General features: G+C 35.8%; 2 protein-coding genes across 4 annotated transcripts; both read left to right on the top strand.

The window, feature by feature from the left end:
- The first annotated feature begins 13,491 nt into the window (after positions 1–13,491).
- LOC112726650 (uncharacterized) lies at positions 13,492–17,862 on the top strand. 2 transcript variants are annotated; one of them, XM_025776129.3, is made up of 5 exons: positions 13,492–13,818; positions 14,116–16,245; positions 16,531–17,013; positions 17,195–17,367; positions 17,456–17,862. In XM_025776129.3, exons 2-5 carry the CDS (start codon positions 14,469–14,471, stop codon positions 17,639–17,641), a joined length of 2,619 nt encoding a protein of 872 aa, XP_025631914.1. In that variant the 5' UTR covers positions 13,492–13,818; positions 14,116–14,468; the 3' UTR covers positions 17,642–17,862. The 2 variants fall into 2 exon arrangements, with proteins under 2 accessions (XP_025631914.1, XP_072064735.1); XM_072208634.1 differs by having other exon boundaries at positions 13,492–13,768.
- Positions 17,863–20,158: 2,296 nt separating this feature from the next.
- On the top strand, positions 20,159–27,664 carry LOC112726651 (heavy metal-associated isoprenylated plant protein 28). 2 transcript variants are annotated; one of them, XM_072208630.1, is made up of 7 exons: positions 20,159–20,293; positions 20,829–22,925; positions 24,668–25,138; positions 25,215–25,317; positions 25,396–26,579; positions 26,940–27,015; positions 27,093–27,228. In XM_072208630.1, exons 2-4 carry the CDS (start codon positions 20,888–20,890, stop codon positions 25,235–25,237), a joined length of 2,532 nt encoding a protein of 843 aa, XP_072064731.1. In that variant the 5' UTR covers positions 20,159–20,293; positions 20,829–20,887; the 3' UTR covers positions 25,238–25,317; positions 25,396–26,579; positions 26,940–27,015; positions 27,093–27,228. The 2 variants fall into 2 exon arrangements, with proteins under 2 accessions (XP_072064731.1, XP_025631917.1); XM_025776132.3 differs by lacking the exons at positions 20,159–20,293; positions 20,829–22,925; positions 24,668–25,138; positions 25,215–25,317 and having other exon boundaries at positions 26,388–26,579; positions 27,120–27,664.
- Positions 27,665–72,089: the final 44,425 nt, after the last annotated feature.

Here is a 72,089-nt window from a genome sequence, read left to right on the forward strand (position 1 = left end):
AGACAATAACAGAAAAACATCAAGTGACAGACGTGGCAGTAAAAAGGAAACCCCAGGACTCACACGAAAGTCCAGGGGCACCCTTTGGAGGCAACAACAGGGCAAGAACACAGAAAAAAGAAGTCGATAATCTATACCCAAACAGTCCGAACACCTCTCAAACAAAAGGTCAAAACAAAAGCTAGAACTTTTGTACAAAAGGAGTCAGGCAACAATGAAAAGAAACAGGAACAGCAACCAAACCCTAAGCAAAGAACACATTCTTCTCAAAGGCGAACGACAAAAGAAAAGTCACAACAAACGATTAAAGATGCAAACTTTTTACAGAAAGAACCAAAGTTCTTCAGAGCAAAAACCCAAAATACAAAGTCAAAGCTTTACATCAAAAGCCTGCCAACTTCCCTATAGCCCCACCAGAAGAGCTCCCACAAGTCCTCTGGGCATATCGGACAACCCCACACTCCACTACAAAGGAATCACCTTTCTGATTAGCTTACGGAATGGAGGCAATGATCCCAATAGAGATCAAAGAAGGATCCCCCAGAATGATCCTCTACAATGAAGAGGTCAACTCCCAAATCCAAAGGGAAGAACTCAACCTACTTCCAGAAGTCCGAGAAAAAGCTCGGATTAGGGAGAAAGCGTTAAAACGTCAAATGGCCTCAAGATACAATCGGAAGGTAATCTAGCAACAACGATCTCATCATAATCCGAAATGATATCGGAACAACTCGACCTGGAGAAGGAAAGCTGGAAGCAAACTGGAAAGGACCCTACCGAGTCATAGAAGTACTTGGGAAGGGCTACTACAGACTGTCCGAACTCAAGGGGCAAGAGCTACCAAAGTCATGGCATGCTTGCAAATCTAAAAAGGGCGCCAGGCCGAGATCCAAAAAGATTGCCCGACCTAGAAAGGTAAGTACTAACATGTACACACTCTTATCTTCATTTTAATGTTTAAAAGATTGCAGATTCCCTAAAAAGTTTCCTACCAAGACGCCCGACTACGGCAGGTCAGCAAGGTGAACACCAAAATTACCGCCCGATCATGACAAAGTCGGCAAGATGAAAACCAAATTCATCGTCCGATTACAAAGCGACAAGTCGGCAAGGTGAAAACCAACTTCACCGCCCGACCACGATGAAAACCGAATTCATCATTTGATTTCGACAAAGTGAAAACAAAATTCACTGTTATACCAAGACGCATTAATCTGAAGCATTCATCATCCGATTATAATGCAACAGATCGGCAGAAAGTGAAAAACAATTTCACTGCACGATCACGATAAAGACAATCATTCGATAAAGGTGAAAACACGATTCACCTAAAAGACGATCTAAAGATAGCAACCACCTTCTACAAATCGGCAAAGATGAACACAGAATAATGTAAGAAGTTATCGAAAGTGATCCGGAAAAAGAACCTGACGAGGTCTTATGGATTGCTAAATAATAACGTAAAGACTGGCCGACATTAAGAAGTCGGACCAAGTCAACCCAAGTTATAAGTAAACCCTGGAAAGAGGTCTGGCCAACCCTATTAAAGAGGATTACTTTAACTTAGAAGGGCCCGATATGACAAAGTCAGCCCAAAATGAAAAAGTTATAAAAGTAGTCCCTGAAAGAGACCTGACAAAGGTCCAAAAAAGAGGACTACAAAAATAACTTAGAAAGAGGACGACGCAAAGAAGTCAACCTCCTACAAACAAGTTATAAAAGTAATCCCTGAAAGAGACCTGACAAGGGTCCAAGAAAGAGGATTACAAAAATAACTTAGAAGAGATCGACATAACGAAGTCGGTCTCCTACAACAAACAAGTTATAAAAGTAATCCCTGAAAGAGACCTGACAAGGGTCCAAGAAAAAGGATTACAAAAATAACTTAGAAGAGGACGACGTAAAGAAGTCGACCTCCCACAAACAAGTTATAAAAGTAATCCCTGAAAGAGATCTGACAAAGATCCAAGAAAGAGGATTACAAAACTAACTTAGAAGAGATCGACATAACGAAGTCGGTCTCCTACAACAAACAAGTTATAAAAGTAATCCCTGAAAGAGACCTGACAAGGGTCCAAGAAAGAGGATTACAAAAATAACTTAGAAGAGGACGACGTAAAGAAGTCGACCTCCCACAAACAAGTTATAAAAGTAATCCCTGAAAGAGACCTGACAAAGGTCCAAAAAGAGGATTATTAAAAATAACTTAGAAGGGACCGACATGACGAAGTCGGCCCAACCAAGCTACAAAAAGTTATAAAAAGTAATCCATAAAAAGAGACCTGACAAAGGTCCAAATAAAATGGATTACTAAGAAATAACTTAGAAGAGGCCGACATGAAGAAGTCAGCCCGAGCCAATTAAAGTTACAGCTTGGACCGACAAGGAGAAGTCGGACCAACGAAAGCTACATATTGGACCGACAAGAAGAAGTCAGACCAACAAAAACTACAGCTTGGACCGAGAAGAAGAAGTCGGACCAACGAAAGCTATAACTTGGACCGACAAGAGAAGTCGGACCAACGAAAGCTAAAGAAGGATCGACAAGAGAAATCGGACCAACGAAAAACGTGCGCTAAAAGGGACATAGCTTTGCCCAAAAAGCCACGGCTCCACGACAAGGCCATCAAAATTGTTCAGACCAACTAAAAAGGTTCTACCAAAGAATACTAAAAAGTTGTCGGACAAGTTAGCCCCAAAGGACCACCTCGACCAAGCAGAAAGTGGACAAAACAAAAAGAGGTCGGACAGCAAAAGTACCAATACTCTACAAACATCTCACAAAGGCCAAGGAAAGGTCAAAAGACCAAAGCCAGAAGTGCTTCGCTGAAAAGTACGAAGTCTTGAAAAAAGACATTACTTAAAAAGCAAAAAGTACGGCCTCAAAGACGGCGCTAAAAAGTCATCCAAACAAACTATAAAAAGTTGTTGGATTATGACTAAAAAGCTCGAGCAGTGAAGACAAACAAATCGGAAGAAGGCTAAAAAGACCTCTCAACAAACTAAAAAGGGGGCAATACCAAACTCGCACAAGGAGAAACTACTTAAGATCGACCAAAGCCAGGATGCTTGAGCACAACTTCCCCAAAGAGATCAAAGCTCCGAAAGCACGATCTCACGAAAAAGTTCGAACTCAAGCAGGGGCAAAGTTGTACAGGACGACGTCAGCTAAGAAGAGGCGCAAGTACAATCTCAAAATAGAACAAGCCAAAAGGTTTAGAAATAACTTAAGGCTCAAATGTGCTTAGCTAAAAGGGATACAACTCCACTCAAAGAAGGCACAATCTCAAATAGGGTTACAAACGTCATCCAAGACTAAAAAAGGTTCTATATAAAGAACACTAAAAAATCATTGGACAAGTTACTAAAAGTCCGGATATCAAGCCACAGGGATAACTTCGCCAAAGCAGAGGGTTGTCAATACAAACTTAAAGCAAGGCGCGATCCAGAAGGCAAGGGAAGAAAACCCACACTACTACTCAAAAGAGGTTGGACTGTGAAGTACCAAACCTCTAGAAAATCTGCAAAAGATTGCAAAGAAATGAAGAAACAAGCCAGACAGATGCTTGAGCACGACTTCCAAAGAGATCGAAGCTCTGAAAAGCACAATCTCACGGAAAGATCGAACTCAAGCAGGGGCACTGTTCATACCCTGGGTCAAGCTGTCCAACCCGGGATGTTTAGCGACAAGCCGACTGACCTCTTCAGGTCAGACTATCCGACCTCTTCTCAAAGAGCTTGGCCAATGACCGACCTCTTCACAAAGAGCTCGAACAAAACGCCACAGAGGCCCAAGAAGGCCCAAAACGAAGGAATACAGCCCAATCCAAAGGCAGCCCAAGCCTACAGAGAGAAAGGCGGTTCCATTGAAGATAAGCTGACCTCATTCAAAGATAAGATAAGATAAGATAAGATAAGATAACTATCTTATCTCCAGAAAGGTCACTCTACAACTACTATAAATACACTGGAGCACCCAGGTATAACTCATACTCTGATTCTACTAAAAACCTGTTTAATACCCATGCTAACTTAAGCATTGGAGTCTCTTGCAGGTACCCCCCACCCTCCGGTGACGAAGGATCAGCAGTGCAGCCAGTCCAACAAGTCAGACACGGCGGCTCCGGCCACCATCAACAAGTCAGACGCGGCGGCTCCAGCCACCATCAACAAGTCGGACACAACAGCTCCGACCAGTACAGAAGATCTCGTCCGAGATCGACCTACAGTTTCAGGTAACCCTCGGAACAAGTAACATGTGGCATGATGCACAAATCGAACGGGCCAATTTATGTACTCTAACTAGACCGTCCGATTACTCCTCCTGCCAACACGGACTATTCTATTTGTGCTCCGATTTCTCCATAATAGCGTTAAAAATGCAACACTCTAATAAATATTAACATTACATTATCCTACTCTCATCTCTATTTCAAAATTAAAAAATAATGTTAATCAATTCCAAATACGTCTCAACTTTAGGCAATTCTATTTTAACATTATTTTTTGAAATATTTATCCAAAATAAATAAATAAAAATACTAATAATAATGAAAAAAAATTAAAAAAAAATATATAATAGGAGAATTGAAGAATGGAGAGAGTGGTAATATAACAATAATTAATTAATAAATAAATTTTAAAAATATCTCATTTTCATCAACACGTAACCAATATAACTATAATAACAATTAATTTATTAACTACTCGAAAACATATTAAATTTATTTAAGAAAAGTCCTATAATTATATCTTGAGCATTGTTATTTTTTTTTCACCAGCCGAAGTATCAGCAAGAAAAACTAAAGAAGCTAATGAAGAGAGAGAGAATTTTTTTTAATGTGAATGTGTGATAAAAAAAGTAAAGTATGTTAGTGTGCGAGAGTAAAATCACTAGCAAAAGAGGCTGAAGAGAGTGGGATGCAACTTGATGGGATGCATGCGCAACAGGTGGTATGATGCACAAATCGAACGGTCAGATTTGTGTACCTTAGGTAGGCCGTCTGATTATTCCTCTTGCCAACACGGACCATCCGATTTCTATTCTGATTTCTCCTTAACAACGTTAAACACGCAACACTCTAATAAGTTATAACATTACATTATCCTATTCTCATCTCCATTTTAAAATTGAAAAACAACGTTAATCATTTTCAAATACGTCTCAACTTTAGACAACTCTATCTAACATTATTTCTTAAAATATTTACCCAAAATAAATAAACAAAAATACTAATAATAATAAAAAAAATTAAGAAAAATATATAATAGGAGACTTGGAGAATGGAGAGAGTGGTAATATAACAATAATTAATTAATTAACAAATTTTAGAAATATCTCATTTTCATTAACACATAACTAATATAACTATAATAACAATTAACTTATTAACTAGTCAAAACATATTAAATTTATTTCAGAAAAATGCTATAATTATATCTTGAGCATTGTTCTTTTTTTTTTTCACCAGCCGCAGTCTCGCCGTCCCGCCGCTGCCTCTCCGCCGTTCATGCATGCTCCTCTGTTGATTTGGCTTTGTACTTGAATTTGTTAATTTGTTACTTGAGTTTCTATTTCTCTGTTTCTGTTTCTGTTTGGGGGTGGGGGGAAGGGAAGGCGGGGAGGGGGGTGACGCGGGGTGGGGGTGGGGGTGCTAGGAAGGGGAGACGGAGAGGGGGGTGACCGCGGGGTGGGGGAAGGGAAAACGGGGAGGGGGGTGATGCGGGGTGAGGGTGCTGGGAACGGGAGACGGAGAGGGGGGTGACCGCGGGGTGGGGAGAAGGGAAAACGGGGAGGGGGTGACGCGGGGTGGGGGTGGGGGTGCTGGGAAGGGGAGACGGAAAGGGGGGGTGACCGCGGGGTGGGGGGAAGGGAAAACGGGGAGGGGGGTGATGCGGGGTGGGGGTGCTGGGAAGGGGAGACGGAGAGGGAGGGTGACCGCGGGGTGGGGGGAAGGGAAAACGGGGAGGGGGTGACGCGGGGTGGGGGTGGGGGTGCTGGGAAGGGGTGGGTGACCGCGAGGTGGGGGGAAGGGAAAACGGGGAGGGGGTGGAGGTGGGAGGAAGGGGAGGACGCGATGTGGTGGTGGTGCTGGGGGGAAAGGGGACGCCGGGTGGTGGTGGGGGTGGGGGGAAGGGGACACAGGATGGTGGTGGGGGTGGGGGGAAGGGGAGACGGGGTGGGGGTGGGGGTGGAGGGAGAGGGGAAAGGGGAGGGCATTTTTGTCCAAAAAAATAAAAAGGACGATTTTAATACAAAAAAAACGTTAAGGACGATTCTAAATCGAAAATTAGAAGAGGGACGAATTCGATTCTGGGGCTAAACTTTAGGGACCAAAATCGTACTTACCCCTAAGAATTAACTTATTAACTACTAAAAAAATATTAAATTTATTTAAGAAAAATCCGATAATTATATCTTGAGCATTGTTATTTTTTTTCACTGGCCGGAGTATCAGTAGGAAGAACTGAAGAAGTTAATGAAGAGGGAGAGAATTTTTTTTAATGTGAATGTGTGATGAAAAAAGTAAAGTGTGTTAGTGTGCGAGAGTAAAACCGCTAGTAAAAGAGGCTCGAGAGAGTGTGATGCAATTTGATGGGCTGCATGCGCAATAGGTGGCATGATGCACAAATCGGACCCGGTCCGATTTGTGTACCCTAGGTAGGCCGTCCAATTACTCCTCCTACCAACACGAACCGTCTAATTTGTGTTCTGATTTTTCCTTAACAACATTAAACATGCAACACTCTAATAAGTTATAATATTGGATTATCCTATTCTCATCTCCATTTCAAAATTAAAAAACAACGTTAATCCTTTCCAAATACATCTCAATTTTGGGCAACTCTATCTAACATTATTTCTTAAAATATTTATCCAAAATAAATAAATAAAAATACTAATAATAATGAAAACAAAATTAAAAACAATATAATAGAAGACTTGGAGAATGGAGAGAGTGGTAATATAATAATAATTAATTAATTAACAAATTTTATAAATATCTTATTTTCATCAACACATAATCAATATAACTATAATAACAATTAACTTATTAACTACCCAAAACATATTAAATTTAATTCAAAAAAATCCTATTATTATATCTTGAGCATTGTTCTTTTTTTTTCATCGGCCGAGTATCAGCAGGAAGAACTGAAGAAGTTAATGAAGAGAGAGAGAAATTTTTTGTTAATGTGAATATGTGATGAAAAATGTAAATAGTGTTAGTGTGCGAAAGTAAAATCGCTAGCAAAAGATGCCGGAGAGAGTGGGAGGCAATTTGATTGGCTGCATACGCAACTGGTTGCATGACGCACAAATTAAGAAAGAAAATATAATAGAAAACTAGAAAAATGAAGAGAATGGTAATATAATAATAATAATTAATTAATTAATTTTAAAAATATCTCATTTTTATTAACATATAACTAATATAACTATAATAACAATTAATTTATTAACTACTCAAAACATATTAAATTTATTTTAGAAAAATTTTATAATTATATTTTGAGCATTGTTCTTTTTTTTATCGGCCAGAGTTTCAGCAAAAAGAACCGAAGAAGTTAATGAAGGGAGAGGAGAATTTTTTGTTAATGTGAACGTGTGAAGAAAAAAATAAAGTGTGTTAGAGTGCCAGAGTAAAACCGCCAGTAAAAAAGGCCGGAGAGAGTAGGAGGAAATTTGATGGGCTGCATGCGCAACAAATGGCATGATGCACAAATCGGACGATCTGATTTGTGTACCCTAACTAGACCGTTCGATTACCCCTCCTGCCAATATGGACCGCCCAATTTGTGTTCCGATTTCTCTATAACAGCGTTAAACACACAACACTCAAATAAATAATAACATTACATTATCCTACTCTCATCTCCCTTTCAATATTAAAAAACACGTTAATCCTTCTCAAGTACCTTTCAACTTTTGACTACACTATCTAACATTATTTCTTGAGATATTTATACAAAATAAATAAATAATAATACTAATAATAATGGAAAAAAAATTTTAAAAAATATATAACAAGACACTTAGAGAATGGAAAGAGTGGTAATATAACAATAATTAATTAACTAATAAATTTTAAAAATACCTTATTTTCATCGAAACATAACTAATATAACTATAATAACAATTAACTTATTAACTACTCAAAACTTATTAAATTTATTTAGAAAATTTTCATAATTATATCTTGAGCATTGTTTTTTTTTTTCTTTTTCACGGGTCAGAATTTCCGTACAAAGGACCAAAGAAGTTGATGAAGAAAGAGAAAAATTTTTTGTTAATGTGAATGTGTAAAAAAAAAAAAGTAAAGAGTGATAGTGTGCCAGAGTAAAACTGCTAGCAATTAAGAGGCCGGAGTGAGTGCAAGGCAATTTGATGGGCTGCATGCGCAACACGTGGCATGATGCACAAATCGGACGGTCCGAATTGTGTATCCTAAGTAAACTATCCGATTATTCCTCCTGCCAATACTGACCGTCCGATTTGTATTCTGATTTTACTATAACAGCGTTAAATACCCAACACTCAAATAAGTAATAACATTACATTATCCTACTCTCATCTCCATTTCAAAATTAAAAAACGACGTTAATCTTTTCCAAATGCATCTCAACCTTAGGCAATTCTATCTAACATTATTTCTTGAGATATTTACCTAAAATAGATAAATAAACATATTAATAATAATAGAAAAAATTTTAAAAAATATAACAAAAAACTAGGAGAATGGAGAGAGTGGTAATATAACAATAATTAATTAATTAATTAATTAATTTTAAAACATCACATTTTCATTAACACATAACTAATGTAACTATATTAATATTTAATTTATTAACTACTCAAAATATATTAAATTTATTTCAAAAAAATTCCATAATTATATCTTGAGCATTATTCTTTTTTTTTCAACGGTCAAAGTATCAGCAGGAAGAAGTGAAAAAGTTAATGAAGGGAGAGAGAAATTTTTTGTTAATGTGAATGTATGAAGAAAAAAGTAAATTGTGTTAGAGTGCGAGAGTAAAACCGTCAGTAAAAGAGACCAGATAGAATGGGAGGCAATTTGATGGGCTGCATGCGCAACAGTGACATGATGCACAAATTGAACGGCCGGATTTGTGTACCCTAACTAGACCGTCCAATTACTTCTCCTGCCAACACGGACTGTCTGATTTGTGTTCCGATTTCTCCTTAACAGCAATAAAAACGCAACATTACATTATCCTACTCTCATCTTTATTTCAAAATTATAAAACAACATTAATCATTTTCAAATACGTCTCAACTTTAGGCAACTCTATGTAACATTATTTTTTGAAATATTTACCCAAAATAAATAATAAAAATACTAATAATAATGAAAAAAATTAAAAAATATATAATAAGAGAACTGGAGAATGGAGAAAGTAGTAATATAACAATAATTAATTAATAAATAAATTTTAAAAATATCTCATTTTCATTAACACATAACCAATATAACTATAATAACAATTAACTTATTAACAACTCAAAACATATTAAATTTATTTAAGAAAAATCCTATAATTATATCTTGAGCATTGTTATTTTTTTTTCACCAGCCGAAGTATCAGCAGAAAGAACTAAAGAAGTTAATGAAGAGAGAGAATTTTTTTTTAATTTGAATGTGTGATGAAAAAAGTAAATTGTGTTAGTATGCAAGAGTAAAATCGCTAGCAAAAGAGGCCGGAGAGAGTAGGATGCAATTTGATGGGCTGCATGCGCAACAGGTGGCATGATGCATAAATTGGACGGTTCGATTTGTGTAGCATAGGTAGGCCGTCCGATTACTCCTCCTGCCAACACGGACAGTTCGATTTGTGTTCTGATTTCTCCATAACAGCGTTAAACACGCAACACTCTAATAAGCAATAACATTACATTATCCTACTCTCATCTCCATCTCGAAATTAAAAAGTGACATTAATCAATCCCAAATGCGTCTCAACTTTAGGCAACTGTATCTAACAATATTTCTTAGGATATTTACCCAAAATAGATAAATAAACATACTAATAATAACGGAAAAAAATAAAAAAATATATGACAGGAGACTAGGAGAATGGAGAAAGTGCTAATATAACAATAATTAATTAATTAATTAATTTTAAAATATCTCATTTTCATTAACACATAACTAATATAACTATAATAACAATTAATTTATTAACTACTTAAAATATATTAAATTTATTTCAGAAAATTCCATAATTATATCTTGAGCATTGTTCTTTTTTTTTTTTAACGGCCGGAATTTCAGCAGAAAGAACTGAAGAAGTTAATGAAGAGAGAGAGAAATTTTTGTTAATATGAACGTGTGAAAAAATAGTAAAGTGTTTTAGAGTGCAAAAGTAAAACCGCCAGTAAAAGATGTCGGTCTGATTTGTGTACCCTAATTAGACCGTCCGATTATTCCTCCTGTCAACACGGACCATCCAATTTGTGTTCCGATTTCTCCATAACAGCGTTAAAAACGCAACATTCTAATAAGTAATAGCATTACATTATCCTACGCTCATCTCCATTTTAAAATTCAAAAACGACGTTAATCCTTTCCAAATACATTTTAACTTAGACAATTCTATTTAACATTATTTCTTAAAATATTTACCCAAAATAAATAAATAAAATTACTAATAATAAAAAAGAAAATTAAAAAAAGAAAATATAGCAAGAGACTAGGAGAATGGTGAGAGTGATAATATAACAATAATTAATTAATAAATAAATTTAAAAAATAACTCATTTTCATTATCACATAACTAATACAACTATAATAACAATTAATTTATTAACTACTCAAAATATATTAAATTTATTTCAAAAATTTTCATAATTATATCTTGAACAGTATTTTTTTTTTCACCGGCCAGAAATTCAGTAAGAAGAACCAAAGAAGTTAATGAAGAGAGAGAAAAAATTTTTGTTAATGTGAATGTATAAAGGATAAAGTAAAGTATGTTAGTGTGCGAGAGTAAAACCACCTGTAAAAGAAATCGGAGAGAGTTGGAGGCAATTTCATGGGCTGCATGCGCAACAGGTGGCATGATGCACAAATCGGACGATTCGATTTGTGTACCCTAACTAAACTGTCTGATTACACTTCCTGCCAACACGGACTGTCCGATTTGTGTTCTGATTTCTCTATAACAAAGTTAAACACGCATCACTCTAATAAGTAATAACATTACAATATCCTATTCTCATCTCCATTTCAAAATTAAAAGCGACGTTAATCTTTTTCTAATGCGTCTCAACTTTAGACAACTCTATCTAACATTATTTCTTGAGATATTTATCCAAAATAAATAAATAAATAAAAATACTAATAATAATAAAAAAATTATAAAAAATATAACAGGAGTCTAGGAGAATAATAAAAAGAATGGTAATATAACATAAATTAATTAGTTAACAAAGTTTAAAAATATCTCATTTTCATTAACACATTACTAATAAAACTATAATAACAATTAATTTATTAACTACTCAAAATATATTAAATTTATTTCAAAAAATTTCATAATTATATCTTGAGTATTGTTCTTTTTTTTTTTCCACCGGCCGGAGTATCAGCAGAAAAAACAGGAGAAATTAATGAAAAGAGAGAGAAATTTTTTGTTAAAGTGAATGTGTGAAGAAAAAAAGTAAAGTGTGTTAGAGTGCGAGAGTAAAACCGCTAGTAAAAGAGGCCGGAGAGAGTTGGAGGCAATTTGATGGGCTGTATGCGCACAGGCGGCGTGATGCATAACTCAGACGGTCCAATTTGTGTATCCTAACTAGACCATTCGATCACTCCTCTTGCCAACACAGACTGTTCGATTTGTGTTCTAATTTCTCCATAACAGCGTTAAATACGCAACACTCTAATTAGTAATAACATTACATTATCCTACTATCAACTCCATTTCAAAATTAAAAAGCGACGTTAATCCTTCTCAACTGCGTCTCAACTTTAGACAACTCTATCTAACATTATTTTTTGAAATATTTATCCAAAATAAATAAATAAAAATACTAATAATAATAGAAGAAAATTAAAAAAATATATAATAGGAGACTAGAGAAATGAAAAGTGGTATAATAATAATTAATTAATAAATTTTAAAAATATCTCATTTTTATTAACACATAACTAATATAACTATAATAACAATTAATTTATTAACTACTCAAAATGTATTAAATTTATTTCAGAAAAATTCCATAATTATATCTTGAGCATTATTCTTTTATTTTTTTGTCATCGGTCATAATTTTAGTCGGAAGAACCGGAGAAGTTATTGATGAGAAAGAAAAAGATTTTGTTAATGTGAATGTATGAAGAAAAAAGTAAAGTGTGTTAGTGTGTTAGAGTAAAACCACCAATAAAAGAGGCCGGAGAAAGTGGGAGGCAATTTGATAGGTTGCATGCGCAACAGGTGGCATGACGCACAAATCAGACGGTTCAGTTTGTGTACCCTAATTAAACTGTTTGATTACTCCTCATGCCAACACAGACTAATCAAATTTGTGCTATGATTTCTCCACAATAGCATTAAACACATAACACTCTAATAAGTAACAACATTATATTATCATACTCTCATCTCCATTTCAAAATTAGAAAGCAACATTAATCCTTCCTAAATTCCTTCCTAAATGTGTCTCAACTTTAAGCAACTCTATCTAACATTATTTTTTTGAGATATTTACCCAAAATAGATAAATAATAATACTAATAATAATAAAAAAAATTAAAATAAAAATATAACAGAAGACTAAGAAAATGGAGTGAATAGTAATATAACAATAATTAATTAATTTTAAAATATTTCATTTTCATTAACATATAATTAATATAACTATAATAATAATTAATTTTTTAACTACTCAAAATATATTAAATTTATTTCAAAAAATTTCCAAAACTATATCTTGAGCCTTGTTTTTTTTATTACCTGCTGAAATTTTAGCAAGAAGAAGAGAAAAAATTAATGAAGAAAGAGAGAAATTTTTTGGTAAAATGAATGTGTAAAGTAATAAGTATGTGTTAGTGTGTGAGAATAAAATCGCTGTTAAAAGATGTCAAAGAGAATAGAAGGCAATTTGTTGGGATGCATGCGTAACAAGTGGCATGATGCACAAATTCAACTGTGCAATTTATGTGCCCTAATTAGACCGTTCGATTATTCTTCTTGCCAACACGGATCGTTCGATTTATCTTTGGGTAATGCTAAATAAACAAAAAAAAGCCAAAACTTACCTTATTTAGCATTAATTAATTGTTACGACAATTAATTAATACTAAATAAGGTAAATTATGGTTATTTTTGGCTGATTTTCTTTGATTACCAAATATTTCTTATTCATCTTTATTTCAAAATTAAAAAGCTACGTTGATTCTTTCCAAATTTGCCACAACTTTAGATAATGCTACCTAACATTATTTCTTGAGATATTTACCCAAAATAAATAAATAAAAATACTAATAATAATGGAAAAAAGAAAATAAAAAAAAAAACGTAGCAGGAGACTAGGAGAATGGGCAGAGTGGTGCTTCTCTTTCTGTACATAGCTTGCAGTTGAACAGTGGTAGAGACGTAGAGGAGAGACTTCGTGAACAAGGCAAACCCTTTCACTCTCCTCACTCCTCACAATCACACCCCTTTCAACAAGAAACAAGAAAGAAGCCTTCTTCTCCTCTGTTTCCATTGTTTTGTTTTGCTTCAATTAGAAAACCAATCAAGCAAGGTGCTTGCCTTTTCATCTTCCTTTTTCTACTTTTGCTCTTCAACTTCAAGGTACTACTACTACTACTACTACTACTACTACGGTCTATGTAACGTAACTCTCTCTTTTTCCCCCTTTTATTTGTTATTTTAATTTCACATTATCATTTTAATGGTTTGTACTCATCATCCATACCCCAAGGCCTATTTGTCTATTGTGATCATACGTTTGCCCTCTCTTTTTTTGGTGGTGTGTTTGTGTTTGTGTTTTTTTTTTTTTTTTCTGTTTAAACCATATTTTCCTGCTCAGATTAAGACCTAGAACTGACTTATTACTGAAAGATTTCATCTTTTTTTGTTTTATTTTAGGAAAAAAAAAAACTTTTTTATTCCCCAGGTTTTTGAACATCACTGCATGCCATTACCAGACTCAAATCACTTTTCGTTTTTTGAATAATGGGTCTTCTGGATTCTAATCTACCAATGTTGTAAGATGATGATGAAGATGATGATCATGGGTGCTGTTCAATAAATTATAATCATGGCATGCAAAGTGGTAAAAATCAACATGTTAAACTGATTTCTGAGGTGTCTTACAAAGTGATGTGGCTTCCAAAATGGTAAAATCTTCCTGATTTCTTGTACTGTGAAGTTGCTTATAGCAAGTTGGTTCAAAATCACTGCCATTAGGAGATAGCTAAGCCTCTTTTGAAAGACACAAAATGTCCATAGAAGGCAAGCATGTTTGTGAGGATCAAGTGGCTGCTGGGGTCCCTAGACCACCAATACGTTTCAGATTGCATCATGGTTCAAGAACATCTAGCACTAGCGGGAAGTATGATAGCTCTTTTTGCAAGACGGCTTTTTCAGAACTAGTTGAGGAAGCAACTCAAGATGGTTCCTGTGTTAGTGATAAGAAGAGGTTTCTAGAACAAGATTTGGATGCTGAAAGTCCCTTGCAATCTTTGGTTAAGAAGCTGAAAGTCTTGGATTCGGATGCATCAAACAAAACAGTGCCAGTCCCTGGGATAAGTGAGCAGAATGTAGAGGATCCTGATTCTCAGAAAAAGAAGAAGCCATTGTTTAAGATTGTGAGAAGGGTGGCTGAAAACAAGGGTGGTTCCCCATCTTTCGTGGAAGAGAAGAGGAAAAATTCAGGCAGTGGTTCGGAATTTTCTAAAGCTTTTGCTGAACTAGATTTGGTAGAGAAAAAGCATGATCAGCTTCAGATAACGAAATGTCAATCGAAGAGAGAGTATAAAGAGCAAAAATTGTGCTCCGTAGACGGAGGTAATAAGGTGCTATGTGAAGAGCCTGAAAGAAAGACACAAGTTGATACTATTCAAGGAGAACTGAATTCATATTCCCGAGATCTTGACCTTAAAAAGAGTGAATGTGAAGCAATCCAACGGTGCATTAAAAGGCACAACATAGAACTTAAATCAAAGAAAGAGCAGCTCAGCTCCATCGAAAAGCTGATTGCTGAATGCGCGAAGCATTTGAAGTTAAAAGAGGAACAATGTGCCATGGAATGTGACATGGTGCATAAGGTGGTCAAGCAGCGTGATGAAATTCATAGGAAAAAGCAGAGGGAACTCGAAGAATATGATGACGAAATTTGCAAAATGGATGTGCATCTCAATTTGCTAGGGGACTTGTTCAGAGAGTCTGACAAGCAATTTGTGTCAACCAAAAAGCAACTTGAAGAACGGATCAAAGTTCTTGAAGTGAACGAAAATCAACTTGCAAAACAAATGAAAGGCCTTGAGTTAAAGGAGAGGAAATTTGAAGGACGAGAAAAGGAGTTTGAATCAAAAGAGAAGCAATTTACTTGTAAAGTGAAGCAGCTTAGGGAAAGAGAGGAGGAGTTTGAAGGTCAAGTGCAGGAGCTTAAGTCAAGCAGGAACAAGTTCGAATGTGAACTGAAGGAGCTCCAATTGAAAGAGGAGCAAATTAAAAGGCAAGTGCAGCAGCTTAAGTGCAAAGAAAATCAGTTTGAAGAACACAGAAAGGAGTTTGAATTGAAGGAAAAGCAACTTATAGGACGAGAAAATGAGTTTGTACTGAAAAAGAAGCAATATGATGGTCAAGTAAAGGAGCTGACAGCTAAGAAGAAGGAATTTGATGCTGAGTTAGAGGTGCATGAATCAAGACTGAAGAATTTTGAGGGTAAATTGAAGGAGCACCAATTAAAGGAGGCATTATTCGAAAGCCAAGTGGAGGAACTTAAGTCAAAAGAGAATAAGTTTGAAGAACAGACAAAGGAACTTGAGTTGAAAAAAGAGATGCTTGCACAACAAATGGAAAAGTTCAAATTGGAAAAGATGATGTTTGAAATACAACTGAAGGAACTGAAGTCAAAAGAGAAGCAGCTTGATGGCGAAGAAAAAGATCTTGAATCCAAAAACAATCATTTTGAAGGACGACTGAAGGAATTTGAGTTTAAAAATAAGCAATACAAAGCACTAGAAAAATCGTACGAAGTGAAAAAAGAACAGGGTAAATGTGCTTGTGCTTATAATTAGTTAAAACTATCATTTCAACTGTTTCTTTTTTATGTTTTTGATATCTCTATTCATCTTATCTGTCTGTTTTATTAAAGTTATCTTTAATCAGGTTAAGGTTGTATGTCTTAGTCAAATTGAAAGTATGCTTTGTTTTTTTTTTTACATATATAGCCAAGCAAATTGTGATATTTTATGTAAATATTTATTCTCTGTTTTTTCTAAATTCATGGCATCATTATCATTTATTATGCTAAATATACTGTTGCAAATTGCACAGATAATCAGCCAAGTTCTCCCAGTGATGGAAGAAGTTTGCAGTCTCTCTCAAATGAGCAAACGAATGAAGTCGAGTCGTGTGACAATGAAGTTTTAGCTCAACTCCGGTCCTGCCCAGATCCTGCAAAACTCATTTTGAATATATTGAAGAATCCTATAGTTCCGCATTGTAAGATGGAAGATGAAGTTATAGCCATTGATGAAAGCCAAATCTTTCTTCTTCAACAGCTGATGCAACTATCACCACATATCAAACCTCATGTCAGAGACGAGGCGATGGAGCTTGCCCTCAATATGAAAGCTAGCATGACAAGAAATATTGAAAATCCAAATATGGTTCTTGGTTTCCTGCAGATTTTGTCCGCTTATGGACTAGTTTCTTCTTTCAATGGAGATGAAGTTTTTAAGCATTTTGAAATCATTTCTCAGCACAAGCAAGCGGTAGAGCTCTTCCAGATGCTCGGTCTTAAGGGTAAAATCTTTGGTATGTTGGTTGAAAACTTTCTTGTTTAGTCACCATTATCTCTCCTCATATCTTGGGTAATGTTAATCACTTTCTTTTTAAATTTGATCATGTTAATTTCTTACTAGTCTATCAGCACTACAAGGAGTCAACTAAGTTTAGTTCATGTTGATGAAACTAGCAGTGTTCTTGTGTCTCGCAGATTTGATCGAGAATCTTATAAAGAACGAGAAGCACATTGAAGCTGTTAGATTCATCTGTGCATATGAGTTGGAAGAGAAGTATCAACCAATTCATCTCCTTGAAGCACATGTGAGCAAAGCAAAGTTGGTTTGTGAAAACAGCTGCAACAAAACTAAGTTCATTGAGATGAAGGTTCCTTTATCTTTTTTCCTATATAAGTTCTATTTCATTACAATACAATACAATAAGTTGACAATATTATTGCTGAATGTGAATTCAGGTTAAGGCCATGGATAAAGAAATTGTTGGTCTAGGAACTGTTCTGCGGTGCATGTCAGAGAACAAATTACAATATGAGGATTTACTCAAGGTGATTCTAAATCGCATTCTTGAGCTAGAAAGATTCAAAGCAAGTAGTATTGTTTCTGATATCATGGCTTTCTTCCAACATTGCTTTGACCTGTAGTAAAGAAACGAGGTAGTAAAAAAATGGGGTAAATAAGATAACTGTGTTCTTACTATTTGATATTAACCTGTCTGGCTAGGAAAAAATTGTAAGAGTGAATATTCCTCCATTATTTGCTAACTTTATTTTGTTCATGTCATTCTGCTCTATTTGGAGCTTAGAATGTCAGCTACAATGTATAATGCTTTATTTAGTTTATTAATTCCTCAATTTGTTGATTATTATTGTTTCCCTTTATCTCTATTACTAGAAGTTATTCAATTTCACTGTTTCAGAAACATTAGTCCCATGTATTTAAATTATTTTATTAATCAGAGAATAGTTTAATATGTTTTTTTCTTGCCTCTTTGTTTGGTTACCAAGAAGAATAAATAATAAATAATATCTCTAGTAATAACTAAGGAAAATGTAGTGTAAATCGATCCTCTATTTTGAACTCTTCAAAATATGCACCTCATTACCTCTGACCTCTGTTCAATTAAGTATAGTGAAAAAGACATATTTGGAAGACCACCTTAATGATCAATTTCAAAAGTATTCCTAAAGGCTTAAAACCCTATTGGATAACATTATCTATGGCTTTTTAAAACCTTGAAATTAATTTTTACATTGCTAATGTAAATTACTATTTTTTAAAAATACATTGTTAATTGTAATATAAGTGTTAGATTGGCAATAATATTTTTACATTAAAAATTAATCTCTTCTAAGTCAAAAGTTGTATTTTTAAAAAATTTGATAAATTAGTTTAATAATTTTGAATAATTTAAATAAGAATTTAATTTTAATATACTGACAGTGTAAAATGTTTTACACAATTGTGCAATTACAACCGTTCTCTTAGATATTCACAGTCAATGTAAAATATAGTTATTTTGTTAATGTGACGTTATATGATTAGATGCACATATAAAATAGTTTTATCATGATAGTGCATCAAAATCAAATTCTTTAAATAATTTATTGGAACGGAAGTTTATAATTTATTGTGATTTATATAAGATTGGTTTACATCGTTTTGGGGCATTGTTTAGGGGGTGAACGCGGATCGGGTTGAATCGGATATGGCCAAAATTTTGATCCGATCCGCATTAAAATCATCGGATCCCATATCCGCAGTTTTTAATCTTGGATTCGATCCGATCCGCACATTTGAGGATCGGATATCAGATATATCCGCAAAACACAAAAATATTTTTAAAAGCTTATTTTTATTAAAAAAATATCAATAAAATTCATTTTTTCTATTTTTTCAAATATGTTTACTCTTAGAATAATATTAAACATACTTTTTTTACATAATAAATTAAAATAATACAAGCCAATGAGTTATAGCTCAAATAGCATGGTCTCTCCATACTCATCTAAGAGGTTGTGGGTTCGAGTCTCCCTATTTTCGGTAAAAAAAAAATTAAAATAATATAATATATATAATAATTATTAGTTGAAATAAAAGATAAAAAAGAATATGTATTTATTGAAAAAATAATCATTTCTGACTATTAAAGATTTAAACGCTGACAAAACTAACCACAAAAATTTAAATTTGAAAAGTTGATTTGGTTAGATATATGAATTGGATCCTATCCACAAACACCTCCAACATTGCGGAGCTTCCATGGCTGAGCTGTGGGGAGTGTGCATAGGAATGGAAACTGCTTGGACGCTGGGGTTCAGGAAAGTGTGATTCGAGTGCACTCTAAAGCAATGGTTGCAGCGATTTCTCAACAAAAGGAAAAGAGATATCTGGAGTCTATCCTTTTTAACCTATAGGGAGGCTAACGCTTGTGCCAACTGTTTTTGCTTTTTGGTTGTTGTTGGGCCTTTGGGCTTTTTTGTAAACCAAAAAATACATATTTGCTAAACCAATAAGATAATAATACACATAATATGAAACAAATTAAATATAGTGCATGTTTGGGCGCCATTATTTTGTTAAAAAAAGATCTTTTTTCAATGAAAAAAGATATTTTTTTATTTTTTAACGTGTTTGGCAAATTTCTAGTAGTAAAAGTAAAAGCACTAGTAAAATAAAAAAAAGATCTTTTTTGAGAAGCTGTAATTTACATCTTTTTTTAAAAGATCTTTTTTCCTTAAAAAAAAAGATGTTTTTCATGTAATAAATAAACAAAAAGTACTTTTATATTGTTATACCCAAACATAATTGATTAATAAAAAGACCTTTTTACATGAGATATCCAAACATAAAATTACTTTTACTTCTCTATAAGATCTTTTAAAAAAAGATAACTCGGAAAAAGATCTTTTTTTAAAAGCTCACCCAAACAAGCCCATAATATTATATCATATGATATCATGTTATGTAACTTGAATTGAATTGAATTTCAAAAAGTGGGTCAAAATTTTAATTTGATCGGTTCAGTTTATTAAAATGAGATTTAATCTTAATCCAAATTGTTGCATTTTATATTTTTAGATTGAATTTGATGAGTGATCTTATTTAGATTACGTGAGATTTAAATACCCGCTACGCACTTAACAGTTAAATAAATAAGACCCTCTACCTTCTCTCTAGGAAATAAATAAATAAATAAGACGCTGTGCTCTCAAGTCTGTTGTGTGCATGCTATTAGTATTTTCACTGAAACGCAGTGTGTGTGTTGTTTGAAGCGGTTAACACTCAAAGCTCAGGTTTGCACCTTCTCTTTTTCCTTTTCACCTTCCTCTTCTACTCTTCCCTCCTTTAACGTAATTTTTTGCTTCTAATTTCAACTTTCGTTTCTTGTATTTCATCATGCATGTCTCAAACAATGCCCTTTCTCTGTGTCTCAATTACAGTAACGGGATGCTGTTCATGCTGATTATCTCTTTTTTGTTTGTTATTATTGGTTAATTGATAAAAATTTTCGTTTTAATATTGTTTAACTTAAAAATTGGCACTATCTAATGGGTAGAGAAGAGAAAAAAAAGGAGAATGGAAGAAACGGAAAGAGCAGTTTCTTATGCGACAGTTATTTATCCTCTTAAATTTTGGATGGAGCATTCATTGAAATTTATTGGTGAGGTGAAAAAATAGATATATAGATAAGTGAGTGGCCATCAATAATGCAGTATTTATTAGCTCTCTTGTGCGATGTAATTAATGATATTTTGAGTGTTATTATAGGCATAATTCCTTGATGAATATCTGTTTTTTGTTCTTTATAATTTTCCCCTTTTTTGCCAGGATCACATTTGATGTGCATGCATATATTCCCAAGTTCAAGAACTTTCTATAATTGAGAAATGGGGTTTGAGGATTCAGATGGAGATAGAGTGGATAGGGAGGATGCTGAACAATTACAGTTAATGTTATTGAATACGAGTATGGGAACATGTAGCAACAATACCTACGATAGCAAGAAGAGACAGCTAGAACAGGATAAGTTTGGTTACTTGCACCCTTCGGTTAAGAGGTCAAAACTCTCAGATTCAGATACATCATCAATGAACAATGAAGATTCCGGAAAAAGTAATGTTGAGGACTATGATGGCGGTGATGTTACTCCTGTTTCCCAGGTAATGGAGGATCCAGCCAAGTTAGTTCAGGAGTCTACCAATGCTGAACAGGATTTGGTAGAGAAGGAACATGCATTGGTTCTATATCCTATTGAGGAATGCCAAATGAAGAGACAAATTGAAGAGAAGAGATTGTTCTCCCTCAAGAGAGATATTGAGGAGCTATCGGACGAGCTTCAAAATAAGAGGAAACTAGTTAATTCTATTCAAGGACAACTTAATTCATATTCCTCGGATCTTGACGTGAAGAAGAGAGAATATGTAGCAATCCTAAGACGCATTAAAAGGCGCAATAACGACTTTAGAAGAAAAGAAAAGCAGCTCAAGTCCATGCAGAAGCTGATTATTGAATGTAATAGGCATTTGAGGTCAAAGGAGAAACAATGTATCAGGGAAGTTGAAATGACATTGAAAGTGATCAGTGAGCGGACTAATGTTCACAATAAAATGCAGAGGGAAATTAAAGAACACGATGATGCAATACTTGAAAAGGAAGCACAGTTCAGTTTGATGGAGAGCATGATTGAGAACTGTGAGAAGGAGCTCACGGCAGAACAGGTAGCATCGAATCAAATTAAAAGGAGAGCATATGGAGCCACCAAAAGATGCACTGAAATACGCAACAAAGAGTTTGAAGCAAAGGGAGAGCAGCTCAAGTCCATCCAGAAGCTGATCATCGAATGTGAGAAGCATTTGAGATTAAAGGAGAAACAATATACTACAGAAGTTAAAATGGTACAGGAGGTGATCAGTAAACGCGATAAAGTTCACAAAAAAATGCAGAAGGAAATTGAAGAATACGATGATCAAATTTTTGAAAAGGAAGCACATATAAGTTTGATAGAGGACGTGATTAAAGAGTGTAAAAATGAGCTCATGACTGAACAGACAGAATTTCATCAAGCACTGGACAACATGATTGAAAACCGTGAAAGGAAGGAAGAGGAACTCACGGCTCTCTTGAACAAAATTTCTGAGTATAATAAGGAACTTGTGACCAAAGAGGAAGAGCTTGGTGCAATGCGGAAATTAATTGTTGAACAAGCTAAGGTACTGCACTTAGAAAGGGAGAAGTTGCATGAGATAATGCCTTCAAAAACAAATCAGGATGCTCTGGTAAAGGAGATTGAGTCAATGAAGAAGAAACATGAAGGACATATCAAGGAGCTTGAGTCTAAAGGAAAGCTATTTGTAGCACAATTGGAGGAGTTTGAGTCGAAGGAGAAGTACATTGATGGACGAGAAAAGGAGCTTCTATTAAAAGAGAGGCAATATGAAGAACAAGTAGAGAAGCTCAATTCAAAAGAGAAGCAAATTGAAGGGCGAGTAAAGGAGCTTGAATCAAGGGAGAGAGAGTTTGAAGGTCAAGTGGAGGTGCTTGAATCAAAGAAGAAGCATTTTGAAGGTAAATTGAAGGAACTCCTCGCGAAAGAGGTGCAATTTGAAGGCCAAGTAATGGAGCTCAATTCAAAAGAGAAGCAATATGAAGGCCTGATGGAGGAGCTTAACTCATCAAAAGGGATTGAACTTGAGGTACAAGCAAAAGATCTCGAGACAAAATGGAAGCAGTTTGAAGAGCAACTGAATGAGCTCAAGTTGAAGCAGAAAGAGGTCGAAGATAAAGCAAGAGATCTTGAGTCAAAGAAGAATCATTTTGAAGGAATCCATAAGGAATTTAAGTTGAAAAAATCACAATATGAAGCATTAAAAAAATCATCTCCCACTAGAAAGAAGAGAAAATCAATCCAAGAAGAAAAACTACAGGGTAAATATGCTTTTTTTAGTTGGAACATGATCATTTCATCGGTTTCATATAATGAGTTTGATATTTACCTGATCTGTATCTATTTTATTTGAAGTATCTTTATTCAGATTAATCTCTTAGTCAAATTGATAGGCTTGTTTGGTTTTCTGTCCCTGAACATTTATTCTCAAACTAAAATTCCTACTAATCAGAGTCATACTGTTTTCCTTCTTTTTAACCTTAAGGAGGCTCTTAAAATCTAAAACGTCATGCAGAATGCTTTGTTAAGCAATTTAACATCATGACAACAACCACAAGTCCACAACAACAACAAAGCCTTGTCCATTAGGTTGGGTCAGCTACATGGTTCAAACAAAGTTAGTGAGTTCTATCATATATTATGTCTACAGAGAGACAGTTTACATGTAGATTTCGTTTAACCATTTTATGGATGGTCTTTCTCTACCTTTCACCTCTTGTCCATCTTTCATCTCATCCACTCTCCTAACTGGGTGTTCTGTCGGTCTTCTTCTTATATGTCCAAATCATGAGACGTGATTCTACCATCTTTTCCACAATAGGTGTTACTCCAACTCTCTCTCTCTCTTATATCTTCATTCTTTATTCTATCAAATTACGTATGATTACTCATCTATCTCAACATCTTCATCTCTGTTATACTTAACTTCTGTTCGTGCTCTCCTTTGGCCATCCAACACTTTGTGTCATAAAGCATAGTAGGTCTGATAGCAGTGCGATATAATTTACGTTTAAGTTTTAAAAGTATTTTTTTGTCACATATAAAGTCAGTCGCACACCGCCATTTTGACCAACCTACTTGAATTCTATGATTTACATCCTGTTCAATCTTTCCATTATCCTATATGACGCACCTAAGATATTTAAAACTTTTAATTTTTCGTAGTTCTTCAATCTTCATCTCTGTATTAGGGTTTCCCCTTAGGTGACCGAATTTACATTCCATATATTCCGTCTTGCTACGACTTATGCACAGACTATACGCTTCTAGAACTTATTGCTATAAATACAACTTCTTATTTAGATCTTTCCTTGACTCTTCCATGATGACGATATCATCGATAAAAAGTATACATCATGGCACAGGCTCTTAGATATACTGTGTGAGTACTTCCAAGACTAATGTGAAAAGATATAGACTTAAGAATGATCCCTAATATAATCCTATGCCAATAGAAAATTCCTGTGTCACACCACCTTGAATCTTTACACTAGTTGTAACCTCATCATACATGTCTTTAATTGCACGAATATATGCGATCTTTATTCTCTTCCTTTCCAAAACCTTCTATAAGATTTTCCTTGGTTTCTTATTGTACGTTTTTTCCAAATCAATAAACACCATATGTAGATCCCTTTTATTACTATGATACCTCTCCATCATCCTTCTTAACATGCTTCAGTGGTGGATTTGCCTTGTATAAAACTAAATTGATTCTCTGTTACTTATGTTTCTTGTCTCACTCTCCGTTCTATCACCATTTTTTATAACTTCATAGTATGACTCATGACACTACAAGAAATATATTTCTGCAGTAATGTAGTTTTATTGTTTCTAAAGTTTGGTAATTGGTTTATGGCAAATGAGTCACAATATTGGTTGAAACTTTTAGTGATTCAGTTATAATGCTATTATGAAACTGCTTGTAATATTAGTATAAAGCAGCTTTCCTACTGTCACTCATGAATTCTGCTAGCTAAATATGTTATTGCATACTATACAGATAATCAGTCAAGTCCTACTATTGATGGGAGAACTTTGGAGCTTTTGGTAGATGAGCCAACAAATCCTGGCAATGACATTTTAGTTCATCTTCAGTCCTCATCAGATCCAGCAAAACTCATTTTAGATATAATTAAGGATCCAATAGTTTCCCATTGTAAAAATGGAGTCAAAATTGTAACTATTGATGATAGCCATGTCTTTCTGCTTGAACAGCTGATGAGAATCTCACCACATATTAAACCTCATGTCAGAGAAGAGGCAATGGAGCTTGCACTTGATCTGAAAGCTAACATGACAGCAAGTGCTGAAAATTCTTTGGTGGTTCTGGGTTTCCTGATGTTTTTGTCAATTTATGGATTAGCTGCTTCTTTTGACGAAGATGAAGTATTAATGCTTCTCAAAATTGCTGCACTGCACAAGCAATCCATAGAGCTGTTTCAGATTCTTGGTTTTGCCGATAAAATCTCTGGTAAGTTAACTGGACACTGTTTAGTACTCTTGTTTCGTCACCAATATCTTTGACAAAGCTATTATTCTTATTTTAGAACAACCAGCCTCAGCCAATTGACCTCTTGTAAGAACATGGGAACATGACAAAGTTGATTTTTTTTAGAGCTCTTGCAAGGAAACCAACTCATTGAAGTTAAGGTGCTTTTCTTTCTAAGTTCAATCTGATTTAATATTGTTTCATAATGCATGCTACTTAAATACTGAATATGAACTCAGATTAAGGCCAGACTTGAATAAATGGTTCATCTAGGGGCTGTTCTACAGTGCACAGAGACAACCACCTGGTCCTGAAATGTTGGGATCTGTTTAATATTTAGGTTTGCTTTCTTGATCTAGAAAGGTACTTGGCAGTTATTTTTGTTACTGATATCATGACCTTCCTCCAGAAGCATTTGGATCTGAGGGAAAAAAACATTTGTTGTTAAAATGTGCTGATTGAAACAAGTTGATATACATATTTAATCTGAGATAAATTGGCAGGGTTCTTTCTTGTTTTTTATTGACATGTATAGGACTATAGGGTTCTTTCTTGTTGTCGCAGCCATAAATATAAGGTAAATTTAAAATGGTGACAATTCTGGAAAGTCGTAACTATATGGATATTTTAGTCCAAAAAATTCGTCGGAAAAAAGTCGTCGCTGTTAAAAATGTAAAGTCTAGTAGTGTGTATGTATCAAAATTATTTTTCTTTTCTTATGTTTATTGAACTTATTCAAATCCTAGTGAAAATTAATATCATGTCTACTTAGTTTTCATGTTAATAATACATTAATATATTTGATTTTATGTGGAAATAGAAATACCATGTAATGGCATGGGGATGTGAGCTTAATTTTCATGAACATGGGGCTGTGCCGAAAAACCAGACACACATGATTCTCGTTCAAGTTTTCTTAAGAGTTTTATACTTTTATATCAAAATTATTATACTACTAGCTTTGTCGGTTTTCAAAATTACATAGGCAAATTATATCATTATATTATTGTTTGTTCTTATAAAAAATTAAATAAATAAATAGTCAAAACTTGCATATGAATTATGATTGATAACTTGAGCAGCGTTACATGTGATATTTGAGGTATTTGCTCCATGAATAAAGCAGCTACGCTTTCCCAAAGTGCCTCAAAGTTCCATGACTAACATTTAAAAGTCGGTGATGAATAATGCACAAAATTAATAAAATAATGAACCCATTCAAGTTATGAGCAAAGATGAGGCAACCCATGATGGAATGAATCTCCACTATATATTTATACATTTGTATTCAGCTAACCAGCACCAAAGAGCCAAAATCTTATCGTTGTTGTTTGCATTTAATTTTACATAGAAATGTTCACAAAGATATTCATCAATATTGTTCAAGTGATTTGATTTCAACCTCAACAAGAACAAAATGACGGTAACCTACACCACTTTCTTTCTATCGTTATTTCATTACATATATATGTGTGTAATTGATTTAACTTAATTTCGGTATAATTTTTTTATAAAAAATACTATTTATATATTAAAATTAGCTACTAATGTATTTTTGTATAAATACATGTGTGATTTAATTTATTTTTAATGCAAATTTATATTTTAATTTGTATTTTATACTGGTGGCTGATTTTGATTTACATATAGCATAATCCAATTTTTATATGGTCATTTCGTCATAAAAAATGTTGTAAAAAAATCAAAATTGGATTCCACATGCATTTCCATGAAGATATTGAAACCAATTTTTTTTCCTTTTTGTATCTTATATTTTTCTCAGATCATAGAACTTAGAGTACACATGGATTGCCCTGGATGTGAGAACAAGGTGAAAAGTTCACTTCAAAAACTCAAAGGTATTCAATATTCAAAGCTTAACTAGTTAATTAACCAGGCAAATTAAAACATGTGTACTTAACTAGTTTCCAATAAGGTTTTTTTTTTTTGTTAATATAATTAGGTGTGGATAGCATTGAAATAGACATGAGTTTGCAAAAGGTGACAGTGAATGGCTGGGCTGACCAAAAGAAGGTTCTAAAGACGGTTCGGAAAACCGGCCGACGAGCCGAGCTATGGCAGGTTCCATACAGCACCAATGTTGATGACCAATATTTCGTTCAGCAACACCATTGCAATGGCCCTATCAACTACTATGCATCTCAACCTTCCTCATCTTACAATTACTACAAGCATGGCTATGATAGTAGTGATCCTCGCTATTATAATTACCCTTCTCAATCTTCTATCATTACCCGTCAAACTGGTGCTACTTTTAGTGATGACAATCCTCATGCTTGTTCTATTATGTGATCATTTATATCAAACTCATACCAATCAAAGTAATAGTATTATGTAATATATATAAAATAATAATGTACTATGATCACCCATCTTGCTTATTATTAATTTTCTTTTTAATTATGTACCTTTAAATTATTTGGTACCATTATATTATGAATGTATTAATATTACTTTAAAGAATTTGATACATACTATTCATGAATCTATCTTTGCTTCTTTCACAATTAATGCCGATGCAATTATATGCAACTACTTTTGTGCATATATATATGTGGGGGGAGCGGCTTCAACTTGTATAATTGCATGTATTAGAGTTGACGAAATAATGATGATGGAGTCCATCATAAATAAAGTCAACTTACATTATTTTAGTATAATTAATTAACCAAGTTATGATGAGCATTATATATAATTAAGGGTTGATGTTGTAAGATTTTTGTATAGTTTCATTTTAATTTCTTTCTATACTTTGTGGTGATTCTTTTTCGATGATTATCTCTTTGCTTATAAGAGAAATTTTTATATGTTCCGAGAGTAAGTCACTGTTCTAACTCTAATCAATTAATTATCTTCCACATCAGCATTATAGATTTATTATTATTTTTAATTTAAATTTTAAAAATATTAATAAAGTAAAATTCTAAATCTTTTTAAATCTTGAGTCCTAAAATCCTAAATCCTAGATTTTAAAATAAAACTAACACCAAACTAGTAAAATAAATGACACAATGCAAAAGAATTCATTTGCTCTCAAAACACACACACAATTTTTTTGTTTACAATGTCACGTTTCCAGGTTCATTAGTGTTTTCTTTCTTGATGATATAATTATTGTTTTTTTATTATTTATTTTATTGATGTTATACTTAGCCGTGGATAATTATACAAGCAAGTTATTAAGATTTCTTCCTTTTTATTTTATTTTTTTTACCTCAACGTATTATTTTTGAGAAAATATAGAAAAATAATACATATAATAAACAATATGAATAACAGAATTAAAATTAAAATTAAAATTTTAATTAATTAATTATTATCTGAATATGAGACTTAAAAATCCAGTCCGTTATTCACAACTCTCATAATTTATCTAATGGAATTGTTTGTTTTTATTGCTTTTTGATTTTTGGTCGATCAACCCAATATATAGCCCAAACAAGTAAAAGTCCAAACAAAATATCTAAGTTTTGTCATGGAGTTTCCTAATTTGGTAGTTATCATCTTTTCATGGTTGGATTATTCTTTCATCTCATGATCTCATGATGCATTCATACATTATTATAGGAAGAAGTATAGGGAGTCAATGGAATATTTGTACAATATGTACAATAGAAATTTAGGGATGTTCAATTCAATATTAGAGATATAACCATTAGTGTTACTTTTTCCTATCAGCTTAAGCTTTTGGGATGAATGGTTTCATGACATGGTATCAGAATTCTAGATCCGAAAGGTCAAAAGTTTGATATTTAATGAACTCCAAAATCAACTTAAACTTTTGAGATGAGTGGAAACAAAATTACTAAGTTATCTATATAATTAAATGACAAAATGAAGAGGATTGTTTTTTTTTTTATCTAAATAAAGTTAGTAAGATTATTTATAGAAACTTTTTTTCCTTTTGCTCAATCAATTATATATGCCTCTACACCACAATCTTGTCCCTATCTAATTGTAATGGGATAATCTGTCATAGGCTCATAGTATACCTTAACATAGTTATTATCATCATTCTTAATTAAAATATTCTCTCAACTTTTTGATAGGTACAACAAACATACAGTGTTTGTTGATTCGCTCCGAATTTTTTGACAATTTCGTTTTTTTCTTTAAAAAATTCTATTCTTCAATGATCTCAATTTTTAATATCAAGGAAAAAGTGGAAAATAAAAACGTCAAAATTCTTACATGTTATCATAGAAAATTTGTAGTTTAGTAATTGGAGGATTTTCTTTTTCTTCTTGTCTCATTTCTCCTTTCGGGAAAAGCTAGGAGCAATATGTTTATAAAAAAAATGTAGATAGATAGATAGCTCAATGTCTATTATTGTTTATTTATTTTACTTTAGTATTGTCATAGCTTAGGCTCATAGTCGCATGGAATATATAGATATGACACCATATATATGAACGCAATATATATAATATATATATACATATATAAATAATCTTTTGGTTCTTATGATTTGGAGTAAAAATGAAAAGATTTATTTATTCTGTCGATTTTTATAATTTTATCGAATTTTTAATTAGATTTTTTTATTTTTTTTATTTTTTTTTAGTTGGGTCCTTATATTATATCAGATTTTGTAATTAAGTCTCTACTGTAATAAAAATATTAGAATTAATAAAATATTATGTTAAACTATACAGAATATTCAGTCAAGTGTTAGGTATATTCGTTCTGTTTAATGAAATTTTTCATTAATTACAACATTTTCGTCATGGCAGGGACTTAATTACAAAATCTGATATAATATAGAAATTCAATCGGAAAAAAAAAAGTTTAGGGACCTAATCGAAAAGTCAGTGAAATTATAGAGACCGACAGGGTAATTAAATCAAATTAAAATTATCTTTAATATTTTTTCAATTTAAAATAGTCCTTATTATTAAATTTAGTATTGAAATCATCCGAGTTAAGTCTCAAAGTGATCCCTAAAATTACACTCGAAGTTCAAAGTAGTCCCTGAAGTTAATAATTACCCATTTTCATCCCTGAAGTTGCACTCTGAGACCCAGAGTCATCCTTCATGCACATTCCATCTGTCTGCGCCACCGAAAAACTGATCTGGACTCCTATATGACACACTGGCAAGCCCATAACGACGTAGTATTGGATTTGGCGCCTAAGTTGTGCCAAACGACGTTGATTTCTTCATCTCTAAAACGCTAATCAAACGTTTTTTCTCCCTCCCACAATAGAATCAAACACCTTTGTTCTCCTCGTTCTTCAATGGCACTGTGCTGAGTTCCATTACTGCAAGGACTCCCTTCGAGAACGACTAGTCTCCACGGTTAGCTGCGTCGTCGTCAACATTGACAGGGTCTATCAGAGAAGAAATTTCATAACAAAGGTAAGCATAAATGAAGAGAAGAAGCCATAGGAGATGCTTTGTTTTTGGTTAATATTGTTAATGTATTTATTTTCGTAGTTAAATATGATTGTTTATGATTTTTTCTGTGGATTTGCATGTTGCTGTTCTGCGATTTGTGGTAGGGTTTGATGAGAACTAGTTTTCTTGTTGGCTAGGGTAAAGTTGATTGTTTGATTAAATATTATTTGTTATGCCTGATTGATGTTCAAGATTGTTATAGTTTGAGTTTGATGTGTTAGTGGTAATGTGGTCTAGGGTTGAATATATTTACTGTTGAAAGGAGGGGTTTATGTTTTTCTTGTGATTTTAATAATGTTATTGATGATGTTGAGCCTAAACATGAATTTTTGTTCAATTTGTAGATGGATAATCCTTTCATTATTATCATATATCACTATAGAGGGTCATTTAACACAGAGCCGGATGGAAGTGTGTCTTACGGTGGAGGACAAATTTTTGAGTTGCCTGGACTTGATGTAGACACACTGGATGTCTTCTCAATTTGGGACTACCAAAAGCACATTGGGTATGACAATGTGACTAAATGCTGGTGATTGGTTCTTGATAGGCATATAAAGAGTGGTCTTCGAGCTATCACACATGATAAAGAGCTCATGGAGATGTGTTTTCATACTAAAAAAAACAAAGGAATTATCCATGTGTATTATAAGCATGGAGTTTCTGAACCTGTTTTCATTGAAGAAGAAGAACTAGTGTCTGGAGGAAAGGAGTTGATGATCTTAGAACCAATTTCCAACACAAACCTGAATAGCTCCAGCCCAAAATCAAATTTCACAACAAAGCCAAGTCCAGAACCAATCCACACAACTTGTTCCACACAAAAACCAGTAAATTCTGAAGATGCTAGCTCCACCCCAAAACCAATTCCCACAATAAAGCCTAGTAGTAAATTCAATCCAACACCAAAACTAAAAATCCAACCATTGTAAAATCTGTTTGTGCATCAAACCCACAACCAAAATTAAAGGCCCAACCCACTACAAAAACTACTAGTCAGTCCAATCTACCACCAAAAACAAAGGCCTAATCCACCGTAAAAACTGTTAGTCAGCCCAACCCAAAAGGATCCAAGAAGTCTGATCCACCAAAGAGAGACCTTCAGAAAGAAAAAAGTGTAGCAATACATGCTTGGAGACCTTTAATAAGAACAGCTGCTAATATCATTCTAAGAAGATCATCTGTTAAGGGTAAACATGCCCAAATTATGACAGTGATATTGTCAAGTTCAAATGAATTTTCGAACAGTCATGACAATTATGATAGTGTGGAGGATGAATCATACAAGCCTGGTCTTGAGGATGATGAAAGTGAGGATAATGGAGTGGCTGTCAAGAAATCTGCCCACAAGAATGATGTTAGATTTAGCAATACAGCAGCTACCAAGCTAATTAGACAGAAGAGGTCAATCATGGTAGAGGATAATAGAATGGTGTGTGCAGACTCTGGCTCTGAAGATGATGAAAATGTTTTGGACCAATTCTTGAATTTGGCGATATGGCACCGTTTTATGAGGCTGGGGATGGAGCTTATGAAGAATCTGATGGTGGAGATTCATGGCACTTAGAAAAAATGAGGACTCCTCTGAATTTTTAGGATGAGTTGGAGGAGGGTGATTTGGATGAGGTCTTTTCTGTGTTCAGAGAAGGAGGGAGGTTTGGAGAGATTAAGCTTGGGGTTGGAATGATATTTAATACAAAGATGGACTTCAAAGAGGCTGTACGTGAGTATTGTATTCAGGAGGGTAGGAGGATCTGGTTTAAGAAGAATGATAGTATAAGGATGAGAGCTGTGTGTAAGGATGATGATTGTGGTTGGATTGTTTATGCTTCTAGGAACAGTAAGGGCAATTGCTGTCAGATCAAGACCTTCATGAATGACCACACATGTCCAAGAGAGACCAAAAATAGACTGGCTAATAGGAAGTGACTTGCTTACAAATTGGTGAAGAAGCTAAGAAAGTATCCTAATCTAAAACACTTTGAGGCTGCACAATATTTTAAGACAAAGTGTGATTTGGATCTAGACAAGTTCTCACTAACAAGGGCTTTAGGAGATGCTAGGACTATTATGTATGGAGATGCTGCTGCCTAATATGGGATGGTGAGGGATTATGGGCTGACACTGCTGAAGAGTAATCCAGGCTCTACTGTGATAATTAGTGTTATGCCTCAGCCCAACCCTGCTGATGATCCAATTTTTGAGAAGATGTATATTTATTTTGATGGGTGTAAAAGAGGATTTAAGGTTGGCTGCAGACCTCTTATAGGCTTTGATTGAGCTTTTCTGAAGACTCATCATGGTGGTCTAATCCTATCTTCTATTGGCCAAGATTCAAACAATCACATATATGTGATTACCTATGCAATTGTCCCTGTTGAAAACACTGACAACTGGAAAGTTGTTCTTGGAATTACTTCATTAAGATTTGGGAGATTATAAACAAAACAAGTAGTGTTTTATATCAGATATGCATAAGGTATATAATTAATTATTGAATTCTTCATACTCTAAGTTTGCTTGTTATTAGTAGGTTATTGTTTAATTATTGGACTCTATTTACTTATTCATGTCCTTGTTATTCATAAATTATATGAATAATGCTCTACTATTATGGAACTGTTGTTTAATTATTAGATTGCTGTGATTATGGTTTGCTGTTATTGGACTACTGTTTAGATTTTGGCTGCTGTTTAATTATTCATTTTCTTGTTATTCATAAATTCTATGAATGAAGATTTTTTTTATTATGGAACCGCTGTTATTATGAACTGCTTATAGATGTTGAACAATGTGTTGCTCATAAGGATTAGAACTAATTCGATAAGTATATGATATAGTAGGGACCAATTTGAAGTCACTTATGCAAGTTTAGGGACTATTCTGATGCTCGATAACAAACTTATTGACTATTGTTTTTATTGAATCAGGGCCTTATCCATGCAGTTCAGGAGATATTCCTAAATGTCCATCACAGATTCTGTGTTTGGCATTTATGGGGAAACTTCAATAAGCAATGAAAGGATCTCAAGCTTAGAGGCCTACTGTGGGAGTGTGCATGGTTTACTACTCAAGAAGGATTCCTTGAAGGGATGACCAAGATTGAAAGGCTTAATAAGGATGCTTGGAATTATTTAAACAAGTGACTTAGAGACTCTTGGAGCCGGGCTTTCTTTAGTAATGCACCTAAAATAGACAACACTTGCAATAATGTTTGTGAAGTTTTCAACTTTAGGATCAAAGAAGCTAGAGCCAAGCCTATCATCACACTCTTGGAAGAAGTTAGGATGTATGCTATGAGGTCTATAGCCAGGAACAAAGTCAAGCTTAATTCGAACATTGGAATTCTACCTCCAATACAACGTAGTAGATTAGAAAAGATAAGGAAGAAATAAAAAAAACTAGGTCCCTAAGTGGTCTGGTGATATAACACCCTTACTACTAGAATGTCACGCTTTCGTCTGCACCACTCTGATAGCGTGGATATTACGACGATTCTCATATATTTAATAATAAGATATGAGCCTTTAACTCGAAACCGTATAAACTTTTCTTCGAAAATCCGGAAATACATTTTCTTAACAACGTACATATATATATATATATATATCAATCACAACACTTCATACATATATAGGAGTCCTTTATACAAATAACTCACAAGTATTATATATCACGACTCCTATCCCTCTTACAAAAATATAAGAATAAGGCGAGGAAAAACTATAATTGTTGAGTTTAGTAAATAATAACAAATAGTTGATGATGACAAACATATTGAAGTTGAGTTAATAGCCCAATTTGGTTTGATGTGTTTATTAGTGATACAGGCCCAAGTTTAAATAAGAAGCCCATTAAGCTTGCACCTTGGATAGCAAAACAAAGCCAAGTTCATTGTGAAGCCCATGGCCTTAATTGAAGGAAACAAAGCTTGCTACTGGTAGAGTGTTGCTCATTAGGGCATAATTCAGAAAAGAAAAGAGGGTTTGTTGCTTCGGGTAATACCCAAAGAAGAAAGAGGAACTCACTTTCTCATTCTATCACCATACATGTAAGAAGAAAAAGTTGCTCTACTTTTCATTAGGCACCAAATCAGAAGAAAGAAAAGCAGTTGTCTAATCAAAACACAATCAAAAGAAAAAGGTAATTTGTTTCTATTTACATGCAAGAAAATCGTTTGATCTTCTTCCCTCTTCACTACCATTTCGGAAAATATGAAAAAAAATGGAGGCAATTTTTTTCTGCTATAAATCAATGGGTAATGTTGTTTCTTGGAGTCAAAGCACAAGATCAAAGGTTTGGATTTATCAAATCCATCGAGGATCTGTTTTCAAGAAAGTTGTATTACTTGTCTCTGATTTTAAATCTGATTTTTGGGGCTGATGGAAGAAAGAAGAAAAAAGACCTCAACTAGCTCTAAATTCAAGAAGCTGACTTGTAAAGAAAATTCGGGCTGAGAAACAGAGCTAATACAAATAGAAAAATCACTTTAGATTGCAAGGAAGGAGAGAGAACCAGAATCTAAGTTTCCTTAAGAGCTTCCCTGTGAGAGTTCAATATCTTGGACAGTGTTTTTACATCAAAGAAACATTCAGCCAAGATGGAGAGCTTCATCAGAGAGAGCTGAATCCGGTTTAACTTATAACATAAAGGCTGTGAATCATCATCTCCTTCATTGTTTACTGTTTGTATTTCTATTTCAATGTTATATCTTTCTTTGTATTCATTCAGTAGTAAAAGGCAAGAAAGAGATACATTGAGAAAAAGTCATTGAGAAAAAAGGTTGGGAGAAATACGTGAAGAGAAAAGTCAAGAGTGATTTCAGATTTCTTTTGGTTGTTTTTCTATTTTGTGTCATGTATCTGAGAGGTATCCCTTGCTAAGTTGGATAAACACTTAGTGTGTTGATTCTAGGTAGTTACATAGCCAAGTCAAGTTTATGTTGAAACTTGATGTGTCTTTGATAGGATTATGTTGAGACCTTAGGATTGGTGTATGTAATACTTGAAAAGATAGTAAAAATTCCACCAACATTGTGGTGGAGACTGGACGTAGGTTGTATTGCACTAGGCAACTGAACCAGGATATATTACTGTGTTATCTTCTTCTTCTCTGCTCTGATTCTGCTTTTCACGATTCATGAGACAAAATGAAATTGTCTTCTGTATAATCCAATACGCAGATCAAACAGAAGCTAAGTTATAAGTTCTGGTTTTGATGCTTTATCAATCAAGTTAAAAGAAGGCCATCGATTCAACCCCCCTTCTCTAGGTCATCAAGAACTTTCAATAATAGATACAATAATATACAAAACAACTAGATGCATAGAAAGAACTCCTTAAACTGTTCGTCCGTCCTAAAAAGAGAAATTTGTAGGGGGATAAGAACATCGTCCTTTACAGGGTTCTCAGTAAGGGGTTTTTAAGAATTGTCATAAGAGGATACATATAAATAAAAGATTCGATTTCAACTGCAGTGATTATCACTTGTCTTATGAATCTATTCAAAACATTAACAATTTATTATTCAAAATTCAAAGTTCACTTCTTTAGTTATAAGAATTTCAAAGCTCAATTAATATCTCATAACATGATCAATTACGGCCTCCGGCCCAACATATAATCAAATCTTGTTACGGCCTCTGGCCCAAATCAAGTCAAAACACAGCCTCCAGCCTAACTCAAATCAGATCACTATCAAAACTCAGTCTCAAAACAAAATCAATACCAGCATTAAACGGTACAAGGCAATTACAATTAGGGAACAATTATAGCCAGTACCACATCAGAAACAACCCTCAGCGTCACCACTACCAATATGAGGAATCTCTCAATTGTTCAAGCACAGACAAAACAATACAAGGAATACACAAATAGAGAGGACAGTTAAGGCAATTAGTTCAATTATCATATAGGTACAACTATTCAATTAGGCAAGCCAAATATAAGATGCACACCCAAACAGTGCACACAAATGCAAATGATGTATGTCTATCCTACTGGCCATGAGCTCACGTATCAATTGCTTTGCCAGAACCTGACACATCCAGTTGCTAACCTGGACATAGAACACTACCACACAGAGCAAGTGGGACTAAGCCACAACTTTTGCATACTATCCGCTTAACCCAGAGCAAGTACTAGAACCAAGCCACGACCTTGCATACTACCCAGGCAGGTGTTTATAAACTTAACTCGGAGTAAGTGGGACAAAACACAATCTTTGCGTACCACCCAGGCATCTCAAATACTAACCCAGAGCAAGTGGGACCAACCACATCCCTTGCATACTACCTATGCATCTCAATCATTAACCCGGAGTAAGAGGAATGAATCACAACCCTTGCGTACTGCCCAGGTGTCTCAATCATTAACCCAGAGTAAGTGGGACGAACCACAACCCTTATGTATTGCCCAGGTGTTTCAAATTAACCTCGATAATCCATTCTTCAAATTCCACTTGAAATCCCCAAAAGCATAATTCTTAGATTTGTAACAATTGCATAAAACCCACTTTTAACTTCATTCTCAAGTTCAATAATTTTTCGAGACTAAAAAATCATCTTTCTTCACCAATCAAATTCAAATACTGTAAATTCACCAAAATTTCTCAAAAGGTAATTCTTTAATCAAACTCAAAACATAAGTATTTTCATATCAAATCGAACTCAAAACATAATTCCTTTCTTAAATAAAACTTAAAACACAATTCTTTTCTCAATAATTCAAACTCAAAACACAATTCATTCTTTTTTTAATAAATCAAACTCAAAATATAATTCTTTTCTTAATAAATCAAAATCAAAATTAAATAATATAATTCTTAAATTCAAATTTTTCTAAATAATCACTTCAAATGATATCTCTAATTTTTATAAAAATTTCGGCATCATCTTTTCTAAAATTCGAACTTTGCCACTCTTCATTGGTCCCAACCAAACCAAACAAAATATCTCTCAACCATTCAAATTATTTCCATTTAACTAATATCATAACAATACCAACTCAACTCAAGAAAATCAATAAAGTCTAGAACTCAAGCAACCAATCTCACCAATCACAATTTAAACCAACTTTAACAAAATAAATAAATAAATCAAAATTCTCAGTCTTCTGAAATAGTTTCAAAACCAAACCATTCCTCAATATAAATATATATAAACCATATTTTCAATGTAACTCATTTCTCAATATAAATATACCAATCGGATTTCTAAATCAAGCTTTCATCAACTATCACAATGCCAACTCAATCAATCAAGAATTCAATCAAGTAAACAATCACATTCTTTCAAAATAATCCAATCAATCCATAAGACTCACATAATCACCAAAAATATATTTTTTTGTATTAATATCAATTTATAACAATTCTTGACAATAAAATGAGTTTAAGAAAAGTGTCCATACCTCAACTGCGACTCAACTATAGCTCCATATCACTCCCGCGACAACAACTGCAACTCTAAACACGACAAGCAATAATCGGAACTCGGCCCTACATTATCAGAACCTCATAATTTTTAACAAATATCACAGAATACTAAATTTCAAGGGTTCCAGAACGAAACGCTTACTGTAACTAAGGAATAATTACTGAACCAAGTAGCGGTAGTCCCGGTGGTAGTTCCGGCGGCCACAGTGACTCCCCTGGTAGCTAAAGGTGCGACAACTACTACGGCAGTAGCTCAGAGCAAGCTCCATTGCATTTTTCTCTCCCTCTTCACGGCTGTCTCTCTCGCCTCGAGCTCGTTCTCACTCCTCTGGTTCTTCTCCTCCATCGCGACCCATTTCTTTCTCTTTACATCATCGACAATGGTAGTGGCGACCGACTCTAGAGGCATCGACGGTGACGAAAAGTAGCAGCTCAAGGGTGTCCATGGCAAAATGGCAACGAAGGTGCGGCAATGGCTCCAACAGCAACTCCCTTGTGAGCTCTCTTTCTTTGCCCGATCTCTCACTCTCTCTCATCGTCAGCATTGGCGGCAACGGCGGGACGAGCTCGACAGCGGCTCCAAGACAGATTAGTGGCAGCACGTGAGACGGAGGCACAACAGTGAGTTGGGCGCGGCGGTGAGGTCTCCTTTCTTCTCTTCGCGATTCTCTTTCTCTCTTCCTCTACTCTTTCCTCTCTTCCCTGTGTGTGTAAAGAGGGGGTTGGCGGCTGGGAAGAAAATGTTAGAGTTGTGTGTGTTGAGTTTTAAGGTTAGTGTTTTTGAATTAAAAAGGGGTAAGAGTCATTTTGGTAATTTTAATAAAATTAGAGGTAATAGAGTAATTTAAAAATCAATTTTAATCCAACACTAATATTTATAAAAATACTATTTAATTATCAACTTATAAATTCTTTTCAGATAAATACTCTAATTCAATAATTAGAGATAATCAAATTAATTTCCTTTAAAATCATAAATAAAGTTCAAAATCTAAATATTCAAATTAAAGCATATAAAATCCTCATTATTTTTCAATCACTAAATATTTAAACCAATAATAAGAAAATAATCAATTAATATAAAAATCTTTAAAAATAATATCTTGAATAAATAAAAATAAATCATAAATAACTTATTATTTGATTTCCAAAATATCTGGGGTCTTACATCCTACCTCACTTATAAAAATTTTCGTCCTCGAAAATTAACGTAATACACAAAATATCACATGGTTTTGAACACTTTATTAAAACTTGAGGAAACATAATAGGGTGCAAACTTTCAAGATAGGTCTTTGCAAAAACAATGTGGTTGATAGGCCAACACGCATGTTTACTCAACTAATCAAGCACTAGGCGCTATCCAACTCGCTTATAACTCCCCAAGAACAACTATATAATCTCCTTATTCTCTTCTGTTGCACACATCCGATATATCTGTGGTAATAACCAGTTTCATGTCAAGCCTTAAGTTTTCAATTTCCCAAGCTTTATCATAGCTCACCTCCAGAGTTCTCAACTATACTTTATCAACAACTTATCTGAAAGTTATCAATCTCATCAGTCACTTTGCAAACCTCATTACTGGTCATAAGTCTAACATCGACAAAAAAAAAAATCTTTTGTGTGAAACAAAAGCTCCACAACATCCTGTGACGTAGCATACTCACAAGCTTCACCTTCTGCATCCACAAAATGTGTCCTAAAGAACTAACATATCGGTTGCTATATCTAACGGTCGCACTTCACACCAAAACAAATCTCGAGTCACTCAGAAAGATACAAAACCTCAAAGAAAGGACAAGCAAGAAGGACAAGGTTCACAAAGATTTCAACGATTTACTTTGATGCATCAAACAAGTCCAAAATTACATCAAAGAATTACATGAGTCGAAAAGAGGAGTTTAAACAACACAAAGCAGATATCCAAGAAATTTTAGCTGACATACGTAGTTAAGATCAACAAAAATGCATATGAACAAAAGAATAGGGTTGGAAAAGAATCAATTTACTTTTCATGAAAGAAATCTCAAATAAGGATCAGACTTCAAGGTAAACCACGAAAGAATAAGATAAGTAATCGAGTAACCTTGAGAAGCAACATATATCGTTTCCTATACCCACGATGAGCATTATCTATTACTTCTATTTCATCTATGATAATCCATTAGTGCTCTCATATACATAAACTATTAGTGTTAAGCTGGCCAAACTTAATACCATGAAGTATGCAATGATAGACTAACGACGTTAATCAATAGACAGTCATGTGCATAAAGCTACAACTCTCGTCATCTGGACAAGACCTACAATATAACAGACGCTCAAAGTATACAATTGAAGCATAGTCAGTCCATTTCTCAGGCTCTACAGGAAAAACTACTCTGATACCATATAACACCCTTACTATCAGAATGTCACGCTTCCGGCTGCACCACTCTAATAGCAAGGATATTACGATGACTTCCATATATTTAATAATAGAATAGGAGCCATTGACTCGAAATCGTATCGCTGTTTTCTTAAAAAAATGGAAGATACTTTTTCTTAATCAAACATGCATATATAACCAAATTCAATCACAATCCTCATATATATATATATATACATATTTACATATAGACATACCAGACTTCGTATACAAGTAACTTATAAATAATATAAGCATACATATCATTACAACTCATATCCCTCTTATAAAGATATAATAACAAGGGCGAGGAAAAACTATAACATATACAATAATATACAACACAATCAGATGCGAAGAAAGAACTCCTTAAACTCTTTGTCCGTCCTGAAAAGAAAAATCTGTAGGGGGTGAGAACATCGTCCTTGCTGGTTCTCAGTAGAGGATTTTAAGAATTGTCATAAGATGATACATATAAAATAAGGAATTGATCTCAGCTGCAGTGATTATCGCTCGTATCATAAATCTATTCAAATCATTAACAATTAATTATCCAAAATTCAAAGTTCACTTCTTTAGTTATAAGAATTTCAAAACTTAATTAATATCCCATAACATAATCCAGTACGGCCTACGGCCCAACATATAATCAAATCGTATTACGGCCTCCGACCCAAATCAAATCAAATCACCATCAAAACTTAGTCTCAAAATAGAATCAATTATCGGCATCAAACGGTACAAGACAAATATAATCAGAGAACAATTACAGCCAGTACCACATCAGGAACAACCCTCAATGTCACCACCGCCAGTATAAGGGATCTCTCAGTTGATCAAGCATAGAAAAAACAATACAAGAAATATACAAACAGAGAGGACAGTTAAGACAATTAGTTCAATTAGCATATAGGAACAATTATTCAAATAGACAAGCCAAATACAAGATGCATGATGAGCGGATATTTTATACGCTTTTTGGGGCTAATTTCATATAGATTTTAGTATGTTTTAGTTAGTTTTTAGTTTATTTTCATTAGTTTCTAGGCAAAATTCATATTTCTGAACTTTACTATGAGTTTGTGTGTTTTTCTGTAATTTCAGGTATTTTCTGGCTGAAATTGAGGGAGTTGAGCAAAAATCTGATTCAGGCTGAAAAAGGACTGCTGATGCTGTTGGATTCTGACCTCCCTGCACTCAAAATGGAATTTATGGAGCTACAAAACTCCAAATGGCGCGCTTCCAATTGTGTTAGAAAGTAGACATCCAGAGCTTTCCAGCAATATATAATAGTCCATACTTTGCTCAAGGATAGATGACGTAAACTGGCGTTCAACGCCAGCTCTCTGCACAATTCTGGCGTCCAGCGCCAGAAACAAGTTGCAAGTTGGAGTTCAACGCTAGAAAAGGATCCAAAGCTGGCGTTGAATGCCCAAAACAGCCCCAGGCACGTGAAAGCTTTAGTCTCAGCCCCAGCACACACCAAGTGGGCCCCAGAAGTGGATTTCTGCACTATCTATTATAGTTTACTCATTTTCTGTAAACCTAGGTTACTAGTTTAGTATTTAAACAACTTTTAGGGATTTATTTTGTATCTCATGACATTTTTAGATCTGAACTTTGTACCTTTTAACGGCATGAGTCTCTAAACTCCATTGTTGGAGGTGAGGAGCTCTGCTGTGTCTCGATGAATTAATGCAAGTATTTCTGTTTTCCATTCAAACATGCGTGTTCCTATCTAAGATATTCATTTGCACTTCAATATGAATGTGATGAACGTGACAATCATCATCATTCCTCCACGAACGCGTGCCTGACAACCACTTACGTTCCACCATAGAATGAATGAATATCTCTTAGATCTCTTAATCGAAATCTTCGTGGTATAAGCTAGATTGATGGCGGCATTCATGAGAATCCGGAAAGTCTAAACCTTGTCTGTGGTATTCCGAGTAGGATTCTGGGATTGGATGGCTGTGACGAACTTCAAACTCGCGAGTGCTGGGTGTAGTGACAGACGCAAAAGGATAGTAAATCCTATTCTGGTACGACTGAGAACCTGCAGATGATTAGCCGTGCGGTGACAGCGCACCTGGACCATTTTCACTGAAAGGAAGGATGGTAGCCATTGACAACGGTGATCCTCCAACACAGCTTGCCATAGGAGGGACGTGCGTGCGTGAAGAAGAAGATAAAGGGAAAGCAGAGATTCAAAAGGCAAAGCATCTCCAAAACTCCAACATATTCTCATTTACTGCATAACAAGTAACCTTTAATTCATGCTCTCTTGTTTATTCGCAATTCAACTGATAAATATAATTGACTTCCTGACTAAGAATTGCAAGAATACCATAGATTGCTTCAAACCAACAATCTCCGTGGGATTCGACCCTTACTCACGTAAGGTATTACTTGGACGACCCAGTGCACTTGCTGGTTAGTGGTACGAGTTGTGAAAAGTGTGATTCACAATTCGTGCACCAAGTTTTTGGCGCCGTTGCCGGGGATTGTTTGAGTTTGAACAACTGACGGTGAATCTTGTTGCTTAGATTAGGAAATTTTTGTCTTTTGGGTCAGAGTCTTTTATTTTCTTTTCAAAAAAAAATATCCTTCTTCAAAACAAGTGTTACATTTATTGCCCAATTGGCTAGAGTGTTGGTTTATGTTCTTGATGATTGGGCACCAGTTTTATTAAAAATATTTTTCAAAAATAATTTTTCTATTAAATTTTGTGCCAAACTTTAAGTTTGGTGTTTTCTTGTTGATTTTTCTGTGTTTTTCGAAAATTTTAGTTTGGTTTTCTAAAAATTTTAAGTTTGGTGTTCTTCCTTCATGTTCTTGTGTTCTTGTGAGTCTTCAAAGTGTTCTTGAGTTTTCCTTGTGTCTTGATCTTAAAATTTTTAAGTTTGGTGTTCCTTGGTGTTTTCCCTCCAAAATTTTTGAAAACTAGGATCATTAGATCTAAAAATTTTAAATCTTGTGCTATTTTATTATTTTTCTCTTTCCTCACTAAATTCAAAAATATCTTTTTTCTCTATTTCTAAAACAAATTTTCGAAAATTATTTTCTAAAAATTCAGATTTTTTTTCAAAATTTAAAATCTTTTCCAAATCATATCTTTTTCAAAACTTCCTAACCACTTTCTCTCTCCTCAATTTTTTCGAAAATATTCACCTTTTTTTTTACTTTATTTTAATTTATTTATTTTCTAAATAAGTAAATAAATAAATAAATAAAAATTTTTTATTTGACATCATTTCCCTTTCTCCATTATGGATCTAAGTGGAAATGAACAGTCCAGGAGGACTCTGGGGTCATATGCTAACCCCTCTACTGCTTCATATGGGAGTAGTATCTGCATACCCTCCATTGGAGTCAGTAGCTTTGAGTTGAATCCTCAGCTCATTATCATGGTGCAGCAAAGCTGCCAGTATTCCGGTCTTCCACAGGAAGAACCTACAGAGTTTCTGGCACAATTTTTACAAATTGCTGACACAGTACATGATAAGGAAATAGATCAGGATGTCTACAGACTATTACTGTTTCCGTTTGCTGTAAAAGATCAAGCTAAGAGGTGGTTAAATAACCAACCTAAGGCCAGCATAAGGACATGGAAACAGCTGACAGAAAAATTCCTGAATCAATACTTTCCCCAAAACGGATGACACAGCTAAGGCTGGACATCCAAGGCTTCAAACAAGGAGATAATGAATCTCTTTATGATGCCTGGGAGAGATACAGAGAGATGCTACGAAAATGCCCCTCTGAAATGTTTTCAGAGTGGGTTCAGTTAGACATCTTCTATTATGGGCTTACAGAAAGAGCTCAGATCTCTTTAGATTGCTCAGCTGGTGGATCTATCTACATGAGAAAGACAATTGAAGAAGCTCAAGAGCTCATTGATACAGTTGCTAGAAATCAGCATCTGTACTTAAGCAGTGACCCTTCCATGAAAGAAGAGGTTAAAACAGTAACTGTTGAACTCAGTCCTGCAGAGCAAGCTGCTGAATTCAATCAGCAATTGGATTTTCTAACAAAGCAGTTAGCTGAATTCAAGGATAAACTATAAGAGACAAGGATGGCTAATATAAACATGGAAGTACAATTAAAGCAAACAAGGCAGCAGCTGTCAAAACAAATAACAGAAGAATGCCAAGCAGTTCAACTAAGAAGTGGGAAAGCACTAAATACCCCACTTCAAAGCAGCAGGAAACCAAGAAATTAGCAAACCACCCAAAATCCATCTGAGGACAGTAAGAGCCCAGGGAAAAATAATTCTGGCGCCAAAACGCCTGAAGTTGGGTGGAAGGCTGGCGCTGAACGTCCAGACCATGCTCAGGACTGGCGTTCAACGCCAGAAACAAGCAAGGATCTGGCGTTGAACGCCCAAAATGGGCAGGATCTGGCGCTGAACGCCCAAAATGGGCACAGTTCTGCCGTTCAGACGCCAGGAACAGACAAGGAGTTGGCGTCTAACGTCACTCCAGCTTCTAACTCTGGCACTCCATTGCCAGTGAGGGATCAGACACACACAAGTGCTGATGACAACCCCTCTAAAAAGACTTCTTCAACCACTTCTGTATGCAATAAACCTACAGCAACTAAGGTTGAGGAATATAAAGCCAAGATACCTTATCCTCAAAAACTCCGGAAAGAGGAGCAGGATAAGCAATTTGCTCGCTTTGCAGATTATCTCAAGACTCTTGAAATAAAGATTCCATTTGTAGAGGCACTTGAGCAAATACCTTCTTATGCCAAGTTCATGAAAGAGATCTTTAGTCATAAGAAGGATTGGAGAGAAACTGAAAGAGTTCTCCTCACTGAAGAATGCAGTGCAGTCATTCTGGAAAGCTTTCCTGAAAAGCTTAAAGACCCTGGGAGTTTTCTGATACCATGCACATTAGAAGGTAATTGCACCAAGACAGCTTTATGTGATCTTGGGGAAAGCATCAACTTAATACCTGCATCCACTATCAGAAAGCTTGGTTTAACTGAAGAAGTTAAACCAACCCGGATATGTCTCCAACTTGCTGATGGCTCCCTTAAATACCCATCAGGCGTGATTGAAGACATGATCGTCAGAGTTAGGCCATTCGCCTTTCCCACTGACTTTGTAGTGCTGGAAATGGAGGAGTACAAAAGTGCTACTCTCATTCTAGGAAGACTCTTCCTAGCAACTGGACGAACCCTCATTGATGTCCAACAAGGGGAAATAACCCTGAGAGTCAATGATAATGAGTTTAAGTTGAATGCTGTCAAAGCCATGCAGCATCCAGACACATCAAAAGACTGCATGAAAGTTGATCTTATTGACTCCTTGGTAGAAGAGATCAACATGGCTGAGAGTCTCAAATCAGAGTTGGAAGACATCTTTAAAGATGTTCAGCCTGATTTGGAGGATTCAGAGGAGATGAAAGAGCCTCTGAAATTTCCTCTGGAAGAGGAAAAACCTCCTAAACCTGAGCTCAAACCATTACCACCATCCCTGAAATATGTATTTCTGGGAGAAGGTGATACTTTTCCAGTGATCATAAGCTCTGCTTTAAATCCACAGGAAGAGGAAGCACTTATTCAAGTGCTAAGGACACACAAGACAGCTCTTGGGTGGTCCATAGGTGACCTTAAGGGCATAATCCCAGCTAGATGCATGCACAAAATCTTATTGGAGGATAATGCTAAACCAGTGGTTCAACCACAGAGGCGGCTAAATCCAGCCATGAAGGAAGTGGTGCAGAAAGAGGTCACCAAATTACTAGAGGCTGGGATTATTTATCCTATTTCTGATAGCCCCTGGGTGAGCCTTGTCCAAGTCGTCCCAAAAAAGGGAGGCATGACAATGATTCATAATGAAAAAAATGAACTGGTTCCTACAAGAACAGTTACAGGGTGGCGCATGTATATTGACTACAGAAGGCTCAATACAGCCACCAGAAATGATCATTTTCCTTTCCCATTCATAGACCAGATGCTAGAAAGACTGGCAGGTCATGATTATTACTGCTTTTTGGATGGCTACTCAGGCTATAACCAGATTGTGGTAGATCCCCAGGATCAAGAGAAAACAACATTCACATGTCCATCTGGAGTGTTTGCTTATAGAAGGATGCCATTTGGGCTGTGCAATGCGCCTGCAACCTTCCAGAGATGCATGCTCTCTATTTTCTCTGATATGGTAGAAAAATTTCTGGAAGTCTTCATGGATGACTTCTCAGTATATGGAGACTCATTCAGCTCCTGTCTTGATCACCTGAAACTTGTTCTGAAGAGATGCCAAGAGACCAACCTAGTTTTAAACTGGGAAAAATGTCACTTCATGGTGACTGAAGGGATTGTCCTTGGGCATAAAATCTCAAACAAGGGAATAGAGGTGGATCAAGCAAAAATAGAGGTAATTGAAAAATTACCACCACCTGCCAATGTTAAGGCAATCAGAAGCTTTCTGGGGCATGCAGGATTCTATAGGAGGTTCATAAAGGATTTTTCAAAAATCGCAAAACCTCTAAGCAATCTGCTAGCTGCTGACACGCCATTTGTGTTTGACACAGAGTGTCTGCAGGCGTTTGAAATGCTGAAAGCTAAGCTGGTCACAGCACCAGTTATTTCTGCACCAGACTGGACATTACCATTTGAGCTAATGTGTGATGCCAGTGATCACGCCATTGGTGCAGTATTGGGACAGAGGCATGACAAGCTTCTGCACGTCATTTATTATGCTAGTCGTGTTTTAAATGATGCCCAGAAAAATTACACAACCACAGAAAAAGAATTACTTACAGTGGTTTATGCCATTGACAAGTTTAGATCGTACTTAGTGGGATCAAAAGTGATTGTGTATACTGACCATGCTGCTCTTAAATATCTACTCACAAAGCAGGATTCAAAACCCAGGCTCATCAGATGGGTGTTGCTTTTGCAAGAGTTTGATATAGAAATAAGAGACAGAAAAGGGACAGAGAACCAAGTGGCTGATCACCTGTCCCAGATAGAGCCAGTAGAAGGGACGTCCCTCCCCTCTCTTGAGATCTCTGAGACTTTTCCGGATGAGCATTTATTTGCCATTCAGGAAACACCATGGTTTGCCGATATTGCAAACTATAAAGCTGCAAGGTTCATACCCAAAGAGTACAACAGGCAACAAAAGAAAAAATTAATCACTGATGCAAAGTACTACTTGTGGGATGAACCCTATCTCTTTAAGAGATGTGCAGACGGAATAATCCGTAGGTGTGTTCCTAGAGAAGAAGCACAGAGGATCCTATGGCATTGCCATGGATCTCAATATGGAGGCCATTTTGGAGGTGAGCGAACAGCCGCCAAGGTCCTCCAATGTGGCTTCTATTGGCCCACATTCTATAGAGATTCCCGAGAGTTTGTACGTAACTGTGACAGTTGCCAAAGAGCTGGTAATCTGCCTCATGGTTACACCATGCCTCAACAAGGAATCTTGGAGATTGAGTTGTTTGACGTATGGGGAATTGACTTCATGGGACCTTTCCCACCATCATTCTCAAACACTTATATTCTGGTGGCAGTTGACTATGTATCAAAATGGGTTGAGGCCATTGCCACACCAACCAATGATACTAAAATAGTGCTGAAGTTCCTCTAGAAACATATCTTTAGCAGGTTTGGTGTCCCTAGAGTACTAATCAGTGATGGGGGCACTCACTTCTGCAACAAACAGCTCTACTCTGCCATGGTCCGGTATGGGATTCGCCACAAGGTGGCGACTCCATATCATCCACAGACTAATGGACAAGCTGAAGTCTCCAACAGAGAGCTAAAAAGAATCCTAGAACGGACTGTAAGTACTCGTAGAAAGGATTGGGCAAGAAGCTTGGATGATGCTCTGTGGGCATACAGAACAGCATTCAAGACCCCTATAGGGACCTCTCCATACCAACTTGTGTATGGTAAGGCATGTCACCTGCCCGTGGAACTGGAACATAAAGCCTACTGGGCAACCAGATTCCTAAACTTTGATGCTAAATTAGCAGGAGAAAAAAGATTGCTCCAGCTAAATGAGCTAGAGGAATTCAGATTCACTGCTTTCGAAAATGCCAAGCTTTATAAAGAGAAATAAAAAAAGTGGCATGGTAGAAAGCTGTCATCTAGAATCTTTGAACCAGGACAGAAGGTTCTGCTGTTTAACTCTAGACTCGAGCTATTCCCCGGGAAACTGAAATCCCGGTGGAGGGGACCATATGTGATTACAAGTGTATCACCATATGGTTATGTGGAGCTTCAAGATACTGATTCTGATAAGAAGTTCATTGTCAATGGACAGAGAATCAAGCACTACCTTGAAGACAACGTTGAGCAAGAGTGCTCAAGGCTGAAGCTAGATTAAAAGCTCAGCAAGGTCCAGCTAAAGACAATAAAGAAGCGCTTGCTGGGAGGCAACCCAGCCATGGGGCATCAATCCTCTAAGCATTTTGCCCTATTTTTATTTTTATTTGTTTATATAAAGTTCATTGATCCTAAGGTAAAGAGTCAATTATATAAGTTTACAGGGTTGCAGAAGGATTCTGCACACAAAACAGAGAAAAAGAGCTCACTAGCAAGAAAACGCCAGTAAAACTCTGTTTTGGGCGTTCAACGCCCAAAATAAGCATCCACTGGGCGTTGAACGCCAGTAAGGATAGCCATCTGGGCGTTAAACGCCAGAAAGGGGCATCTTCTGGGCGTTGAACGCCAGAAAGAAGCTCCTTCTGGGCGTTCAACGCCAGATTTACATCGTCCTGGGCGTTCAGAAAAACGCCCAGTGACAAAGGAGTTCCTGGCGTTCAACGCCAGAAAGAAGCAGCAGCTGGGCGTTGAATGCCCAGGAGAGGCAGCATTTGGGCGTTGAACGCCCAAAACATGCAGCGTTTGGGCGTTCAAACGCTAGGATGGTGGGGAGGAGGTAAATTCATTTTTTCTTCATATTTTTCATTTTAATTTTGATTTTCATGTTTCAATTCATGATTTCTTACATAAACATGTTAAGAAATCTGATTTCTAAAATTCCTAATTTCCAAAAACCCTATTTTAAAAATATCAAATGTATCTTAATCCATAAGCACCAATCCTTTTTATCCAATTCAACTCTTTTTCAAAATTTTCAAAACAAATCTATCTCTTTTCATTCAAAAATCTTTTCAACTAATTAATATCTTTTTCAAATCTCCACATTATCTCTTTCAAAATTTAGATTTATCTTTTTCAAAAATCTTTTATATCTTTTCAATTTTAAACTATATCCTCTCTTATCATATCTTCTATCCTATCTTTTCCAAATAAATCTTTTTTATCATATCTTTTCTAAATTTTCGAACCCACCCCCTACCTTTAAATATGGGTTCGGCCTCCCTCCCCTTCCATCAACAATTGCACCTAGCTCCCCTTCTATCCCTCTCCTTTCTTTTCTTTTGCTTGAGGACAAGCAAACCTCTAAATTTGGTGTGTTTATCCGTGATCACTAAGATCATGGCTCCTAAGGGAAAACAACCCACTTCAAGAGGCAAGAAAGAGAGCGTTCCAAAACCACTTTGGAATCAAGGGAAGTTCTTATCTAAAGAACATTCAGACCATTATTACAAAATAATAGGTCTAAGATCAGTGATCCCGGAAGTTAGATTCGATCTGAAAGAAGACGAATATCCGAAGATCCAGGAGCAAATTCGAATCAGGAACTGGGAGGTCCTAGCTAATCCTAAAACGAAAGTGGGAAGGAATATGGTCCAGGAGTTCTATGCTAATATGTGGCAGACAGACAAGCAAAAACTATCTGGAACTGCTTTCTATGAATATCGGACCGTGGTCAGAGGAAAGATTGTTCATACAAACCCTGACAAGATCAGGGAGATCTTAAAGCTACCTCAGCTGAAAGATGATCCAGACTCTTTCAACAGGAGAATGATGAGAATAGACAAGGGCCTGGATAAGATTCTAGAGGATATATGTATCCCTGGAGCCAGGTGGACCACTAGCATGAAGGGTGTCCCAAATCAACTCAAAAGAGAAGATCTCAAACCAGTCGCCAGAGGATGGCTGGACTTCATTGGGCATTCTCTGCTGCCTACTAGCAACCGTTCTGAAGTCACTGTTAGAAGAGCAGTGATGATCCATTGCATCATGATGGGAAAAGAAGTGGAAGTTCATCAACTGATTTCAACTGAATTCTACAAAATTGCTAACAAAAATTCTAAAGAGGCCAGATTGGCTTACCCAAGCTTGATTTCTCTGCTCTGCAAGGACGCTGGAGTAAGGATGGGAATAACTGAGTATATCTCAGTTGAGAAACCAATCACCAAAGCATCAATGGAAAAACAACAAGCACAGGATGACCCCATCAAGAAGAAAACACAGGAATTTCTCCCAGAAATCCCTCAATCTGAATATTGGGAGTATCTTGAAACATCAGTCACCAAGATGCAAGAAGCTATGGAACAAATAATAAAGGAACAGAAGGAACAAAGTCAAATTCTTTGCTATTTGATTAAAGAACAAGAGGAGCAAGGGCGTGACTTTAGGAAATTGAAGCGCCAGAAGTTATCTCTTGAAGGACCAAGCACCCCACAGATCCGAGGAACATCCACTTCCTAGAACAAAGGTTGTTAAATTCCAATTTCTGCTTTAACTCTGTGATAGTTGTCATTATAGGAGTTTACCTTAGGAGTCATATAGTAGTAATTAGTGTCTATTTTGATTTTATCTTCAATTAAGTTATAGTCTATTTTTCTCATCATCAGCAAACATGAATAAAATAGTAGATCTTTTGAATAAGAGGCAATAAAATTCAAGTTTTTAATAAGAAAAATTCTAATTAGTAACTTGTGGTGGCAATGCTTTCTGTCTTCTGAATGAATGCTTGAACAGTGCATATGTCTTTTGAATTTGTTGTTTAAGACTGTTAAATATGTTGGCTCTTGAAAGAATGATGAACATGAGACATGTTATTGATAATATGAAAAATCATAAAAATGATTCTTGAAGCAAGAAAAAGCAGCAAAGAACAAAGCTTGCAGAAAAAAAAAGGAGAGAGAAAAAGCAAGCAGAAAAAGCCAAAGCTCTTAAAACCAAGAGGCAAGAGCAAAAAGCCAGTAACCCTTAAAACCAAAAGGCAAGGGTAAATAAAAAGGATCCCAAAGCTTTGAGCATCAGTGGATAGGAGGGCCTAAAGGAATAAAATCCTGGCCTAAGCGGCTAAACCAAGCTGTCCCTAGCCATGTGCTTGTGGCGTGAAGGTGTCAAGTGAAAACTTGAGACTGAGCGGTTAAAGTCAAGGTCCAAAGCAAAAAGAAGAGTGTGCAGAACCCTAGACACCTCTAATTGGGGACTTTAGCAAAGCTGAGTCACAATCTAAAAGGGTTCACCCAATTATGTGTCTGTGGCATTTATGTACCCGGTGGTAATACTGGAAAACAAAGTGCTTAGGGCCACGGCCAAGACTCATAAAGTAGCCGTGTTCAAGAATCATCATACTGAAATAGGAGAATCAATAACACTACTTGAATTCTAAGTTCCTATAGATGCCAATCACTCTGAGCTTCAATGGATAAAGTGAGATGCCAAAACTGTTCGGAAGCAAAAAGCTACTAGTCCCGCTCATCTAATTAGAATCTGAGCTTCACTCAAAAACTCTGAGATATTATTGCTTCTTGACCTATTAGTCTTCTATTTTATTTGTCTAGTTGCTTGAGAACAAGCAATAGTTCAAGTTTGGTGTTATGATGAGCGGATATTTTATACGCTTTTTTGGGCTAATTTCATATAGATTTTAGTATGTTTTAGTTAGTTTTTAGTTTATTTTCATTAGTTTCTAGGAAAAATTCATATTTCTGGACTTTACTATGAGTTTGTGTATTTTTCTGTAATTTCAGGTATTTTCTGGCTGAAATTGAGGGAGTTGAGCAAAAATCTGATTCAGGCTGAAAAAGGACTGCTGATGCTGTTGGATTCTCACCTCCCTGCACTCAAAATGGAATTTCTGGAGCTACAAAACTCCAAATGGCACGCTTCCAATTGTGTTGGAAAGTAGACATCCAGAGCTTTCTAGCAATATATAATAGTACCCATACTTTGCTCAAGGATAGATGACGTAAACTGGCGTTCAACGCCAGCTCTCTGCACAATTCTGGCGTCCAGCGCCAGAAACAAGTTGCAAGTTGGAGTTCAACGCTAGAAAAGGATCCAAAGCTGGCGTTGAATGCCCAAAACAGCCCCAGGCACGTGAAAGCTTTAGTCTCAGCCCCAGCACACACCAAGTGGGCCCCAGAAGTGGATTTCTGCACTATCTGTTATAGTTTACTCATTTTCTGTAAACCTAGGTTACTAGTTTAGTATTTAAACAACTTTTAGGGATTTATTTTGTATCTCATGACATTTTTAGATCTGAACTTTGTACCTTTTAACGGCATGAGTCTCTAAACTCCATTGTTGGAGGTGAGGAGCTCTGCTGTGTCTCGATGAATTAATGCAAGTATTTCTGTTTTCCATTCAAACATGCGTGTTCCTATCTAAGATATTCATTTGCACTTCAATATGAATGTGATGAACGTGACAATCATCATCATTCCTCCATGAACGCGTGCCTGACAACCACTTACGTTCCACCATAGAATGAATGAATATCTCTTAGATCTCTTAATCGAAATCTTCGTGGTATAAGCTAGATTGATGGCGGCATTCATGAGAATCCGGAAAGTCTAAACCTTGTCTGTGGTATTCCGAGTAGGATTCTGGGATTGGATGGCTGTGACGAACTTCAAACTCGCGAGTGCTGGGTGTAGTGACAGACGCAAAAGGATAGTAAATCCTATTCTGGTACGACTGAGAACCTGCAGATGATTAGCCGTGCGGTGACAGCGCACCTGGACCATTTTCACTGAAAGGAAGGATGGTAGCCATTGACAACGGTGATCCTCCAACACAGCTTGCCATAGGAGGGACGTGCGTGCGTGAAGAAGAAGATAAAGGGAAAGCAGAGATTCAAAAGGCAAAGCATCTCCAAAACTCCAACATATTCTCATTTACTGCATAACAAGTAACCTTTAATTCATGCTCTCTTGTTTATTCGCAATTCAACTGATAAATATAATTGACTTCCTGACTAAGAATTGCAAGAATACCATAGATTGCTTCAAACCAACAATCTCCGTGGGATTCGACCCTTACTCACGTAAGGTATTACTTGGACGACCCAGTGCACTTGCTGGTTAGTGGTACGAGTTGTGAAAAGTGTGATTCACAATTCGTGCACCAATGCACACCCAAACAATAGCAAACAAATGCAGTATGATGCATGCTTGTCCTACTAGTCATGAGCTCTATTGAGTTAAGAAATTAACTAACATAATTGATGAAGACAAACATTAATTTTATTGGGCTAACTACCTAATTAGTTTTGATAATTTTGTTTAAAGTGATGCAGGCCAAAACTTAATGTTGCAGCAGCCCAAATAAAGGTAACAAAATCAGAAGCACTCATAGTGTGCAACATCTACAAACAAAGCCCAAATAAGAAATGACAAAGAAATCACATAGGCTGAATGGTAAGTGAATAAAATCCAAACCCAAGGTGTTTCTCTTAAGCTGATCTCCCCAAGTGCTTGCCTCCAAAGCAACGTTCACTTTTCTCATTTCAGTCAGACTCAAAGAAGAGAGAGAGAAAGCTTCATTCCTTAATCATTTCATCAAAGAAGAAAGAAAGAGAAAGCTTAATCAAAGAAGGCAAAGGTCTAATCACCCAAATCAAACCCATCTAAGCTAAGTTGGAAGTTAAAAGTGATTTATTTCCTTTTGTATGCATGTTAATTTCTTCACTCCTTCTCTAAATTTCTGCGATACCATTTTTGGTTAAATGAAAAAAGAAGTCTTTGATCTCTGCTGCTGTAAATCAATGGTTCACAAAGTTTCTTGGAGGCAAAGCACATTATCAATGGTTCGGATTTGGGTTTACCACTGAACAATTTTTCACTGCTTACCTAAGACCTTTGGTCAAGCAAAAAGGATCTGTTCCAAAATTCCAAATTTAAGGATTAATGGAAGAAAGTGAAAGGCTAAGCTGGTAGCACACAGCTCGAGAAGTTGACCTGGAAGAGTGCATCTCAGCAACATGCAAGGAGATACAAAAGAAAATTGTTCATGCTTCTGAAGGTAAGGAGAGAGAACCAGGGTTTAAAGTTCATGTTCTAAGAAGTCTTCTCTGAGAGAGTTCATCAACTTGGACAGTGCTTTCTATCAAAGGAGCATTCCGTCAGAATGAGGAACGAAATTAGAGTTAAGCAAATCTGGTTCATCGCATAGCAATTGAGGTTGTTGAAGCATCAATCTCCTTCATGTTTCACAGATTGTAATTTCATTTTCAATGTATATCTTTCTGTAATTTTTTGAGAGGTAAAAGGTTGAAAGAGAGAGCTTAAGAAAAAGCCGAAGAGTGAAAAAGGTTGAGTGATACACTTGATTGAAAAGCCTAGAGTGATTTCAGATTTTTTTAGGTTGTTTACATTGTCTTGTATCCTGTACCTGTGAGGTACCCCTTTTTTAGTTGGGTTAGCACTAAGAGTGAAGAGTTAGGTATTAGCATAACCAAGTCAAGTTAGGTTAGAACTTGAGAGTGAAAGGATTGTGTCAATCCTGTGGAATTGGTGTATCTTATACTTTAACTATAGTGGAAATTCCACCGCTGTTGTGGTGGAGACTGGATGTAGGTTGCATTGCACAAGGCAACTGAACCAGGATACATGATGGCATCAGCTTCTCTCTTCCCTTCTCTGTTCTGTTTTCAGATATTCATGAGATAAAATGAAATCGTCTCATAAATTTTCCGCTACTGAGCTCAAACAGAATCTTAGTGTAAGTTTATAAGTTAAGCCTTATTTCATTAAACTAAAAGAAGGTCATAGATTCAACCCCCCTTCTCTAAACCTTATACAATCTTCAATTGGTATCAAGAGTCTTGGTCTCAAGAATCAAGCTTCACCGCTTGGAGCAAAGGTCCAATGGCGAACAACTTGGGAACAACCACAGTTGCCTACACTCTAATTGAAGGCTAGTCAAACAATAAGCCTCCCTTCTTCAACGGGAAGAAATATGCCTACTGGAAAGAGAGGATGAGGATTTTCATCCAATCCATTGACTACAACATGTGAAAGATTGTTGTAAGTGGCCCCAAGATTCCAACAAAAATAAGTGTTGATGGAGTGGCCATTAACTACAACATGTGGAAGATTGTTGTAAGTGGCCCCAAGATTCCAACAAAAACAAGTGTTGATGGAGTGGTGACTCCAAAAGAAGAAACTGAATGGAATGACGACGACAAGAAGAAAGTGGAGCTAAATGCCAAAACCATCAAATTTCTTCACTGTGCTATCAGCTTTGAAGAGTACCGAAAGGTGTCTAGATGCAAGACAGCCAAATCAAAAATATCAAATTAACCTCGATAATCCATTCTTCAATTCAGTTTGAAATTCCCAAAAGCATAACTCTGAGATTTGAAATAATTGCATAAAGCTCACTTTCAACTTTATTCTTAAGTTCAATAATTTTCCAAGAGACCCAAAAATCATCTTTCTTCATCGGTCAAATTCAAATACTGTAAATTCACCAAAACTCCTCAAAAGGTAATTCTTTAATCAAACTCAAAACATAAGTCTTTTCACATCAAATCGAACTCAAAACATAATTCTTTTCTTAAATAAATCAAACTCAAAACATGATTATTTTCTTAATAAATCAAACTCAAAATAGTATAATTCCTTTCTTAAATAAATAAAACTCAAAACACAATTCTTTTCTCAATAATTCAAACTCAAAACATAATTTATTCTTTTCTTAATAAATCAAACTCAAAACATAATCCTTTTCTTAATAAATCAAAATCAAATAATATAATTCTTAAATCGAAATCATTCTAAATAATCACTTCAAATGAAGTCTCCAATTTTTTTAAAAATTTCGGCAGTATCTCCTCTAAAATTCGAACTTTGCTACCCTACAAGAGTCCTAACCAAACCAAACCAAATATCTCTCAACCATTCAAATCATTTCCAATTATTCAATATCATAACAATACCAACTCAACTCAAAAAAATCAACAAAGTCCAGAACTCAAGCAACCAATCTCATAAATTACAATTTAAACTAACTTCAACAAAATCAATCAATAATTCAGAATTCTCAGCCTTCTCAAACAGTTTCAAAACCAAACCATTCCTCAATATAAATATATATAAATCAGATTTCCAATGCAACTCATTTCTCAATATAAATATACCAATTGGATTTCTAAATCAAGCTTTCATTAACTATCCCAACGCCAACTCAATCAATCAAGAATTCAATTAAGCAAACAATCACATTCTTTCAAAATAACTCAGTCAATCCATAAGACTCACATAATCACCCAAAATATAATTTTTGCATCAATCTCGACTTATAACAATTCTTGGCAATAAAATGAGTTTAAGAAAAGTACCCATACCTCGATTGTCAAAACTTGAAAACTCTAAAACGCATCAAAAACTCGTTTTTCTCCTGGCCTGCAACAACGACAGACATAACCACAGCTCCATACCGCTTCCGCAACGACAACTGCAACTCCAAACGTGACATACAATAGTCGAAACTCAACCCTAACATATAAACGCTGCGTAATCCTCAGTAACATATAACAGAACAATGATTGAAAGAGTTTTCAGAGCAGAGACACTTACTATATCAAAAAGGAACCAAGAACAGAGCAGCGGCAGCTCCGATGAACTCCATCAATGGCGGCTTTAACCACTGCGACCCAGACAACGGCGACGGCGGCCTCTAACAGTTCCTCTCTCTCCTGGTGCATCCCTCTCTCACTAGCGCTTCGACGGCGACGGAACTGGCTCGATGGCGGCACAAAAGCACGACTCCTTCTCCCTTCGGCGATCACTGGCCCGCGGTTCTCTCTTCCCCGTGCTCAACGGCTCCACGACGGCGGTGGAAGGCCTTGATGACGACGACTAGGTGCAATCACTATTATTTTTCAATCACTAAATCTTTAAATCAATAATAAAAAAATACTCAATTAATATAAAATCTCTAAAAACAATATTTTGAATAAATAAAAATAAATAATAAATAACTTATTATTTAATTTTCAAAAATCAGGAGTCTTACAGGTGACACAAGCTATGAGAAATTTGAAGTTTATGGCTGGCCAACTAACATGGTTGTGGACTTGGAAAAGAGGTTGTGCACATGTGATTTTTTACAATTGAGTGGTAATATTTTTTTTGCATCTTTATTGATTATTGTTATTATTGTATCCACTTTTGATACCTAGTTTTGTTGGTTTATTGCTATCTTTATTATGTTTAGGGATGTCATGTGTGCACGCTTGTGTTGCAGTGGGAAAGACTGGTAAAAGACCAGATGAATTCTGCTACAAGTGGTTGACTATGGAAGCATATAATGACACATATGCCTTCCATATAAATTCACTTCTAGGTCAAGTGCTATGAAAAAAGTCATCATATAACAGACCACAAGCACCAAAATTTAGAAAGAAGCCAGGGCCAATTAAGAAAAAAAAAAGAAGAAAAGATGCTGATGAGGAGTCAAGTGGGAGCATAAAGTAGAAGACCAAAATAAAAAGAATTTATAAAAAAGGTAGTTGTTGTTATTGCGGTGAAGCAAAACATACCAAAAGAAATTATGGAAAGAGAGCTGCTGATGAAGAAGCATCTACTGCCGCTACTGCAGAGGCTATTGCTGTTGATGGTAATGAAGGTCAGGCCAATAATTCAGCTCCAGTTGATGTTGTAAATAGTGGTGAAGCCATCCTTGCTCCACAGTCTCAGACTGAAACCCAACTTAAACTTAGTCAACCTATCTTATCAGAAACTGATGACTCTCAACAGGTTCACAATATTACATGATATTGATTTTATTAAATAAATATTCTTATAAATTTTACTAATTCATTTTATATATTTCTGTTTATATGTTTCATCCACTCCTATTAGGCTAGCAAGACTCCCTCCTAAAAGAGAGTTGTCCAAAGCCATAAAATCAACTTCACGAAGTACCCCACCTACAACCACCCAACCAACCAGCAATCCATCAGCAAGCACCCCACCTGCTGCCCCCCACCATCTAGCATCCCACCAGCAAGGAATAATCCACTTAATTCTATGCAAGGTGCAACACAGGAGACTGCTTTAAGGCTTGCAAACTTCTTGAAGTTTATTTTCACTCCTGGATTCAACCCACGTAGAACCAAAGAATGATGGCTTAGATTATTATGTATATGAAACAATTAGTGTCTTTGTCTATTTATTTTGTTTGGATTATTTGATTAAAATACTTTCTTAATTAGGATTCTATGGCTTTATAATGTCTTAATTATGGTAATTTTTCCATCATGGATGAACAATGTTTCTTGGTGAACAATGTTTTGGCTGTGTCTTTTTATATTATAGAGATGAATTATAAGATGGATGAATGGATTAGTATTTGATATTGTTTCTCTAGTTCCAAAATATGCAAGCATAGTAATGTCAAACATTTTAATTTGCATTTCTTTCAAAAAAAAAATAGGTACAAGTACAGGAACAACATATGCATATAATATATCATTTGTTTTTTGCAAGATACAACAGGCCAAATCGCCTATCCATCTTTAAGAAAAGAACAACTACTATAATCAGTAACATACATACAAACACTAAAGTCCGACCCATTTTTAGAATCCTAACTTCAGGCTCCAAGCTTCCAAGTTTCCAAGCAATCTTTATCTTTCATTCTTCATTGTCAATTAAAGGACTTGTTCTACTATTAAATATTATCACATGTTCTTTCTGAATTTTATCTGCCTACAGAAACAGCCCACACCACCTTTTACCTACAGTCTACATCCAAATTCAACAAGGATTGAAAGTGAATGAGCCACGTTTATACCTAGAAAGACAGAAAATAAGAACAACCACTTACATTATATTTTGGGTAATCGAATAGGGGCCTTCTTGAGTTAGTATCCGTCCCTGACCATTGCAGCACTAGTCTCGACCCGCACCCACACCATTCTGGCAAACGCGAATCTCTATTTCTAGTCATTCTCCTAGTAGTGCTTCCATTAGAATGTGGGTTGTTCAAGCTCCCAGCTGCATTGCCTGCATTAGCCATAATCGTGTGGCTTTGAAGATGGAGAAGAGAAGGTAACAGGAGAGAAGAGAAGAGAGGGGGTACTACAGAGAGTGGCCTTCAAATTTGGGGATTAGGGTTTTCAACTTTGATTTAGGGACCAAATTACACCCAAAAAATTTATTAATCCACATAAGCTAGTCATTACCTAGCCAGCGTGTCACATAGGAGTCCATATTAGCTTTTCAGTGACGCCAGATGGATGGAATGTGCCTGAAAAATGACTCTGGGTCTCAGAGTGTAACTTCAGAGACAAAAAAGGATAATTATTAATTAGGTTAAGTACTGAAATCGTCCCTAAGGTCTGGGGTGAAAATCAAAATCGTCCCCGACCTTTTTTTGTTATTAAAATAATCCCTAACGTTACAAAACGTTATAAAATCGTCCTTTTTTTTATCTCAATTTTATTTTTTGACCAAATTAACTTTAACTATTAATAAAAAAATAAAAAATAAAAACAAAAACAAAAACAAAAACAAAAAACTCCTCCCCCCACCCCCACCCCCACCCCCACTCCCACATGTTGTTTGAAGCTTCTTCCACCTCCTTGCAGCCATGTCTATAGCAAGGAACCAGGACTGCAAAACTATCATCGTCATCATCATCAACATCACTACTCTGAAAATCAGAACCAAGTGGCTCCAACCACTCAATGGACCAATCAGAATCATAATCATAATCAGAGTCAGAACCATCAGATGGAACCAACACAATATCCTCGTACTCATCCCTATCAAAGTGGTGAATTCACAGTGGTGCTATATATTAGGAAAAAAAATGGTTCCTTTTCAGTTGCAGCAGTTACTACTATATATTAGGAAATGATCAATATAACAAGAACAAAAATGGGGGCATGAATGAATCTAACCCAGCTGAGAACAAGCTCATTTCATATGAATAAACCAATAACTTGGGAGAACAGCTTCTGTAAAAAATTTTGCAAGGTCCTTCTTTTTCTCCCTCAAATATAAAAACCAATTCAGCAAGTTAATCAATTATACTTAATCTAGAATCACTGGTCCAATTAACAAAACCGAGACACAACGGGAAAAAAAAACAAATCTAGCAGTTCAACAATTCTAGCAACAACAACAATTCTTTTTCTCTTCTTTACCAGCAACAACAACAAATCCAGCAAATTGAATCTTCTTCGCCAGTAGAAAAAGCTCAAGCAGAAGCAGAAGGAGAAGCAAAGGCAGTCAATCACAGAAGAAGAACAACAACACAAAAACCAGATTGATAATCAGAAGCATGCAGAAGCAGCAGAACCAGAAGAAACCATAAGAAACCAAAAACCGGCGAGGAGTAGCGACACCGGCGGCCGAGCGAGGAGGAGGAGGAGCAGAAACGGCGGAGATCCAGCGGAGACGACGAGCAGTTGCGGCGGCGAGGACCCTTCCCCTTCCTCTCTTCTTCCCGAAACCCCCTCCCCCTCTTCTCCCTTCGCGTTCTCTTTCCCCTTTCCCCGAGGAGCAGAGCGGCGGCGGTAATGAAGACCGGTGGCGGCAGCGATGAGAGAAGAAGAAGAAGAAGAAGAAGAAGAAGAAGAAGAAGAAGAAGAAGAAGAAGAAGAAGAAGAAGAAGAAGAAGAAGAAGGTGGTGGTGCAGTGTGGCAGGGCGGCAAGGCGGCGGTGCGGCGGTCCCCTTCCCTCCCCCCTCTCCCCTGCCCCCTTTTTCTCGCCCCCCCCCTCTTTCTTTCTCTCCCCACCCCCTTCTCTGATCTATCCCTTTCTTTCCTTTCTTTTTATTTATTTTATATTTATTTTATTTTATAATTTTTTAATGAGGGTAGTTTGGTAATAAAAAAAATAAAATTGGTAAAAAAGATGATTTTAAAGCGTTTTTAAACGTTGAGGATGATTTTAATAACGAAAAAAGATCGAGGACGATTTTGATTTTGACCCAAGACGTTAGACACGATTTCAGTACTTAACCCTTATTAATTTCAGGGACTACTTTGAGTCTCGAGTGTAACTTCAAGACCACTTTGAGGCTTAACTCAAAATCATCCCTTTGACATTATTTAGATAAAAATACCCTCCCCTTTATAATCTCCATTCTTCAACCACCTAATTTGCCTTCGATGTCAACTTTAGCTTTTTTCAATGCGTCTCGCTTTGCAACTCTTGCTGCTTCTGCCGAAGCAACAACCTCATTAGTAGTTTTGTTTTTTTTCTAATTTTTTCCTCTCTATCTCCATTTTAAACAAGCTATTTTTTTATATATTCTGTATTTTGATCTTTATCTATTAATTTTTTTCATTAACTCAGTCACATTAGCTTCTAATTTCCTGAGTTGCTTCACGAGTTCAAATTTTTTTATCTTTGACTTGAGCCCCTCGTTCTCCTCCAACACACCCCGCAACCTCATTTCCTTCTTTTCAATGTCAACTTTAGCTATTTTTAATTCCTCGCATAATTCAGCTTGTTGTTGACATGATTTCGATTTTTTATGCTCTAGGTGACATAAGTACTTTGAATCTGCAATGTACTTTAAATATACTCTTCTAGGTATCCTGCCTCAGCAACATCCAATGCAAATTTTAACTTTGCTACTTCAGATTTTGCAGAGATAAACTCTACTTTGAGCTACTTTATGTCCTCATTTTCTAAATTTTTCATTTCAGTTCCAGCAGGTTCATTGGTTGGGCCTAATGTATCTTTCTTAGCACCACAAGTTAAATCAGTCTGGAGTTTGTTTACATGTTCCTCCAATGCTTTAACTTGAGCTCTTGACTGCTCCAACTCTAAAGCTATGGCTTTATAAGCTTTCGATGCTTTCAATAGCTTTTAGAGAGATCGTCTTTCTTTGGTCACTAATGCGCATGGGGAAGTTGTGTAGGGCTTGTTGCCTGTATTGGATAAACAATAACGAATAGAAGGTTATTATTTCGATTTTATCCCAACTATAGAGACTAAAACAGTACTTATCTCTTAAAAAAATAGAATCAACTAAAAAAGGAAAACTAATGGCTTTTTATTTGAATAAATATTTTAAAATAATTAATTTCTGAAATATGCATGGGGAGAAACGGGAAATAAAATGTGCATGTCCACTTCGTGGAAGGATGGCATGCAGCTTCTGCAACGCGCTTCTGACACTTGTGAGTTGTTGCGCCTGTGAACTGGAGCAACTAGTAGAATTTCTCCCTGCCGCATGCAAAATGGGCCACCCCTATGCTAGCGCATGTGAAGTGTGCCAATCCACTAGTGGCGCTTCTGAATTCACCAATTTTGGGTCGTCACCCGCAAAATGGAGCGTAGCAGTCGAGGCTATAATTTCCATTATATGGCAATTCTCGTACAAGCATGCATTGACCATGATGCATGGTGAAACATAGGCAAATGCAATAAATTTGTGAAGGTTTTTGTGGAATGGAAAGAGGGTTTTGTTTAAAAAAATTGTTAAGGTTGAGGGTTGTTAGCACAACAGAGGAAATAAGAATTGTTGTTGTGATTTTGTTTAAAAAACGAGTAGGACAAATATTAAGAAAAATATTAATCGTTTAGATGAGTTTTATATTTCTGCATGCATGACTGAGAAAGTTGTATGTCCCCTTTATTTCGCGAGTGCCACATGCAATTTTGAGTTCAATTCTATTTCGCCGGCGCCTTCTACAAAGTAAACCTGTCCATTTTTATACCCATTCCTCCTTATATGTATTTTAAGAACGGCTTTACTAGGTAGACAATGGAGATTGTAAAAATGGGCTGAGAATTTGGTCCAATGAAGATAAAAAAAACACCACTCAAATTATCCAAATAAAAAATCCCATTCAGTTATTCCAAAATTTTAACCATTTCCTATACCCTAATTTACCAAATCAACATTTTCTTTCCCAAACCCTCTACTGCCGCCCCTTCATCAACCATCCCCCTTCACCGGCGTTAGGGGTGGCAAGCGGGGAAGCCCGCCCCGCCCCGCCCCGCCCCGCCAGAAGCCCGCCATTTGGCGGGCTGGCCCGCCTCGCCCCGCCTAGTGAGGCGGTCCCAGAATCCTAGCCCGCCCCGCCTAACGGCGGGCTGGCGGGCCGGCGGGCTAAGCCCGCCAAATATCCTCTTTTTTTTTTTTTTTACTTTTAACTATTAAATAATATATATAAAGATATAAAAAAATCTCTTTTGTTTTTTACTTTTAACTATTATAATTTCTAAAAGTATAAACAAATTATAATTTTTGTATTCACAAACATTAAAGTCTTTGTAATTATAAATATTGTTTCCAAAGCAAAATAAACATAATCCAAAACATAATTAACAATATTGTCTCTAAAACAAAACAAACATAATCTAAAACACCCAATTTTCATCTTCATTCTCTTGTAAGTTGGGTTGGGGATGTTGAGTTTTGGTAAAAAAAAATTATAAAAATACCCCTTACTAAAAAAAGACTAAGCCCGGCGGGGAAGCCCGCCCCGCCCCGCCAAAGCCCGCCAAAACCAGCGGTTTAAGCGGTGCGGGTTAAGCGGGCTTTTGCTATTTGGCGGTCCCAATTTTTCAGCCCGACCCGCCTTTTTTGGCGGGTTACGCGGGCCGGCCCGGCGGGTTTAGGCCCGTTTGCCACCCCTAACCGGCGTCAATCTTCCCCTTACCGGAACAACCATCCACGTAGTTATTAAAATTAGGGGTGTGCATGGCCCGACCTGGCCCGACCCCGAACACTTTAGGGGCTAATTTGGTGTGATTTCACCGGGTTTAGGGTCGGGTAAAGGTCTCAAAAATAGACCCAGTCATTATTTCAGGTCGGGTCTGGGCCATGGCTCGGGTCACCCAAACTCGACCCAGTGGCCCAGTCATCATACACAACAAATATTTTGTGTTATTAGTGATGGATGATAGCTATTCTTATGTGGAATTTAAGTATTGTAAACCTTAATATTTTGTTTTATTAGTTATTATAAGACTATAAGTTAATGTTTTATATTTAAAATGCATAAGATTTTAGATAAATTCATAATATTGTGTTATTTGTATTGATTTAAATATTTGGTGTTATTAGACAATATTAATATTGATTATGGATATGCTTTAATTTTAGAGAAGAGTTGGTTTTTGTTATATTTTTCTAAATGAATTTTACCATGTCAAATAATGGTTGGAGTCTTGAAAATTTGGATATTTTCACATGCTAGCTTATAAGAAAGTATCAAGGTAATATAATGTTAACGACCCGGTTTTCACCCGGTATAATCGTGGCCCGAAAGTATATAGGTTTCATCGGCTCTAAGGCCGGGTTCGTGTCTAATAAATAGGCCCGGTGTATATTTCGGGTCGGGTCTGGGTCACATCAAACCCGATTTCACCCGACCCATGCACACCCCTAATTAAAATAATCATCTGACTAACTAATGAAATGACCATCCAGCATTTGTTAATTGTATATACTTAAATCGAAGCGAACAAAATAACCATCCATTTAAGAATTAAAATAACCATCTGCATACCTAGTGAATTGAACATCAAGCAAAAGTCAACCTATTAGCGGCAATTCCGAGTCAAATCCACGACGAAACCCCTTCATTTGCATTGAACACTCCTCCAGGGTTGTACAACGGTGCATGTGGCTGTGTCGAAGAAAGATACCCTTCCGGAATGAACAGATCGTACACCATAAGGTTCAACCAGTCCATGTAGTCGTTAATGGCGGCGATAGGGTAATACTGCAACGAAGATATTCGACAACGGAGTAGCCACGCAACGACAACTTCGGCTAGGCGAGGTTGCGAATCTGCTCCGTAGATTTCGAACCCGAATGTGTAGCGGCTAGAGATGGAAGAGGAGAAGGAGTTGAATTAGTGAGAGGAAGGGTGGCGTCGATGAGGTGCGGCACAACAATAGCAACGGCGCGACGGGGAGGACAGACAATGGGGATAACGTGCGTCTCGGACGGCGCGACGGGAGGTGGCGGCGGCGTGACAGTAGAGGCGGCGACGTTGGGACTTGTTGAGATGACAGCGAAACGCGTGTGTTGACGCAAGATATGAATGTATTTAATTGTTAATCCTAATTTTTCAAATTTTAAAATTTAAAATTAGATAATTAATTAATAATCTGATTTTTAATTTTAATTTTACTTTTTTTAATTTATTATTCACATTGTTCATAATTATCATTATTTTTCTATATTTTCTCTCTTACGAATTAATCGTTTTTAAATATTCATTTAAATAAAATAGCCGAAAACCAACGCTATTATTAGGTTTGAATTTTAGCCACTGACAAAGTAAGCAATAAACTGAAAATTGTTGTGAAATAAAAGATATATATAATAGAGATGTATAAATAGAAGACTCTAGTATTAAAATAATTAGCTCAATAATAATTTATATATATATAATAATATTATATGTTGTAATGTGTATATATATACAAAGATAGAAAGGAGTATTAAAAATAAAGAGAGAGAGAATCGCATTTGTTTATTGTTACAATCTCAATATAATAAAGATGATTAATATTGCTATTAATATTATATGTAAAGAGTAATAGAAAATAGAATTTAAAATACTTATAAAATAAAAGAAGAGAAAGAATTGTAGTAGAAATATAAAGAGAAGAGTATTTGATTGTAACATAAAGAGAGAAGTGATTTTATTATTACTTGCTTGTGTTGTATCACGTACAGAGGTTTAGCCTCTATTTATACAAGTTCAAGGTTCACATTTTCAAAGGTTGGAAAGTATGCACCGCACATTCTTAAATGCATGTACTTTCCAAGAGTGCTTGCTGAGTAGACATAGAATGGATATGGACATCCATATCGTAACACTCCCCCTTGGATGTCCATTTAGGATTATTGCCTCGTTAAAACCTTACTAAAGGAAAACCTTGTGGGAAAAACCTTAGTGAAGGAAAAGAGTACAATATCCTTTGTAATGGGGATTGCCTCATTAAAAACCTTGTCAAGAAAAACCCAATGGGAAAAAACTTGACCAAGGAAAAAAGAGTACAGTCTCCCCCTCTTGCCGACATCATTTAATGTCTCGAAATCGGCGCATCTCAATCTCATGTACCAATCTTTCAAAGGAGGATTTTGGGAGTGACTTTGTAAATAAATCTGCCAGATTGTCACTTGAACGGATCTGTTGGACATCAATTGTCCCTTGATTTTGAAGGTCATGAGTGAAGAAGAATTTGGGAGAAATATGCTTTGTTCTATCACCTTTGATGTATCTCCCCTTAAGTTGAGCAATGCATGCTGTATTATCTTCAAACAGGACAGTAGGAGCTATCTTATGATCAATTAGTCCACATGATGACAGAATATATTGAATCAGACTCCTCAGCCAAAAACACTCGCGACTAGCTTCATGAATCGCCAGTATTTCAGCATGATTAGAGGAGGTTGCTGCTATCGTCTGTTTCGTGGACCTCCATGATATAGCTGTACCACCATATGTGAATAGGTATCCTGTTTGAGACCTCCCTTTATGTGGATCAGACAGGTATCCAGCATCTGCATAGCCAACTAGTTGTGACTTGGATCCATAGGGATAAAACAATCCCATATCAACCGTCCCATGAAGATATCGAAAGATTTGTTTGATTCCACTCCAATGTCTTCTGGTTGGAGAGGAACTATATCTTGCTAGTAAATTCACAGCAAATGATATATCGGGTCGCGTATTATTAGCAAGATACATTAGCGCTCCAATGGCACTAAGATATGGTACTTCAGGACCAAGGATATCTTCATTTTCTTCTTTAGGACGGAATTGATCCTTTTTCACATCCAAAGATCTTACGATCATTAGGGTACTTAATGGATGTGACTTATCCATATAAAATCTTTTCAAGATCTTTTCTGTGTATGTTGTTTGGTGAATAAAGATCCCACTTTTTATATGCTCGATCTACAGGCCGAGACAAAACTTAGTCTTTCCGAGATCTTTCATCTCAAACTCTTCTTTTAGAATTTTTATAATTGTTGGAATCTCTTCAGGAGTCCCAATAATATTTAAATCATCAACGTACACAGCAATTATAATGAATCCAGATGCAGATTTCTTTATGAAAACATACGGGCAGATATCATCATTCTTGAATCCGTTTTTGGCCAGATACTCAGTAAGACGATTATACCACATTCGTCCAGATTGCTTTAGACCATATAAAGATCTTTGCAATTTGACTGAGTATAACCCTTGCGAATATTCATTGGATGGTTTGGATATCTTTAGTTCTTCAGGGACTTTCATATAGATATCCCGATCTAATGAGCCGTACAAATAGGCTGTTACCACATCTATTAAATGCATATGCAGTTTATGATATGCAGATAAACTGACCAAATAATGCAATGTTATCGCATCCACTACAGGGGAATACGTTTCTTCATAATCTATGCCGGGCCTTTGTGAAAAACCTTGTGCCACAAGTCGGGCTTTATAGCGCACAACTTCATTTTTCTCATTTTGTTTTCTCACAAATACCCACTTATATCCAACAGGTTTTACATCTTCAGGTGTACGGACTACAGGTCCAAAGACTTCACGTTTTGCAAGTGAGTCTAATTCAGCCTTCATGGCTGCTTCCCATTTTGGCCAATCATTTCTTTGTCGACATTCTTCAACTGATCTTGGCTCAAGATCCTTACTTTCATGCATGATATCTAATGCACATTATATGCAAATATTTCATTGACAATTGTCTTATTTCGGTCTCATTTCTCTCCTATAAAGACATAATTTATCGAGATCTCGTTATTTTTCACAATTTTCAGGTACCTGAACATCTTCTGGCGTTATATCAGAATTTTGGACAACTGCCGGTGTCTTTACTATGTCTTTTCTAATAGGAATCGTATTTACCTCTTTTCTCTTTCGAGGATTTTTATCTTTGGAACCGACAGGCCGGCCACGCTTCTGGCGTGTATTTGCTTCCGTGGCTATTTGCCCTACTGGGATATCAATTCGAATTGGGGCATTTTCTGCCCTGCCACGCTTCTGGCGTGAATTTGCTTCAGTGGCTACTTGTCCTACTGGGACGTCAATTCGAATTGAGGCATTTTCCGCTGGTATGTAAGATTTGGTTATCCTCTTTGTATCGGAAAATGCATCAGGCAATTCATTTGCTATTCTTTGCAAATGTATAATCTTTTGAACTTCTAGTTCACATTGCCCTGATCGAGGATCTAAATGCATCAACGATGATGCATTCCAATTAAGTTCCTTTTCAGGAAGCTTATTCTCTCCCCCTAATGTTGGAAATTTTGATTCATCAAAATGACAATCCGCAAACCGGGCTTTAAACACATCACCAGTTTGTATCTCAAGATACCTCACTATAGAGGGAAAATCATATCCAACATATATCCCCAATTTTCTTTGGGGTCCCATTTTGGTGCGATTAGGTGGTGCAATGGGAACATATATCGCACACCCAAATATTCTTAAATGGGAAACATTTGGCTGCTGGCCAAAAGCTAATTGTATAGGAGAGAATTGATGATAACTCGTTGGCCTCAAACGAATAAGTGCTACGGCATGTAAAATAGCATGCCCCCAAACCGAGGTTGGGAGATTTGTTCTCATAAGCAAGGGTCTAGCAATTAATTGGAGGCGCTTAATAAGTGATTCTGCTAACTCATTTTGTGTGTGAACATAAGCTACTGGATGTTTAACACTTATTCCATTAGACATACAATAAGCATCAAAAGCTTGGGAAGTAAATTCACCAGCATTATCAAGACGAATTGCTTTAATTGGATTTTCTGGAAATTGTGCTTTTAATCGAATAATTTGAGCCAGTAATCTCGCAAACGCCAGGTTGCGAGAAGATAATAAGCACACATGTGACCATCTCGAAGATGCATCTATCAGGACCATAAAATATCTAAAAGATCCACATGGTGGATGAATAGGTCCACATATATCACCTTGAATCCTTTCCAGGAATTCAGGAGACTCAAATCCAATCTTTACTGGTGATGGCCTTAAAATTAACTTTCCTTGAGAACATGCAGCACAACAAAATTCACTAGTTTTAAGAATCTTCTGGTTCTTTAGTGAATGTCCATGAGAGTTTTCAATAATTCTTCTCATCATGGTTGTTCCCGGATGACCCAATCGGTCGTGCCAAGTTATGAATTCATTTGGGCTAATAAACTTCTGGTTTACAGTGGCATGTGATTCAATTGCACTAATCTTGGTATAATACAACCCAGATGAAAGTGAGGGTAATTTTTCTAATATAACTTTCTTATTTGAATCATGAGTTGTGATACATAAATACTCATGATTTCCCTCATTCATCGTCTCAACATGATATCCATTTCGGCGAATATCTTTGAAACTCAACAAGTTCCTTAGAGACTTGGTAGATAATAGTGCATTATTTATTATAAATTTTGTTTCTCCAGGAAACAAAATTATAGCTCTTCCGGAGCCTTCTATCACATTGCCTGAGCCAATAATAGTATTAACAGATTCCTCTTTTGGCACAAGATGGGTAAAATATATATCACTTTTGAGAATAGTGTGCGAACTTGCACTATCCGCAAGGCATACATCTTCATTACATATCCTTGCCATTTTCTTCAAAAACAAATAATAATAAAATGAGTAGTATGCACAGATAAATTGAATACTTGATCAGAATTATTTTTCTAAGAAATACTGTACATAAAATAATGTCATATACTAAAATTTTATTTTAAAATTTGACACATTTAATAATTTCAAAATTCATATTAATATTTCATTATTTATGTACATCACATTTGAAACTTAAATACATAGAAAATAAAACTTAACAATAAATTTTTTTTTTACATTATTTATTTACATAGATACTTCACAATTTCACATATTAAACTATTCCATCATTGATCAAATGGCCAATATTTCCTTCAGGGTCCTCAAAGAAATCAGATACATCATAATGAGTGGTGGAGTTCTCAGCATCATTTGAAACAAAATTTGTTTCCTTTCCTTTGTCGTTCTTTTTCAAAGATGCCTGGTAAAGATCGACTAGGTGCCTTGGGGTACGACAGGTACGTGACCAATGGCCCTTTCCACCACAGCGGAAACACTTCTCCTCGGTTGATTTATTCTGCCCGATATTCCTTTCTTTGTCCCACTTCTGGTGAGATCCTCTCTTTTGAACATAATTCTTTTTCCTTCCATAATTTTTTTTTGTTATTAAAAGCTTGCCATTTACCTCTTCTGGGGTAATGATTTGCCGCATTTACTTCAGGAAATGGGGCGGCGCCAACTGGGCGCGCTTCATGATTTTTCAATAACAACTCATTGTTGCGTTCGGCAACAAGAAGGCAAGAAATTAACTCAGAATATTTCTTAAACCCTTTCTCTCGATACTGCTGCTACAGGAGCACATTCGAGGCATGGAAGGTTGAGAAAGTTTTCTCCAACATATCATGATCAGTTATTTTTTCCCCACACAATTTCATTCGTGAGGTGAGTCGAAACATTGCAGAATTATATTCATTTATAGATTTAAAATCTTGTAAACGCAAATGCGTCCATTCATATCGGGCCTGAGGAAGTATCACCATTTTCTGATGATTATACCTTTCTTCAAGGTCTTTCCAAAGATCTGCAGGATCTTTTAATGTAAGATATTCATTTTTCAATCCTTCGTCAAGATGACGACGGAGAAAAATCATGGCTTTAGCTTTATCCTTCTGGGATGCATTATTTTCAGCCTTAATGGTATCTCCAAGATCCATTGAATCAAGATGGATTTCAGCATCTAGTATCCATGATAAATAATTGTTTCCAGATATATCAAGAGCATTGAATTCAAGATGAGAGAGCTTCGACATAATGAAAATTTGTTACCTGAGTCTTCTTAAAAATTTGATCAGAGTCTTCTTAAAAATTTGATTAGAGTCTCGTGCTGATAACGTGTTGTGAAATAAAAGATATATATAATAGAGATGTATAAATAGAAGACTCTAGTATTAAAATAATTAGCTCAATAATAATTTATATATATATAATAATATTATATGTTGTAATGTGTATATATATATATAAAGATAGAAAGGAGTATTAAAAATAAAGAGAGAGAGAATCGCATTTGTTTATTGTTACAATCTCAATATAATAAAGATGATTAATATTGCTATTAATATTATATGTAAAGAGTAATAGAAAATAGAATTTAAAATACTTATAAAATAAAAGAAGAGAAAGAATTGTAGTAGAAATATAAAGAGAAGAGTATTTGATTGTAACATAAAGAGAGAAGTGATTTTATTATTACTTGCTTGTGTTGTATCACGTACAGAGGTTTAGCCTCTATTTATACAAGTTCAGGGTTCACATTTTCAAAGGTTGGAAAGCATGCACCGCACATTCTTAAATGCATGTACTTTCCAAGAGTGCTTGCTGAGTAGACATAGAATGGATATGGACATCCATATCGTAACAAAAATCTATATATTAGATATCAACCATCAATCATTTTCTTTTAAAAAACAAATTTAATATAAACAATATTTGATGCTAATTTTTAAATTAATTATGAAAAAAAAATATAATTGCG

This window comes from Arachis hypogaea, chromosome 12 (assembly GCF_003086295.3).
Source record: "Arachis hypogaea cultivar Tifrunner chromosome 12, arahy.Tifrunner.gnm2.J5K5, whole genome shotgun sequence".
Taxonomy (NCBI): domain Eukaryota; kingdom Viridiplantae; phylum Streptophyta; class Magnoliopsida; order Fabales; family Fabaceae; genus Arachis; species Arachis hypogaea.

Excerpts from the sequence above, each read along its gene's own strand:
- LOC112726650 (XM_025776129.3), top strand. The coding sequence starts at position 14,469 with ATGTCCATAGAAGGCAAGCATGTTTGTGAGGATCAAGTGGCTGCTGGG. Across the intron at positions 16,246-16,530 it reads CGAAGTGAAAAAAGAACAGG|ATAATCAGCCAAGTTCTCCC; the intron begins GTAAATGTGCTT and ends CAAATTGCACAG. Across the intron at positions 17,368-17,455 it reads CTAAGTTCATTGAGATGAAG|GTTAAGGCCATGGATAAAGA; the intron begins GTTCCTTTATCT and ends ATGTGAATTCAG.
- LOC112726651 (XM_072208630.1), top strand. The coding sequence starts at position 20,888 with ATGGGGTTTGAGGATTCAGATGGAGATAGAGTGGATAGGGAGGATGCT. Across the intron at positions 22,926-24,667 it reads CCAAGAAGAAAAACTACAGG|ATAATCAGTCAAGTCCTACT; the intron begins GTAAATATGCTT and ends CATACTATACAG. Across the intron at positions 25,139-25,214 it reads TTTTGCCGATAAAATCTCTG|AACAACCAGCCTCAGCCAAT; the intron begins GTAAGTTAACTG and ends TTCTTATTTTAG.